At 39.3% G+C, this 72089-nt stretch overlaps 3 protein-coding genes across 4 annotated transcripts in view; 2 read left to right on the top strand and 1 right to left on the bottom strand.

The window, feature by feature from the left end:
* LOC107731772 (striated muscle preferentially expressed protein kinase-like) overlaps window positions 1–13597 on the top strand; it is a 27548-nt gene extending 13951 nt beyond the window's left edge. Inside the window, exons 9-34 of the mRNA XM_016542945.1 lie at window positions 1877–2083; window positions 2402–2525; window positions 2601–2773; window positions 3748–3860; window positions 3961–4129; window positions 4296–4401; window positions 4507–4704; window positions 4782–4839; window positions 4963–5040; window positions 5148–5320; window positions 5407–5433; window positions 5802–5954; window positions 6058–6100; window positions 6301–6369; window positions 6794–9113; window positions 9322–9426; window positions 9542–9658; window positions 9744–9911; window positions 10060–10182; window positions 10317–10481; window positions 10647–11178; window positions 11318–11557; window positions 11663–11886; window positions 11995–12070; window positions 12298–12447; window positions 12973–13597. Coding sequence (XP_016398431.1) covers window positions 1877–2083; window positions 2402–2525; window positions 2601–2773; window positions 3748–3860; window positions 3961–4129; window positions 4296–4401; window positions 4507–4704; window positions 4782–4839; window positions 4963–5040; window positions 5148–5320; window positions 5407–5433; window positions 5802–5954; window positions 6058–6100; window positions 6301–6369; window positions 6794–9113; window positions 9322–9426; window positions 9542–9658; window positions 9744–9911; window positions 10060–10182; window positions 10317–10481; window positions 10647–11178; window positions 11318–11557; window positions 11663–11886; window positions 11995–12070; window positions 12298–12447; window positions 12973–13219 — 6158 coding nt within the window. The 3' untranslated portion in view covers window positions 13220–13597. The remainder of the gene's footprint in view (window positions 1–1876; window positions 2084–2401; window positions 2526–2600; window positions 2774–3747; window positions 3861–3960; window positions 4130–4295; window positions 4402–4506; window positions 4705–4781; window positions 4840–4962; window positions 5041–5147; window positions 5321–5406; window positions 5434–5801; window positions 5955–6057; window positions 6101–6300; window positions 6370–6793; window positions 9114–9321; window positions 9427–9541; window positions 9659–9743; window positions 9912–10059; window positions 10183–10316; window positions 10482–10646; window positions 11179–11317; window positions 11558–11662; window positions 11887–11994; window positions 12071–12297; window positions 12448–12972) is intronic.
* Window positions 13598–15134: 1537 nt separating this feature from the next.
* Window positions 15135–30734, bottom strand: obsl1a (obscurin like cytoskeletal adaptor 1a). The gene is made up of 25 exons (XM_016542943.1): window positions 30605–30734; window positions 30395–30514; window positions 26227–27402; window positions 25066–25335; window positions 24628–24888; window positions 24171–24476; window positions 23483–23749; window positions 22794–23069; window positions 22181–22456; window positions 21790–22062; window positions 21343–21618; window positions 20851–21126; window positions 20478–20753; window positions 20110–20385; window positions 19130–19399; window positions 18758–19024; window positions 18407–18676; window positions 17641–17907; window positions 17127–17393; window positions 16894–17006; window positions 16642–16795; window positions 16090–16251; window positions 15859–15963; window positions 15471–15737; window positions 15135–15325 (listed from the first exon to the last, which is right to left on the bottom strand). The coding sequence occupies exons 3-25, from the start codon at window positions 27317–27319 to the stop codon at window positions 15135–15137; spliced, it is 6459 nt and encodes a 2152-aa protein (XP_016398429.1). The 5' UTR covers window positions 27320–27402; window positions 30395–30514; window positions 30605–30734.
* A 1100-nt stretch (window positions 30735–31834) lies between these two features.
* cidec (cell death inducing DFFA like effector c) lies at window positions 31835–37814 on the top strand. 2 transcript variants are annotated; one of them, XM_016542954.1, is made up of 7 exons: window positions 31835–31968; window positions 32452–32528; window positions 32716–32857; window positions 33270–33419; window positions 35498–35530; window positions 36520–36710; window positions 37170–37814. In XM_016542954.1, exons 2-7 carry the CDS (start codon window positions 32479–32481, stop codon window positions 37321–37323), a joined length of 720 nt encoding a protein of 239 aa, XP_016398440.1. In that variant the 5' UTR covers window positions 31835–31968; window positions 32452–32478; the 3' UTR covers window positions 37324–37814. The 2 variants fall into 2 exon arrangements, with proteins under 2 accessions (XP_016398440.1, XP_016398439.1); XM_016542953.1 differs by having other exon boundaries at window positions 31836–31961; window positions 37170–37813.
* The last annotated feature ends 34275 nt before the right edge of the window (window positions 37815–72089 follow it).

Genomic DNA, 72089 nt, shown 5'->3' with positions numbered 1-72089 from the left:
TCATTTATCTGAAAACAGCTGCTTTAGATTTTGCGTAAAGTTAGTTTATCATGTTCTATGATCGGTGATATTTAATTGACAACTAGGAAGAATGTGATAAGTTTGATTACGTACGTATTGATTAAGGTACGTCACTTGATTTTGTCCATCTGGAATTGAGTGTATCATTGTGGTTTGCTAATGCAGTGCTGCAGTGATGACACATTTTTGTAGGCCAACTCAGAAGTTAGCATCACCCTTTTCCTTAAAGTCTGAGTGAGAATAGTTTAGTTTGAAAGAGAATGATTATAAACAGTGAGGCTGTAAAAGTGAGTGAAAAGCTGTATAGTGGATGAGTTTTCTTGTTTGGTCTGATGACATTTAATGTCCCTGACAACCTCTGTAGTCCAATTTAGCCACTTGTTAGCAATCACTTTTTTAAAGAGAAGTAATTTTTTTTTAAATCATGTATTACTGATGTATTTTGTCATAGAATAAAATGGGAAAAGTTTGAGTTTGTCTTAACCATAGACATTATTTTAGGCATTTAACCAAAAACCCATTCATATAGGACAATTGAAATGGAGGTGCTAAAATTCTAGCTCGTTTCCAGGTTTACAAAAGTAAGTTGTCCCTGCAATACTCTATCGCTGAGATCTCATGTTAGTGACAGGCTGCTGGGTAGGAGAGATTATTGTCTAGCCCTCGCACTGGTGGACACGTCAAGTCAAGTCAAGTCACCTTTATTTATATAGCGCTTTTAACAATACAGATTGTCAAAGCAACTTTACAGTATTAAATAGTGTGTCAATAATGCAAAATGACACTCAATTTTCAGTTAAAGGCAGTTCATCATTGAATTCAGTGATGTCATTCAGTGATGTCATCATCCAGCTCAGTTCAGTTTAGCACGTCATTAGAGAAGAGATGTTGTTGTAAGGGGAGGAGAAGTTAATGTTCTTGATTAAAGATTATTAGGGCACATGAATAATAATAATTAAAAGTTTTACATGGATACTCCATTTATAATAAACACTGCAGTGTTCCTTAAGAAATAAGAACTGTCAATTTTAATTTCATGGTGTCTTTAAACCTGTTTTTGTCAAATTAAATTTTCTACATGACAGGTGAAATGAATTGTATATCAAAGAAAACCTGTCAAGGTCTATAAATATGTATGCTATGTATGTTTGTGAATCCAATGTTTAAAACCATGTACACCAATGTAGCTATGGGATACAGTGTGCCAGATGGTTCAGGCTCAATGGCTCAGCTACAGTAATAGTTGTAGTACTGTAGGTTTTCCATCCAAATGTAGGATATATTTTGTAAGTATTATAATTATTAGAGATATTATTACAAAATGGTAAAAAATGTAAAACAGAACTTTCCTTTGTTATTTACATATTGTTTACATATTCCTGATGATTAAAATGACTCCTTAATACCACGCAGCTTATCCCTAAAATGGAATGGAAGTTCCAAAGTCACATTTCTATCACTTTTGAAATAGAAGCTTTATAACAAATTAAATTTATAGCATAAATGCTGAAATATAATTATATTTTTAGTATTAGTTTTAGTTTATGTTTTACCTCTGTCTCATTCATCTTTCCCTGCTCTTCCCTCTAGCAATTGTGGCCAGTGAAAATGCTGAGTGGCTAGTAATTTTGGAAAACCACTAGCCACAGTGGCTGGTGAGCAAAAGAGTTAATGTCAAGCCCTGTATACAGTGAATACTTGTAATTATACTTGTATTGCAGTAAAAAATGTGGTGTTTAACCGGAGAACGGTGGTGGGGGTGCTTGACATGTGTCAAACACTAGAAAGGGGTGCACGCTGCAAAAAGTTTGGGAACCACTGCTCTAGCATTTTCCATGTCTTTTGTTCATTTCAGATCCTGCTTCACTTATGTACATTGTTCAACAACAAGCTCTAGGCTCCACCCAGTGGACAACCATTGCATCCAGCCTCAAAGACACCTCTTATACAGTCACCTCTCTTTCTAAAGGAGTGTGTTATTCCTTCAGAGTCCTTAATACTACTGGAAAAGCATCCAGCAAACCCTCACAGCCCACTGACCTGGTCCAGCTCTATGACAGAGGTATTGAGAAGATTTGTGCTTGAATTCTGTCTGTACTCACAGCAGATAAATGTGGTGATATTTGTTACTTTCTGATGGCATATATATATTCTCATTATATCCTTGATGACACATGTATCTTCTGCTGTTTTGCACTTTTAATGAATGCAGCTGTCATAGCTATTGCCTCACTTCACTGTGAATCATCTCAGCAGGCCAAAGCAAACCCACATAAACCTTTTTGCTTTTGAAATACTGGCTGTGTCATTGCCTGATGTATGCACATTGCATGTAGACTTGTTGAAATCATTTATTAAATTATTTTTTTTCATATCACAGGACAGTATTTACACAAAGCCCCAGTCATTCTGGACAAGCCTGATATTGTGTATGTGGTTGAGAACCAGCCTGTCACCATCACAATAACCCTTAATCATGTCCAAGCAACAGGCACGTGGAAAAGGTTTGTGTGAAATGTAAACCAAACATTCCAACTGCAATATAAATTGTGGATGTTAAGTAAGCCATTGTTTACCAGAAGGGGAGTGATGCTTCTCAACAAACCTGGTGCATTAGAGATGACCATGCCTGATGATGACCAGCATGCCCTACACATTGTCAAAGTGAAAGGCACGGATGTAGGTCAGCTGATCTTCATGGCAAACAACCAGTATGGCAGTGACCTCTGCACTCTGCAGCTGGCAATGGCAGGTGAATGCCCTTTTTCTGGCCACTCATTTCTTTTAAACTCATAAATATTCGGTGCACATCAGTGACATTGCTTAGAAGAGCAGTAAAAGTAAGGTAAGTGGGGGAGAGGGATAAGGTCCATGGTTTACCCCACTCCGGTCTCCCAAAGTGCAACCACACTATCCACAATGTTATTAGCTCTGACAAACTTACAATGTTTATGTAATATATGAAAATATGCTCCTTTTGAGATGTTATTCTGATGTCTGCAGACAATAATTAGAATGCAGTACTTTCCAGATAATGCACATACATCTTAGTATGTGTGATTATTGGGTAGTACTGTAGTTGCAAAAACCTTCCAGCACGTTCAACCAGGTGTCTTATTAAAGGAATAGTCAACATACAGTTATGTTGACAATATGTATGACTAAGAATATATATATTATCATTTACTCATCAAACTCCAAATTGTTATGATTTTCTTTCTTCTTTGGAACACAAAAGATATTTACAGTAAAGAATCTGTTCTTGTCCATACAATTAAAATACAAGATCCAAAAAGGACATAAAAGTAGCATAAAAGTAATCCAAACAACCCCAGTAGTTTAATCTGAAGAGATTTAACCACTTAGTATACCAAGCAATAATCAAAACATTGATCAACAATATTGATGTATAATCCAGTATCACAGTTCCAATAATATAACCTTTTGTGTGATGCCATTAGATTGTGGGATATAAAGGTAGGGTTAAAGTAATATAATAAACTCATTGGAGTAATGAAACATCAAAAACATCAGTAACATCAAAACTCATATGTTCTTGTGTGTCATGTGACTTAAAACTCATGACATGACACAATAACCAATTAAATAAAATCAAAGACAGAGTTTATTTTTTTCTTTATACTTGAGTATTAATTGTCTGCATTGATCCTGCTTCAAGTTTTCCATTTTAAAATGTTCTGTTGGGTTTTTTCCTGTACATTTCAGTGCCCCCTTCATTTGAGACCATCATGGAGGACTTGGATGTGTGTGTGGGGGAAACATCTCGTTTTGCTGTGGTTGTAGATGGGAAACCTGACCCTGATATCCTTTGGTACAAGGTCAGTTTGCACTTTTGATTGTCATGCCAACTGAAATTTCACTGAACAGTTTTTATTCTGTCCTTAGTGATTCCACTCATTTGTGCAATTTGACTTGCAGGATAATGTCCTTCTGGAAGAGAGCAGTCATTTTACCTTTGTGTATGATGACAGAGAGTGCTCGCTTGTGGTTCTCAATGCTCAGCCAGAGGATGAAGGGGTCTACACTTGCACTGCAAAGAACCAGGCTGGGTCAGTGTCCTGTAAAGCTGAGCTTACTGTTCATACTGGTGAGTAATACAGATTAGTTTGAATATGGCTTAGCCGGAAGCAGATGTAGAGAATAATTCACCCAGAAGAATCTAGTTATGTATATTTAAAGTTAATAGGGTAATGTTATTTACATGTCTATGGATAGCAAAGTAAATGTGTGTGGGTGTACTTACAATTTCACAGCCAAAAATGTGGAGGAGGAGGAAGAGCAAATGGAAGATGAAGGCACAATTCTACGGAGGATGCGTAGACTGACTGATTACTACGACATACACAAAGAAATTGGCAGGTCAGACACACTTCCACAAGGATAGTCCTGTTAATACTTTCATTATTATTAAGAGTATGCTGTGTATATTTGGATCTGACAAGTCTGTAATATCCCTGCTCACAGAGGGGCTTTTTCATACATCAAGCAAGTGACACAGACAAATGGGCAAATATTTGCAGCAAAATTCATTTCGTTATGGGCAAAGAGAAAAGCTTGTGCTCTGAGAGAGATGACCCTCCTGTCAGAGTTAGACCATGAGAAGATCATCCACTTCTATGATGCATTTGAAAAGAGAAGTGTAGTGGTCATTATTACTGAACTGTATCCTTTCCCTCTGATTAATTATCTCTGTTAAAAAAGATGTTTGCTTGCGTTATTATCTTTAAATGATTATAAAGGTGCCACGAAGAACTTTTGGAAAGAATAACAAAAAGAACAACCATCTTAGAATCTGAGGTTGGTGTTTTAACTGTGTATTCTGTAACTATTATTTGCTGCTGCGTGATGTTAAAACAAAACCAGTGAATTACTGACAGATTAATATAATCCACAGAATTAATGTTCATGTTCTGTTTGCAGGTTCGGTCTATCATACGGCAGCTACTTGAGGGTATCGACTATCTTCACCAGAATGACATAATTCACCTTGATATAAAGGTCAACAGATAAGATTGTACCATTTACTAAATGCTTTGCTAATCATTGCAAATTACTGTTTTTAACATGTCAGGGTCGAGTAACTATACAGTATGTGTGTCTTTCAGCCTGAAAACATCCTCATGGCAGACCAAAAAAGTGATCACATTCGTATTTGTGATTTTGGCAATGCTTTGAAAGTCAAACCAAATGAAGAATTGTACTGCAAATACGGCACACCAGAATTTATTGCTCCTGAGATTATAAACCAGTCACCCATCTCTAAATCTACAGATATTTGGTAAAAGACCATCGCTATACCTACCTTTTTGACAGATGGTTAAATTTAATTCTCTATATTTTCTAAAGCTATCTTTCTCTCCACAGGCCAGTGGGTGTCATCACTTACTTATGGTATGTATATTTGTAGGTTACACTTTATTTTGATAGTCAAATTTATACATTCTACCAACTATATGTTTTCAACTACATGTCCATTAACTCTCATTAAAGTATTAGACTGTTTGGTTAGGGTTAGTAGACCTGCAAAGTTAGAAGACTTAATCACTTAATGTCAGTATAGGAGACAGTCTACAATTACCCTAATGACTGGTAGTTGACAAAGTAACTGTAATTGCAAAGTTACTTATAGTTAGTAGAATGTCTAAAGTGGACTATCAAAATAAAGTGTTACCAATTTGTACTCACCACTGTTGGAGTTTTGCATTTAGTGCTAGGTGTGAAATTATGTACCATGTCTTTTTCATTCATATAATTTACAGCCTAACAGGAGTTTCTCCATTTGCTGGGGAAAATGATCGTGACACGTTGCTGAACATCAGGAACTATAATGTTGCCTTTGAGGAGAGCATGTTCAAAGACCTTTGCAGAGAAGCAAAAGGATTCATCATAAAGCTCCTTGTAGCAAGCAAACTGTAAGTGTTTATTGCACCACAATCTCTGAGGTAAATATGTCAGACTGTTGTAATTGTCATGGAGTTATGCAGTCTTAAATTTGTTCAAACATTCCTACTTCAGGAGACCTGATGCCACAGAATGTCTTCTTCATCCTTGGTTCAAGGTAAGATGGAATATCAAACAGGCTGCAGTACTAATTAATGCAATTTAAAAGAAATCTTCAGGCACCCTTTAATTAATCACTTTAACATCTGGTAACTTTAACACCTACCTTCTAAAGAGGTTCTGGTCATGTGTACAGAGATGTTGTTGGCTTGAAATGTATTTTTAGAACACAATAATCTAATTGACATTTCTCCTTAGTCTCTGGTAAAGGGAAAGAGTATCAACACAACATTACATAAGCAAGTGTTAGCCCGACGGAAATGGCAGGTAAGCGATTAAAAACCTATATATTTTAAAAAAAAATGCATTAATTATAAATTAATTATAAAAGAAATGACAATGTTAATTTCTTAACTGTTTTTTTATGTCTGTTTCAGTGTTCACTCATTAGATACAAATCTAAAATGGTGATGAGATCCATATCAGAGTTGCTGACTCTTCAAGACAGAGATGTTGTTGGCTTGAAATGTATTTTTAGAACACAATAATCTAATTGACATTTCTCCTTAGTCTCTGGTAAAGGGAAAGAGTATCAACACAACATTACATAAGCAAGTGTTAGCCCGACGGAAATGGCAGGTAAGCGATTAAAAACCTATATATTTAAAAAAAAAAATGCATTAATTATAAATTAATTATAAAAGAAATGACAATGTTAATTTCTTAACTGTTTTTTTTATGTCTGTTTCAGTGTTCACTCATTAGATACAAATCTAAAATGGTGATGAGATCCATATCAGAGTTGCTGGATGACTCTTCAAGCCATGTGTCCCTTGCTGTACCCAGAAACCTTAAAGATGGTTCACCACCTCCATCGTCGTCCTCCGATTCAGATGAGGACATCGATGAACTTCCTTTCATCCCTATGCCTCACACAATGATGTTCTCTGGATCAAGGATGTCACTGACTGAGATCCATGAGGATGATGTTGATGTCATTAGAGGATCCAATGAGTCCTACCAAAAAAACATTAATTGGCTGGAGGACATCACAAAATGTCAGACAACTGATGGACAGAGGGATGTAGACCACCTGGAGATTGCAGAAAGGACTGTGAACTTGAAAGAATCCTTCCAAAGGGGTTCCAGTGTAGAAGCTGAACAGGTAGCAGGCAAATCCAGAAGAGCACTAATGCGAAGAGGGAGTTCTGCTGATAGTGCGCTTCTTCTACAGATCACACCTGAAGATGGTAATATGAACGATACTACAGAGGAAGGCCAAAAGCACATGAAAAAGGCGGTTTCCATGGAGCTGCCACACAGGAGCAATAGCCCAAAGACAGGGAGGCTGAGCAAGGAAGATTATGCTCTAAAACTGGATCTTATGCGGCAGAGGTTGCTAAGAGGAGGCACTGTTGACAAGAACATGAGTGGTCTTCGTGGCCCCCTGCTTGAGACACTGGGTGTTGATAATGAGAGGCGAACTGCTTCTTTGGATCGTAACTTTAGACGTGCCAAGTTGAGTGATTCAGAAGTTCCTCGGGCATTCTCCTCTGACTGCCCTGAGGATACTTGTCCAAATACTGCATTAAGGAAGAGGTCTTCTTTAAGGGACGGAAACTCTGAGTCAATTTCACTACATAGAAGATCTGGAGCCCCACTAGAGATTCCCTCCATTTTTTCTGGGGACCATAACTTGTTGGAAGCCACATCTCCTCTCTCAGAACAAACAAAGGATGGTACAAAGCTTGTGTTTCCAAGAGAAATTTCTTCCAAACCACCAACTCCAGACATAGAAAATAAACAGGAATCTAAGGAAGAGGCTATTGGTGCCATCCAAATTATGAATACATCTCAGCCTGCATCTATATTAGATGACAGTGATAAGAAGGTAGAGAAGATGGAAGAGCACATGTTCTCTGAAGACTGTGTGCCAGGAAAGATAAATAAAAGTACTGAATCTTCTCTTGATATACTTCCACATGACATATCCTCAAATTATTCCAGTAAATTGCAGGTAAATGGCAAAAAGGCATCATCTGTCGCAGTGTTACCCACCCCTATCTTGAAAATCTCAGAGCCGGATATTCAACCTACCACTGGACATCCAGTTGTTTATGCTTCTGCTTCCTCTGCATATCACCCAACTCTTAGAACTGATATTAAAGATATTGATTCAGAGGAAATGTTTGAGGCAAGGTTTAAGAAGAGGGAATCATCTTTGACACATGGCCTAAAACGATTGACAAGGACCAAGTCTGAAGAAAACTCACCTGTTCTCCCACGGAAATCAAATGAAGAGGTTTATCGACCTCGCCCTGTAGGTGCCCCATTGGAATTTGGACCTAGAGGATTAAAGGAAAAATCCAAGTCTGTCCAAGACCTCAGGGAGGTGGAGAAAGAACCCGGCCTAGGACTTATTGGAAGATTCTCTATGCGTGCAAAGAAACTGCAATCAAAAAAAGGGAAAGAGGAGACCTCAGATTCTGTAGCTAACAGACGGCGTGTTACCTGGGCAATGGGATGTAGCAAGTCTCTAGACAAAAAAGAAGTTGAGATGGGAAGCTCTGATAACACTATGGATACAGAGAAAGAAAATATTGAAAAAAATAGTAAGAAGGTTGCTGAATCACCTGTCCTTGCAGTGCGACGTAAATTTGAATCTAATGTTTCAGGAATATTTGATAGAGTGCATAGTAAGTCAAAAGACATTAAGCATAGGGAAACTAAACCCCACAGTGATAAAGAAACTCTAAAAGAAGAGAAGCAAGACATAAAGAAAATCAGTGATTCGCCAGTTCTGGCACTGAGAAAAAAGTTTGAGTCAAAAGTATCTGGATTTTCATTTAGAAAACAAAGTCAGTCTGACAAGGGCGAGGGAGAGGAGGAGGTTAAAAATGAAGAACAGAAAACACCTTTGTTCTCTCATCATCGCCGCTCTCAATCTGATGGGCTCATTCACAAGAGTGTGAATAATCCTGAGAACCAAGTTCCCTCACAAACTGCTTCTACATCATCCAAAGAGACACTGATCTCCTCATCTAGTTCACACTCTATACAATCCTCTCAGAGTATGTATTATTGAGTTTTTTTGCAATACATTTTTTTTTCAGTGATAGAAAACTATTCCAACACTTATTGCCAAGCATGTAAGTTGTTGCTAAGTATACTGTACTATACTGTAACTAGTGTACTGCAAGTTAAACCTTGGAACCTAATGTATGCAAATGATGAAGACATTCATCACAAAACTACATTAAAGTGATTCATTGTTGACAGCTCCTGAAACTGACATCAGGTCTAGGTGGGACAGATGGGGTTTGTCCAGAGGCAAGAGAGACAGGACACCATCAAAATCAAATGCACCTGAAATTCCGAAGGAAGGTAAAACAAAAATTTCATTAAAATAATTCTACTTCTGATATGTCAAGTGTCATTTTGAACAACTGCCACAGTTTTGATCAGCAACTCCAATTAACACTTTATCCTTTTATTTCAGATTTTCCTCCAGTTTTCCATATTACACTAAAGGACCATGTTCTTCTTGAAGGAAATCCAGTGACTCTTAGTTGTCTTCCAGCTGGCAGTCCTGAGCCAAAAATATTATGGATAAAAGGTATTTTTTCATTTATTTATTTTCTTTTCTTTTAATTATGAAAACAGTAGTGTTCCAACAATGAACCTTTCTCCTGTGCTCATAGATAAGAAAACTTTGGAGATTAATGACAGAATGAGCTTAGTGGCCTACCCAGATGGAAGGCAAATTTTGATGATCATGAAGACCTCTAAGAAGGATGCAGGAATATATGAATGTGTCGCCTCTAATAACCTGGCCTCTGCTACTACTTCCTGTATACTGTCCATAGCCTGTAAGCATTAGAAGGTTGCTTATTATTCAGTATAGCATTAATGCCAAGCAGATGTTTGGGTGTTCTTACATTTTGTTCATTACTGTATATGCTAAACTTGCAAAAGTTATTTTCTAATCCATATTTTGTGTTTATATCGCATTTTAAGGTGTTCCAAAACGACCAGGAAGCCCAGAGATTCCACAGATATATAATAACACTGCTCTGGTGCGATGGAAACCATCAGACTCCAAAGTTCCTTGCACGTACACACTTGAGAGAAAATGTGATGGTAGGGCATACTGTACATCTGGCATATACTTATTTATCATGTACTTCTGTGTTAAATATTGTTATCTTTTTAAAAGTGTTCTCCTTGCCATTCATTGTGTGCAGTGATTTAAAATTTCACATTTTGATCTGTAGGTGATGATAAGTGGGTGACTGAAGCTACAGGCGTGACTGATTGTTTCTACAATTCCTCTGTACTTACGACTGGTTCCACCATCCAATTCCGTGTGGCATGTGTAAATAAAGCTGGCCAAGGGCCGTACAGTAATGTATCAAAGGGAGTGAGAATTAACGCTGAAGGTACTATGCATGCAGTTCAGTTGTACAGCATTAAAACTGATCATTGTTCATTGTTCTGGTAATATTAGCTTTTGTTACAAGATTTAATTAACTGGATATGTGAATTCATAATTCTTTTCTGGATTAAGGAAATACATTTCTGTGTACATAACTTCTGTTCTGCAGTGCCACCGCTCTATAAGCCTGCTGAAATGAACACACACCCCTTGTCTCCTTTTTCTGTTGCTGCTGTGACTACATCTGCTTCTACATTAGCAGAACCAAGTGTTAGTCAGTCCATTAGTCATATTCCTGCACAGTCTGGTGATGTCACAAATACTTCCTCTGAGGTGCCCGTTTCTCACTCAAAGACGTCAGTCCCTCCTCTTGTTCACCCCAAGCCAACAAGCACTATCAACATGGTTCTCCCTGTTACCCAAACCCAGACTGTATCTGCAAGGTCATACACAGCTCCACCCTCAATAGGCAGATCAATTTCCCCTGTCCCTTCGTATGTTCCAGCCACTTGTTCAGTTGCTCCCACCCCTATCTCTCCTCCTGTGATCTTGGTCAGCAGTATCAGTCCAATAGGAGAAGGAGCAAGCTCACCCACACCAGAGACACCTATGGAAAGAGTGGTATCCTCCACCAAAACTGAGACCACTTTGAGGCAAGGAGTTCCTCAGAAACCATACAGCTTTTTAGACGAGAAAGCCAGGTGAGAAAATAAAATGAATTCCTATATTTGTTATTCCTTTATTTTTTTATTAATTTTATTTAATAATTCTCCATCTAATTATACAGTTCACAAATCAATTATGCAAGCATTTTTACACAACTCATCCGTTTTTTGACAGGGGACGTTTTGGAGTGATAAGGGATTGCCAAGAAAACTCAACAAGCAAGATGTTTATAGCAAAGATTATTCCCTATGATCAGCAGGCCAAGCAAGCGGTCATAAAGGAGTATGAGATCCTCAAGTCCCTCCGTTGTGAAAGAATCATGGCCCTACATGAAGCCTATATTACACCTCTCTACCTTGTACTCATAACAGAGTACTGCACAGGCAAAGAGATCCTGTATAGTCTCATTGACAGGTGTGTATTGGTCCAGTATGGTCAAGATTTGATAGATTATCTATTTTAACTGGGTTGTGAAAATGAAGTTCAGTGTTCTCAGATGACTCTTGTTTTCTCTTCCAGATTTTGTTACTCTGAAGATGATGTAGTGGGTTTCATTGTCCAGATCCTTCAAGGTTTAGAATATCTCCACAACTGCCGAATTCTTCATCTGGACATTAAGCCAGACAACATCATGGTCACCAACCTCAATGTGATTAAGATCATAGATTTCGGCAGTGCTCAAAGGTTTAACCCCCTATCCCTCAAACAGTATAGCAGAGAACTTGGGACTCTGGAGTACATGGGTATGCACAACATAGAATTCTTAACCTGTAACATTTCTCTGTATATTGATTTAAAATATCTATTCCTGTCTTGTTGACATAAATGACCTGTTTCTTGCCTTCTTCAAGCTCCAGAATTGCTGAAAGGGGATCTAGTAGGACCCCCAGCTGACATCTGGAGTTTGGGAGTTCTTTCCTATATTATGTAAGTCCAGTCTATAAAGGAATTAAAGTTGGCATCAAACAGAAGTTGCAACCAACTTTACTATTGTATTGTGGTATATTTTTAAGAGAAGCAGTAACATGCAATAGAAAAATAAACATTCCCGTTTAGAACATATTTAAGCTTCTTTTACTTAATACTATTTTTCTTTAAAACAACATTATTCATTAATTGGAATCTAATTTTAAGTCACTTCGTTTATACTGTAGGCTCAGCGGTAGACTTCCTTTCCAAGACAAAGACCCAAAACTGACAGAGACCAAAATCCATGCCGCAAAGTTTGACTCAACTAAGCTCTACACTAAGGTTTCCCAAAGTGCCTCCAGTTTTTTAAAGAAGACATTAAATGGCTATCCATGGTGAGTATCAGTTAAACAACCCTTTAGTACAAGGGTTTTCCTGGAGCCTCCACCCCATTGCACATTTTAGATTAGGGGTAGCTCTTGGAGGATTAACTTTGTGCAGAATTTAATTCTAACCCTATTCAAACACAGTAGTCAGTGTCTTCAGGATTACTCAAAACTTCCATTCTTCCTGAAGTAGGGATGGAACTGTACTCTGCACTCCAGGAGCAGGGTTGGCTACCCCTATTTTGAATGTTTTACTTATTGGACACACCCAGGCCAAATGATAGAATACTCCACTAACCAGCTGATGAGTTAATTCGACTGGTTTCCAAAAAAGGGATATGTCCAAAATGTGAAGTCCTGGGGAGGCTCCAGGAACAATTTGAAAAGTTTAAAATGTTTAAATCAGCACTGCCTTTTTAAAATTCAACATTTATATAGTAGATATTATGTTTGTTTTGTTATGTCCTTAGTTATGAAGAATAAATATAGTAGATATCATAATAACTTGACTGATTTTATGGACTTTTTCCTCAGGTGTCGACCCACCATTAAGGACTGCCTCAGTCATTCATGGCTTCATGACTCATATCTAAAGAAGCTGCGTCGACAGACCTTGACTTTCACTACCACACGGCTCAAAGAATTCCTGGAGGAGCATCAGCGCAGATGTGCAGAGTCAGCTACTAAACACAAGGTCCTCCTGAGAGTCTACCAGAGTGGGTTTTCATCCCCAGCCTCACCAGCCAAGCCTAGTTCACCAAGCACACCTATCAGTGAATAAAAACATTGACTTTGAACAGGATAAGGTAATGAATTCCTTGAGAGCTGGAAAATGTCTGCTGGATATTATACCAAGGGGTTTCCTTGAAGACACCAGTAATATGAGTAATATGAGAGCAAAATAGACTCTATCTCACAAATAATAATAAAAACTTATTATTTTTAAAAACTTATTACTACTTGTCAATAGTGTTGATAATAGGAAAGTTGGTTGATAGCTGTAGAAAAGTAACAGTTGTTTCAAGGGGATGGACATTACATTAGGAGCAATACTGGATTCACTTTGGATCAGTGATTGTACCAGGATGAATGTTTTTATAAAGCATTGTCATTAAGTTTTTTTTTTTAAGATTTCTTTATGGCATTTTTGGCAAATTTTTTTTTGATACAGCACTGTCAGTTTGGCACTAGTCTTGGCTTTCCCTGTGGTAAACCTGACTGTCCCACTCATGTCAGAGCTGGTTTTTTTGAATGTCAGTTTTTGGACAGTCCCTTGGTTCTCTATTCGGACATTGGGCCCTGACGGCAAGGTCTCTCCATTCAAAGTCCAGATGGGAGGCTTGATGAGGGTCACGGACACTTCACACTGGAAGCAAGCCATTAGCAATACTGGATTCACTTTGGATCAGTGATTGTACCAGGATGAATGTTTTTATAAAGCATTGTCATTAAGTTTTTTTTTTTAAGATTTCTTTATGGCATTTTTGGCAAATTTTTTTTTGATAGGACAGTGTAGATTTTGACAGGAAGCAAGTGGGAGAGAGAGAGGGGGACAGGATTGGGAAAAGTCTGTGAGCCAGGACTCGAACTCGGGACACCATGTCGGCATGCTGCCCACGAGGCTATCAGTGCTGACATAATTTAGTTTTTTAGTTTTAGTTTGCTACATGTGATGCATCCATTTGGACTTAAATTAAATCTGAATTGAGAATTATTTTAAGAATAGCAGAAGCAGGTACAGTAATAGGGCCTGCTCATGAAGAAGAATACAATAATACTGTTACATTTCATGGAAACCGATTGTTTTCTTTTGAGAATTCTTAAAATACATAAACTTGTCTGCAGTGTAAAATGCTGATTTGTCAGTGTTTTAAATATATAGAGTGTAAGTGACATACTGTTAAGCTTCATTAAAGTTTAGAAACATATTATGCTCTGATGTTCCAACTTGTTTCCAATTTTATTTATAAAAACTTGTCAAACTAAGAATGAAAATGTTCTCCTTTGTCTTCTCATTATGTCACTACTACTATGTAAATCTGTTTGATGTACTTTTACATTTGATTTTATATTTCAAACTGTATATTGCACTGTGTTTGGCATGCCTTTCAATACAATGTTTCATGATTTTTTGCTGTTGTTTTTGTAAAAAAAAAAGGAAAAAAAGCCAACAACAACAATGGGTAAGGGTACTGTGATATCGTACCTATATTTACGTGTTTTTGATTCTTGTGAGAGACTTTCTCCTTTCTAATGAATTATTCTTTAAGCAGAATTCAAAATAAAATTGAAAATTAAAGACACAAAATGGACACCATTTTTTGACAGATGGGCATCTTATGACTTTATTTATTTATTTATTTTTTACTTTTTCTTGTTTACAGCTACTATATCATCATTACCCTGAAAATGGTTTTATATTACACATTAGCTTTGATATTATTGCTGACTTTCATTTAACAAAATTCAGAAAATTCTAAACAACACTTTTGCATCTATAAAATAGAATGTTCTGTCATTCTATTCTGTAAAATATTAAAGATTATAAATACTATAAAAAGTGTCCCATCCACATAACACAACATACTTTATCAACATTCATGAGCGAGTTGTATTACATTCATTTAATGGTAGTACTGGAAAATAAAAAATAAAAACACTGCATCTTTATAACACTTCCAATGTCCATCTTGAGTTTACAATGACACTTGCTTGCTACTGCATTCTGTTCCAACTGGATATTCCGGCCCTGACGGCAAGGTCTCTCCGTTCAAAGTCCAGATGGGAGGCTTGATGAGGGTCACGGACACTTCACACTGGAAGCAAGCCATTTCAGGAGCTCTCACTTCCACATCCTCTATATCCTTCACCACTAGGATAGACTGGGCTGTGAAGTAAAAAAAAAAAAAGCTTGAACTATGAATATTAATGCTGTGTGTTTCATAATATTGACTTAATCATTTGTCCTATTCTATTAGCATACTAAAGTCATTTATATATATAGTCAGCAGTTGAATTCACACCATACACACCTTCCACCATCAGCTTGGCTGTGGATGTGTGCTCCCCAACCTCAATACTGAAGGTTCCCTCATCCTCCAGCGCCACCTGGTGGATGACAAGTTTATGATAACAGCCTTCTTGTATTATTTCCATGTGTTCTGTGGATTCCAACTCTTGATCCCCTTTGTACCAAGTGACATCACAATTTGTGGAGGATACAGTGCATTCTAGAATGACTCGATGTTTTTCCAGTGCCGTACGATCCCTGAGGGGACGGACAATGCTTACAGGAAGCTCTGTAAAAATAAATATGGACAAAAGATTTTTGGTTGAATTAAATGTCATTTATTTATTTCACTTTTTATTTACTATGAAGGCAGAATCCTATTTAGTTAAAGTACACCTTTTGTACAATACCTTCAACCTCAAGATAAGCAATTGACTCCACTTGTTTGGAAACAAACTTGATTTCTCCAGAATCTTCTGGCTTGACGTTGCATATAAGCAGGAAGTGCTTTGTGCCTGTTTAAAAGGTAAAAGAAAAATAATTCATTTCTTTTTCAAGTATAATTTAAAAGTGTGATATTGTACACAGAAGCACTTCAAAACGAGATTAGTTGTAGTTTATCCACATAAGTTTATCCTCACCCTCTGTACGAGTCTTGATGGTGCTAGTGGGGCGTATCCTGCTGCCATCTTTGTACCATTCCCCAGGCATATCTTCCAAAGACAGCTCACACATAAAGACAGCATTCTGGTCCTCCTTAATCCAAAGATCCTCCAAACTAGTTTTGATCTCTAATTCATGTTCTGAGCGCAATGTGGAGAAAATGTTATAAACTTTTAGCAAATATCTAAGGAATTTATTTGGTACAGAAATGTGTATTGCTTTGTGAATTTTCACAAAAAACATAACAATAAGAAAATACATATAGCCAGTTTTGGTTTTATGCCAAGTTTAAAGTCTAGATAACCTTCATAAATTTGTGGTAAGTAAACAGGGTGCAGTGAGCCTCTACTTTATTGTCTGTCTTGAATTTTGAGTAGAAACTTAACTGAGCAAAAAAAATGTCTAGTCTCAAATAAAATCCTCTCTAAAACAACAGGGGAATTATACTGCTAGTGTGCATTTTCTCAATGTTTCCAATAAGCAACAAGCTGGGAAAGAAAGGGAAGAAAGAATAAAGTGAAAAAGCTTACCATAGACCTCAAGTTTACAGGAACTGCTGAGGTCACCTCTTTCACAAGTATAAAGGCCTGAGTCACTGATGTTGCATTCCAAGATCTGTAGACAGCGTTTACGTCCCATGGAATAAATCCTCAAAGTCTTACTGGATTTCAGCTCCAACCCATTCTGCCAATTGATCCATAGAGAGAATACAGCTCAGTGAGAAAGAATGAAAACCTATTTAGACAGGTACTGTGCCTTTTTTATTTTAAATTCAGGAGTACCTTTAGCCATCTGACGTCCACATTTGGCCTAGACAACTCACACTCCAAAATGACTGCAGATTCCTCCTCAAATCTGACATCAGACAGCTTCTTAATGATCGTCACTGGTGTTTCTAAAATGTAATGCAAAATGCTTGTTATTTTTGCCAGTTCTGTAAAAAAATATTAAGATCCCCTAAACTTGGAAATATACTATTAGTTTTAGTTTTTTAGTATTACTTTTTTATACCCACCTTTGACTACCAGTCTGGCAGTAGTTCTCAGACCTTCAGCAGAGAAGACAATGCTACCAGTATCCTCTAATGTCAGGTTGGAGAGGGTGAGACCATGTACTCGTCCATTGCAACTAACACGCCAGTTGTTATTGGGTTTGACACGCAGACCATCTTTTTGCCATACACCCTCCACATCAGCATGAGAAACTTCCACCTCGAAGGATGCAGTCTCTCTCTCAAATGTCTCAATGTCCATCAGCCCCTTGCGTATGACAATCTTCCTCGCTTTAAATTGTAACAGAGCTTATTTAGTCAATCTTAAACTAAATTAAAAATTATCTTCGTGTATAGACAATTTCAGAACTGTTAGGCCAAAGATCAGAAATAGCTGATGTTCCTATTGAAATGACTGCCAAGTTCTTAGGTGCATTATTTTATTTAATATCACCAACAGATTGTATATTGTTTCAGCAGAATTATAAATAGTTAAGGCTAAAGTACCAAATATTTGAAAATGCTCTTGGCCACTTACGCTCCACATTGAGTTTGACCTGTGTACGGTCATGCAGAGTCTCACAGCGGTAAGTGCCTCGATCAGATAGGCTGAGGTTAGTGATGGCCAAGATGCGTTTGCAGGCATTCTGGGTGAGTTTATGTCTGGGTCCTGGCTGGATCACCACCCCCTGTCTCATCCACTGCACCTCTCCAGACTCCAGACTCACTTCTGTCTCTAATACAGCCTCTCCAAACTCTTCAGCCATCACTGCCTCCATTCTCTTTGTGAACAACACCTGTGCCTCTGTATGTAAATGTAAAAGTTTAGTGTTACAAAGCCATGAATTTACAAAACAAGTTCTTTAACATTTGTGTAAAAAAAAAACTGAAATCGGTATTTGCTGAAAAATTCTCCTCTAATTTTTGTGTCAAATCTTGATCCATACACATATTAATGTTTTATTTTAGAAATAATGCCTGTCTCGGTCATTGTGTGTGTGTGTGTGTGTGTGTGTGTGTGTTTCCTGTATAATGAACAGAAAATAAAAAATGAATACAGTGTAAAAATCATACTGCTATAGTTACTGCTATAGTTTTATTATGTTTTGTTTTTAATTGGAGCATAGCAGTGTGAATCACTGTTCATTTTTTTTTTTATCTCAAAAAGGACAGCTTGGACATTCTGCAAAATATCTAATTTTGTGTTCCATGACTTCTTTTGAAACATATTAGGGTGAGTAGATGATAACAGATCCTTTTCTTTGGGTGAACTAATCATTAAAATAAATCATTTATTTACTTACCCTGGACTTTGAGGCTGGCTTTAGAAATGATACCCTCAGCCTCTGCAGTGATCCAAGAGGAATCCAAAAGCTGGACCTTCCGGATTATTAGAGTATGGCAGAGGCTGTTCTGTTCAATATGGAAGCGATCACTGGGTTTGATGGGTTCTCCATCCATGAGCCAGACCAACTGAACATCATCAGGGGAGACCACACACTTAAAGGTAGCATCCTCACCCTCCATGACTGTGGTATTGTGAAGCTCTGTGAGGAATTCCACCACACGGGGCACTGAAAATGCAAAGCAAGTGGATAGTATTGACTAAGTGTGTGTGTGTTTTATCTTCAAAACTTCACATTTTTCACACTTACATTCTACCCTTAATCTGGCACTGGTGCAGTCATCTTTGGACTCACAAGCATACTCTCCAGCATCTTCTTTGGTGAGACGATGGATTGTGAGACTCCTCTCTGTCCCGTTGGCACGGATAGAGAAGCGACGGCTGGGAATGATCTCCACTCCATCCTTCTTCCACTGGACATCTGCTTTGGCCTTGCATAGCTCACAGCAAAGTGTTACCATACCATCTTTATGGGCCACTGTGTCAATCAGTGACTTCACAAATTTAATACGCATGTCTGTAACACACACAGGCTACATGGTTATTATTTTATGTTGAATGAGTTCCAATGCTAATGTTACTTTGCTCTGTCACAAGCAAACGTTTGATTCCAGTTACCAACCTTTGACCAGGAGACTGAAGTGAATCTCATCTGTGTTTGCATCACATGTATACTCTCCACTATCAAGTTTCTTTAATGGGTTGATGGTGAAAGTACGGGTCAGGCCCAGGCTGGCTATGTGGAAACGTTCATCACTGACTGGAGTCCAGTCTTTAAGCCATCGCACTATAGCATTGGGTCTGGAAACCATGGCAGTAAGAGTGACAGCCTCTGCTTCATAACCAGTGACCAAGTTCGCCTCTTCTTTGTTGAGAAACTCAACAGGAGGCTCTGGAGATTAATACAACATATGAGGCATATAAGGTTTCATTATGTTTTTCAGGTAAATGGGCCATTGACATGAAGAGTGTCCACAATTAATAAAAAAAAAAGTCCAGTTTAAAACAAATGCTAAGAAATGTAAGCCATTTTCTAGAAATGATTTATTTTAATAATTAAAATGTCATGTGGTGTAACCATCAAGCAAGTAATAGCATCTCTTAGTCATAATTTTCAAAAACTTTTTTAAATATGTTTTTCAAGGTAGAAAGTAATTTTTATAAATATTATGAATTATGAATTCATAATTATTATTAGGTTTTTATGGAGTCAGACCACATGACAATTTACATTCTGAATTAACATTGCCTTGAAAATTAAGGTACCATTTTCTCAATTTTCTTTTATTTTTCTCCTCAATGTTTCTGCAAGGCAGTTAGACCACATGACTGCATTGGTCACACCACATTATTTTAATTAGGTGGACAAACTTATCATTAGTTAATGTAATTTAAAAACATGCAGAAGAGGTGTATTTAAGTTATTGTGTATCGAATGTATTTTTAAATAAAGTAATAGAAGAAGAATAGAAGAAATAATGAGTGTAAAGTCACTGACTGAAACAGAAATGTATTCTTCATAAATCAGATAAAATATATTTCATAAGCCCCTTGTTCTTAAACACAATTATTATATTAAGGAAAGGAAAATAAATACAGTACCTTGAACTTTAACAATGGTTATCATTTGGTCATCAACAGCATCACACATATATTTCCCAGAGTCAGAAAGGAGGATGTTGGATAAAGTCAGTTTCCGGAGTGTTCCACTGCTTTCAATATGTGTGCGCTCATCAGGGACCAATGGCTTATCATTAAATAGCCACGTAACTGGTGCATTGGCTCGAGAAACCTCGCAAGCTAAGATGAGATCATCTCCTGTCACCATTTCCTGATAATCGGGATCACCAGAGTTGCCAATGATCTTCACTGATGGCTCTGAGTTAATCAAAAGTATGTTATTTTGACTTTTGTTTGCTTTTGGGATCATGCACAGGTTCACATCAACACAACTGAAAGACACGTTTTACCTTGTACTGTGACATGAAATGAAATCGAATCATCTTTAGCATCAAGAATATATTCTCCAGAGTCCTGCAGCTCTGCACAGAGAATGACCAGCGTTCTGAAGGCACCTTCCTCCTCAAAACAGAAGCGTTCATTCTCCTTAATGGGGCTTCCATTTTTATACCAATTGACTACACCATTGGCTGTGGACAGCTCACACTCCAATACAACGTCATCATATAATGCAACCTTGTGCTCACTCTTGATCTGATCTTTATTCAGGATTTTTACTGGTGCCTCTGGAAGGGATACAGATTTTTTTTTTAAACTAACCATCAGAAAAAAGGACTAATAACTTTAAAAAACTATGATAGAAATAATGGTTTACCATCATACCAGTAATTTTGACTTTAAAATCCATTGTGTCATCTATGGCATTGCAGGTATATATCCCAGAATCCTTCAAAGTTGGAAAATGGATAGTAAGCTTGCGTACGAGGCCATTCTCCGTAATTGTGATGTTGCTGCTCTCTTCTACCTTCACTCCATCTTTCATCCAGCACACCTCTGCATTATCACGGGAAACTTCAAGCTCTAGGACAACAGGTTCACCAGCAAAACTCTCTGTAATGCTGCCTGTCTCCTTGGAACAAGAAAGTTTAACAGGGGGCTCTGTGGAAAAAGTATCATCAGCAGAATAAAAAAAAAAAAAACAATACTTATAAAGAAAATTAACCCCCTAAATCAGTAAACCCCAATATTAAACCTCTATAAGCCTAGAATAGAATATTATGAAATACATCAAATGTTAGATAAGGGGAAAAAATATTTCTACCCAGAGTCCTGGCTAATTTCGGACCCTGGTACATACAAACTACACAACATTACCTTCTACTTTCACCCAAAATGTGACAGAGTCATCTGCAGTCTCGCATACATATTCTGCAGAATCATCAATGGTAGCACAGAGAATCACCAGCCTGCGGTAAATCCCCTCATCCTCCAATTTCAAGATATCATTCTCTTCTATCTCCATGCCATCACAAAACCAGCAGACTTCTGCATCTGCTTTGGAGATCTCACAGCTCAGGACCAGCTTCTCAGAGCTCAGTATACGCACATCGACCTCTGACTCTCTGGGGGACACAATGCGGACTGGGGCCTCTGGGTTTAGAAGAGGTGCATAATGGTTGACAAAACATGAAAAAATACATGCTGCTGGTTTTAAATTCTATAATGAGAAAAAGGTTGTTCCAGCTGTATATGAAATGAATATAACAAACATTTGGTTTTAATAACAATAAAGAATTGAGAAACATATCCTTTGATACTTACCCATAATAATGAGCTGAAAAAATATCGAGTCACCGACTGTGTCGCATACATACTCTCCAGAATCCAGTTTGGAAGCGCAGAAAATGGTTACTCTCCTATATGGGCCTTCAGCACTGAGTCTGACATTCTCACTTTCCTGGAGCTTTAGGCCATCTTTAAACCAGTGAGCCTCTCCATTTGATCGAGAGAGCTCACAGTTCAGGACAACCTCCTCAGAGACATAACGCTCCATGTGGATGTCATCTTTGGGGTCCACAATTGTAACCGGAGGTTCTAGATGTAAGTCAGTCAACATTGTCAGTTGGCGATGGAATAAAAACATATTAAAAACATTCTTCATATGCAATATGATTCTAATAGTTAAAGAGAACCAGTATTTCGAACCAGTTACCTTTAATGTTGACAGAAAACGACATGGTTTGGTCGCCTGCTTGGCAAGTATACATCCCAGCGTCTGGCAGTGCCGCTGAACGGATTATAAGTCTTTTCATGGTGCCTTCAGACTGAATGGTGATGTTGTCTGACTGAAGAACCGCAACTCCATCTTTAAACCAGTAGGCAGGTTCATCTGGTCGGGAGAGTTCACACGTCAGGACCACAGGGTCCAGTTCCATAGCACTTTTCTGCCTCTCCTCCTGCATAATCTCTTTAAATGACACAGGTGGGGCTGATGGAAAAAGAGCATTTTAATCATTTAAATTAACCATAAAATATAATACACACAATATCTGGCACAGAATATTCAGGATTGTCAAATTCACATCACACATGCATGCATGCCTATTAATAATGACCCATTAATAATAATGACTTACATAATTCCTTCAATGAATCTAGCACTAAACCATGCACACAGCATGTGGAAATAAACAGTAAAATTATAATAAACAGGGCACAACTATGTCTTGATTAATTATTTTGTTATATTTAATGTTAAAATGGTCAGGTTTACCATTTACGATTGTAATGTTGTACTAGGAATAAATATTGCATATAGTTTTTACCTTCAACAATTACATTAAATGAGAGAATGTCATTGTTTGATTGGCAGGTGTAGACTCCAGAATGAAAGTACTCTGCTGACTGAATGACGATCCTCCTCATGCTGCCATCTGATTGGATATTCAGACCTTCCTCTACATGTAGCTCCTGCCCATCTTTGAACCATTGAACGTTGGCTGTGGGATGGGACACCTCACAGTACAGCACAATGGGATTTCCCACCTCAGTGGTCTTCTTGGTGTCCATCTCTGACATTGGTAAGAACTTCTCCTCAGGTGCTGCAAAACAGGACATAGAGAATTCTCTGTGAGACTGTCAATGTCATAAATTTTGAAAGTAATGCAATTAAGCATTGGTTAGAAATATGAGTGCATCAATGCGAGCATTATACAGATTTCAAATTAGCTTGAAATGAAAATTCACCCTATCCATTTTCTAAATGCATATTGATCTTATTGTAAAGAATTTGTCAATGCATATGTGTCAGTTTTTTTTTCCCCCCATATAAAGTTTAATCAAAACACCAAAACTTGAACTTTCTGTTAAATTACAACATCTGATGACATTACAACATCTGATGACATATGCAGGTCAGCTCCAATCATTTCATCATTTAATTTCATATTTAGTCAGACATGACTGAAATCTAAAAAAATAAATAAAAATCTGAATCACCCATGTAAATACTGACCTTTAATCTGTAGGGTCGCTGAATCTCGTACGCCAGTGGCAATGAAGGTGATTTCAGCTCCATCGTACACATTAGGAACTTGATGTATCCTTAGAGTGTGTTGGTTTTTAGACTGAGTGATGGAGAAGCGTCCACTATCCTGCAGCTGCTGGCTGTTCAGGAACCATGTGCCAATCAAGTTAGCAGAGAGCTCAATGGAGAACACAGCATCCTCCCCCTCAGTCACCACAGCATTCTTCAGAGGGGTTTTGATCTTTGGACCTGGGGCTGCAGATAATAAAATAGAAGACATTATCTCATGTTATCGTAACAGTTTAATGTACATGTACAAAAAAAAAACTATACTATGAATATTGTAGGATCTTAAGACAAACTGTTTGTGATTTTCCTCACTTGTACAGTAAGTCTCTTGTAAGTAAATTTGGATAAAAGTGAGTGCTAAATGAATACATGCAAATGAAAAGTTTAAAATTACATCCTGTACATTTAAAGTGCCAAGCCTAATATCACTGGAGACATTCATGTTCTATACAAACCTGAAGGGTTTTTTTGGTAAGTAGTACCTGACACACTTATATCTCTACCTTCTTTTTATAGGTTTCTTATGAGTGATGTGTTTATAATGCAAATACTTTTTGACAGAAAGTAAAAATTTAAAAAAATTTAAATATAACATTTTTATTCTTACCCAAATGTACTACTTTGGGAAACTCCACATGTCCACTTCTGCCATATTTATTAACACAGCAGATACGGAAACGGTAATCACCCTCGCATGGCACGCTGTCACCCAGGACCTCAGCAGAAGTGGCTGTCTCTGTTGTCAGGCATCGCTGCCACTCCTGAGAGCCCACTTCCTGACGTTCTAGCACATACACTGACTTAGTAGAGTTTTGCAAGTTAGGTGATGCTGACCAGGAAAGGATGGCACCATTTAAACAGTCAGTGTTCATTTGGACACTCACAGGACAAATGGGTGGGCAGTGTCGAGCAGCTAAATGAAAACAAATTAAATTAGACACTAAATATTCAATTCCACACATTAAATGTGTTATTTTCAAAAAGATTTAGTAGAAATAAATCTCTCTTTTTTTTTAAATAAAATAACTTGTGTGCATCACAAAGCCATGTGTGTATTCTCTCACTTTTGACTCTGAGTTTGGAGCTTGTTGTCGATCTGCCTGCCATAAAGGTGATCGTGCCTGAGTCTTGATATGATGTATTGACAAAAACCAGGATGTGGGTTTTGCCAAAAGACTTGATAATGGTTTGATGTGTTTCTTGCAACTGCAGTCCATCTTTAAACCAGCAGATATCCATATCATCTTGTTCTACCTCCACAAAGAACGCTGCATTCTCTCCTTCCATCACCTCCAACCTCCGTGGAAGTTTCTTCACAATTGTACCTACCAGAAAAATGTGTAAAATAAATTAACCAGATCTTTGTATATCAAACTGCAACGCAAACTCTTTAGTGCTTCTCACACTTATCTTGAAGCAAAATCAAGAGTGTTGAACTTACTTAGCTGAAAGCGTTAACATGTGAACTTCGATAACCTAATAAGATTCTCTCTGTACTGTACCTTTAACTGCCAATTCTGCAATAGTCTTTCCACCATCAGGCATCTCACACAGGTAAACTCCATCATCATCTGCCCCAATATTTTGTATGGTTAGTCTTCTCCGTGTTCCCTTCTGTTCCATGTTATACTTATGTCCTGGCTGAAGCCTCTGATCCTCCAGGTACCATGCCGTGGAAATGGACTCTTCCGGAACCTCACATTCCAGAACAGCAACATCCCTCTCCCTGACCTCCGCATCTAGAAGAGCTCGCTTAAATCGGACCGGAGGCCCTATAAACGGAAGAAGTTTATCATAAGAAATGCTTTAATTTTTATAATAATTGCAGTTTGCTAAGTGATTAAAACAAGTCACACTGCAGATGCACTGTGAAACAACAACGCGTTAATTATCTAAACACACTATGCATATATCTATGCACTAAACAATTTAAAATATATAAAATATATATATAGGCTATACCTCAACTGGGATGTGGCAGGCCAAGGACAGTGGTTAAAAAAAAAGGTTGTGCTCATGCAGTTACTAGGAAAGAACATAATCCTACAGGCTTAATTGCACACTACAAAGCGTAAACTATGCCCCATTGCATTGTTGATAAGATTGCAGTGATGCTGTCACTCAGGAATGCACTGAGCTCTGTGGCTTTTCTCACCTTTCATCACGCATTGACCATTGGTCAGTGTTCATCGAATACATTGCTCAGTGCATGACTTTACAACTAAATATATACCCACAAAGTCAGACAGTCACTGTTATACTATGGTCATAAAGAGTAAGGAATTCATTACAGTAACACTACAACCAATGTTTTATTAACATATTTGGGAATATAAACACACAAAAACACATAATTAGTTAGAACTTGGTATATCAGTGTTATTAACATGCCATAGTCACATATTATATGCTAACCTTAAGTCTTAAGCACACAGCAACATATATTAACTCATAATGGGAGATAATGGTGATATGACAACTCACAAAACAACCAAGACAATCATTTTAGCCATATTTTAGTTTTAAGATTCTTAGTGAAGAAGTAAGAATGTTTTGATTAGGGGCTGAACTGTCAGAGAACCCAGAGATATGTTAGTTGTTTGGTACAGATATGTTAGTAATTAAAAAAACAAAATATATTTGACAATTAAAAATGGAGTTACCTTTAACTGACAGTTGCACAGCACTCAGAGTGTTTCCCAGTGCGTTTGAGGCAGCACATATGTAGAGTCCTGTATCCTGTTGCTTACAGTACAGTACTTTCAAGGTGTAATACCCCTCTCTATCTTCAAAAATTAGAAATCGTCGACCCGGCACAATATTCTCTCCATCTTTCTTCCATACAATCTCTGGTTTAGGCTTTCCTGTGACATAGCAACGGAATTTGGCATGCTTGCCTTCTGTGACTGTGAACTTCTTAGCTTTCGACACATTTAACTGAGGGTCTTTTGAGTGTTTGGCTCTCGATTGGTGTGGTGAGTAATGGCCATTGGTGTAGCCATTTGTCTTGCTTCCCTCTCTTTGTTCTGGAATGGGCTCTACTAGGAGCACAGCTCCAGTCATCGCTTCTCCATACTTGTTGATTGCTTTGCACATGTAAACGCCTCCATCTGGGGCTCTTGTTCTGAAAATTTTCAACTGGAACCAGCCACCATCTTGCTGGCCCACATGGTAGTGGGAACTTTCATAGATCTCATTCAACTGTTTACCATCTTTCTCCCAAACCACTTGCGGTAAAGGCTCACCTGACAGCTTGCAGGAAAATGCAGCATCTTCTCCACGGTCAACTCTTAGAGAAAGAGGTTTGATCAGAAAATGAGGCTTGTTGTCTTGGAATGGGTCTGCTTTCTGTTCCACCCCATCCTGTTGTTGATTCATAATCTTGATTTCTTGCTCTGGTGGAATCACTTTTACTTCATTTTGTTGTGGTGGTGGGGCTGGCTGTGTTTGTTGGAGCTCTTCTTCCACTTTAAGGGTAGCAGCTGCATATGTTTCCCCAATGTTGTTTTTAGCTCGGCAAATATACTGACCAGCATCTTCCATTGTCACCCCAGAGATGTAAAGGCTGTATACCTTGCCATCTTGAGTAATATGGTAACGACCCTCAGGAAGAATAGACTCGTTTTTCCGCTCCCAGATCACATCTAGTTGGGGATCTCCACCAATCTGACATTTAAGAACAGCATCTGTTCCACATTTCACCAGAACTGGACGTGGGTAACCAAGCACACGTGGAGCACCTCCAAATACATCCATATTTTTTACTGTCTTGTAATCACTTATTCTGTGTTATTATTGGAATTAGGAATGGCACAAATATTTGTGGCACATACCAAGCTCTGGAAAAACAAAAACAGTTTTACACTTTACACATCATTTTTCAATCTGACATTAGCATTCCTGTTATTATAACTCATTGTGAGTTATAAATTCAACCAATGTGTTTTTCTCTCTCTATCTCTCTAATTTGGAAACTTGCAGCTCAATTAATCACTAAAGACATTTTATAGATAGTTATGATGAGATGTAAAGTATGAAAAGTTAATAAACAAATACATAAAACTTTGGCTAATAAAAAAAATAAAAACACAGTGCAAGAAATTTCACAACTGTAACAAATGTCAAACACTCCATTTTGTACATTCTTTCTGAATCCAGTCCAAAAAAAATATTACAACCTTCCCTTAGGGATGGGTAGATCGACACCTAGTGTCGACACACGTTTCGAGTTTTTGACACACTGGTGCTTCGAAACTATGTTTCGGAGCATTGCTTGAAATTAGGCTGTCACGCGACCTGTTGAAAACGTAGCTTCGTTACCTCACGTCATGCTTGGCTCAAATACAAAGCGCATCGATTGCGCTGTCCCATACCCGCGATCCATTTAGTGCAATGCTATAGTTATATCAGTCAGCATGCCTATGTAGTGTTTTTACGTGGTGTATCGTTGTTAATTATTACTACTATTAAAAACAATGACATGTGAATGTCTGTTGACTGAATGAAAATTAAAACACCTTGCGGGCTCAACCACTGTTCCCAAAAAGGACAAAAGTCCTTCCTTAACCACAAACATGTTTGCTGCTTGTAAACGCCTTCCTCAGTTGTCAACAGCTCACATTGGCGAGAAAAATATATTATTGCAAAATATATTAAATGCAATAATTGCAACTGTATTTGTGCATTTGTGTTTTTTAACCATGGGAATGTTGTCCTCCATTTACAAATTTACTAAAGAATATACAATTTACACTCAATGCGCAAGGCATTCATATGGATACGACTGACAACAGGGCTTGATTCCAGTGTTATCCCATCAGTTGCTGTCAACGGTCTGCTATCAGTGTTAATGATAATATAAGACCTGGTGAATTATGTTTTTGAGTTGAGTAATAATGTTTGTTCTGCTGTTTTTTTAACTGTTCAAGTACAGTGATATAGATGCAGTAGTACATATTTTAATAACTGTAGTAGCCTACAAGCATGGCGTTTTTTCACTATTGCAGTGCCACGTGATCATTTCAATGTTGTGTAAGTAAATTTTTTAATACTGCAGTTATTGTCAAAATGACCACACCTGTACTACATTTAAACTACTGCAGTTACTTTTTTGTAACGGTACAATACAATGTATATTGTAAACTTTATGTGGAATAGTGAAACATTCCTTGCATAAAGGAAGTCCCCTTACAGCAGTCAAGATAACTCCAGTCCCCATTCCCTACTTGAGCCCAGACAGCTGGTGCTGTTTATCAGGAGGAAGCATTTAAAATAGTCTGTCCAAATAAAGACGCGGGAGAGTTGGCCATGTGCAGCACAAGACAAAGCATGTTCAGATGAACTACTCTGACAAACACTCATAGCATCGGGATTCATCACTTTTCTATATCAGGGACTATACTTCAACATGCCATCACTGTTAGTATGATTTTTATGAGAGCAGTATGTGAACATAACAGTATGTTAACATACCCCTAACTAAGCATGAATTTCTGTATAATAAAATATTATACGAATACAAATCCATATAAACTTATATGCAAATTACAATTCATACTATGGCTTCTTTTCTATCCAAGTCTGTAGAGAATACGTTTACTGTTTAAAGGACATTCATACATTAAATGTTTTTAATTGTTGGTCAGTTTACACATGTTTTGTTTGTTCTATCACATCTCACTGTTTTTAGTGTCTTGCACCAAAATATGTTATGTCAACATAAATGTAGTTTAATTTTTAGAACAAATCTTGTGGTCTGTGTTCTGTTCAATACTTTTCTAAATGCGTGTTTGAATGCAAATAACACAATCTCTGTCAGTGAATGAACAGGGAAGCTATATAAAAATTCTCAGTTGAATTGGAGAGTGGGGGTAAACGAACTGAAAGAATTTGTGAGTGATCTCCCTTGGATCAAATTGCACTCCTGGGCCTGTTGGGCTTTGAGAATTTGGCAGTTTACGTTCAAGATGACTGCCATATCAGTCAGCGCAACATAAAAGATTACTGAGTGCATGTTAAAAACATAATGCATAAATAGTAATTGGGTCATGCAAATATTAATCGGGTCATGCGTGGTAAATTTTCCGGAAGTGTCCGGTCAAGTAATATGAACCATGCCCTAATAATAGTCAGATGAATAGTGCACACTTGTGTCAATATAATGTTAATATAACTAATATCCATGACCAAAGAATCACAGTAAGATGTGTAAATATCAGCATACTGGCTGTAAATAAAAATATAAAGAACTTTATATGTGCTTATAAAAGATACCTTAACTTATAATAATTGCAATTAACTGAACATTAATAAATGATATAGGTGTATGTTTATTAATTAATTATTAACATTCAGATGGTTATGAATATCATGAAAGTTTAATAAATATTCTTATCTGAATGTGGAACTACTGATCTGTTAAGCATTATATGATGTTTGTTCATGATCACTATTCAAAAGTATTATAAATTGTTACCACACATATATACAGTATGTTATTTGTTATTATATGTTCATAGTCAGGGCCATAGTCAATTATTGCTTCCTGTCAAGACTATCCAAAAGATATTAACTAGAAAACATGTTTATCTGTGAATATGTCTTTCAGTCATATATTAAGTAGTCTATATCTTATACTTCTGAATTCTCTGTTTGTTCTCTGTTTCCAGTGCCTACTTTTGTATGTTGTTCTATGATAACACTTGTGATTGAGCACCTGATGTTTTTGAAACAGAAATGTGATCACATTTACCTAGCCATTATTTTTTTATGACATTTACATTGCAAAAGAAGACTCCATCATAAAAATAAGCATCTCAAACGTAAACTCACGTGTCAACAGCAGTATCAGATCAGCATTTAGGACCAGCCAAAACACTAAATCTTCAGGCCCTCTTCTAAGAGGATATTGACCCTGATGTCAGCTTTTCTTCTTTAAGAAATGACCTTTGACTTTGAAAAAATCATATCATTAGCGCTGAATAATTGCAGGTGATTGAAAATATTCCACACGACAGGAGTTTTGGTCTTCTAAATACTAACGTTAATCCACCCAGGTTGATCTCCAATTCTTTCTACTGGTGTGGTTTGTTGCTTGTTGCTTCTTGATGTGTCTCTGTATACATGTGCTTCTCATATGTGCCTTTCAGTGTGACTAAGCTCTCTTCTTTTTCACCACCACCAAACAATGAATGTGCCATACGGTACCGGGGCCTGTGTCGTCAGCTCAGAGCCAATAAATGCTTTCACAGCTGCTACCCATCCTACTAAACATAGCACAGCTATCATCATTGGGGGAGTGGTGGGCTGCAAAGGTTAAATTTAGACCACCTAATCACTTGACCTCTTCCACTTGGTCTTACGGGTTTGGAACGACATGAGGTTGAGTAATTATTGACAGAATTTACATTTTTTGGGTGAACTATCCCTTTAAGCAAAAATGAAAATTCTGAACATAAAAAAAAAAAAAAAGATAAAGCTAAATGTTTCTCTTAATTTTCCCCATAATGAATGGGTCATCTACTGCCATCCACGCTAAACCATGTCCACAACATATAAACAGAGGCAAAAAAACTACAACAAAAACACGTTACATTAAATTATTAGAAGTGATGGATCGAGCGGACTGATCTGTGTTTTTGTGAATGTCATGTGCAGTCTGGGAGAGTATAATATCTCTTCAACTTAATATGTGTCTCATCAACTTTAAACACAAACTCTTCAGCTATAGCCAACACATCTCTGTCAAACAGTATTTACATTAAAACCCAAGACCCTTTTACATAGTTACAAACAGCTTTATCCATGTCCAAGTTATTGTTATCAGATACAATCAGTTCCCCCTTTAAAATACACTCTAGGGACTATAATTATGATATTCTGACCTTTTGTACAACACTTACTTCATGGTTTTCGAAAACAACAATAAAAACTTATTTACTTTATTTATATATTTGTATTTACTAACAGGTCAAAGAAAATAGATACTAAAAGTATTACTTTATTTTCCCTCCTTTTTTTTACATCTTGTTGTTTCCCCTCTGGCAATCAAATGATTGGCCTTACAGCTCTACAAGCTAGTTGATATAAAGTGTCTTATCTTTTAACATAGTAGTATGTGCTTCATGTGTTTCCATATATCTTTTATTTATTCATGCACCCGTGATAAACCTCAGAAAATGGTCACGAGTGGTGTGACTGAGCTGGGACCGAGAGACTCTTATACATTATTGCTCAACATAGCATGACCAAATACTCATGCTGTCAGAGTGGAACAAAGGTGAAAAAATTAGTTTTGCAATGATACTCCGAAGCAACGAACAGACCAGACACACAGATTTTCTGTAAATACGGAACAATACCAGAGCAAAAGTTGGATCCAAAGAGCTTTCTTTTTAAGGTATTGTGTAAGTACTATTACTATAATTAATCTTATTATGATTTCTTGTGAATAATTATGTACACAAGTAATCCTTTTTTACAAAATTCAAGAAGTCTTGAGGTCTAGCCTTTGATATGTTCAACTTTACAAAAGATTTGAGCTTTACAAGATTTTAAAGATTTGTGTTGTCTTAATAGACAAAGACTAGATATAAGATATTCTTTTCACAGTATCAGTTTCCTGTTCTGTGTGCATTTAGATAAGTATGTATTTGACAGTGCTACATGTGTCCCTGTTAAGCAATCCCTATTGCTTGCCACTAGTATATACAGTATTTTAGCTGTTATTGTTCATGCTATTTATTTACTTATGTTATTTACATTTACATTACATTTACATTTAGTCATTTAGCAGACACTTTTATCCAAAGCGATTTAAAAATGAGGACAATAGAAGCAATCAAAAAATTTATTTATTTTTAAATGCATTATTTACTGTATTCTTGAAGGTTACTGGAGCTATACCGTTGATTCCAATGGAAAATGCCAAGAAATCCCTTGATGTGTTCTCAACCTCCCTTTCAAAGTAACTGTGTTTGTATTATGATTGTCTGTTTATATGCCAATTGTATATATGCCAATAGATTAAGCTTCATTCCTTATATTTGTGTAAAACTGGGGACTGGGATTTCAAGCAAACCATTTTGTACCTCTGTCTGTGTGTGTGTGTGTGTGTGTGTGTGTGTGTGTGTGTGTGTGTGTCACGTCCACAGATGCATATCAGCCTGCGGTTCTATGACACAGCAGCTCTTACCACGTTGGCCTCAGCACTCCAGACCCTTCCGGGTCATCAACTCTGACCGCTCCATTAAGAAAGGCATCATGGCAAATGACCTGAGAGATCTACGGAACAAGGTGAGGACAGGAATTAAATCAAAGAAACAATAAGAAACATACTCAGGAAGTCCTTGTTTCTGCAAGCTACCAATTATTAAGTACATTGGAACATTTGACACACTTGAAAATAATTGATCAATGGTATCAATGCTTGAAATATGAAAGTCAAATAAGACACATTTTTATTTAACACTATTACGGTGGAGTAAAATGTCTAATTATGTTGAATTAAACTACACTGGATCACATAATGTTTCCATTACAACTGTTACTCACTTTGGTTCTTAGTAGTGGTTAAAATAAATGATTATATGTGATAACTCAAAAGTTGGAGGGTTAGTGCCATGTAGAGCCAGCCTAAGAACAGGAGCACTTCTTGAAATTCCATCACAGTTGCTCTAAAGATCTTTGAATGTTTTTTCCCTTCTAGGTGATGGATATATTCCACATGCACTGCATCCGGGCTTTAGTGTTGGATGAGGATGGAACTGGAGTGGATACAGAGGACTTTTTTCAAACATTAAAAGATAACACTGTCCTAATGGTCTTAGGGGAAGGACAGAAGTGGGCTCCACAGCAGGTCAGTGTTTTCATCTAAGGCAGTGGTTCCCAAACTTTTTGCAGCGTGCACCCCTTTCTACTGTTTGACACATGTCAAGCACCCCCACCACCGTTCTCCGGTTAAACACCACATTTTTTACTGCAATACAAGTATAATTACAAGTATTCACTGTATACAGGGCTTGACATTAACTCTTTTGCTCACCAGCCACTGTGGCTAGTGGTTTTCCAAAATTACTAGCCACTCAGCATTTTCACTGGCCACAATTTTGTTGCTGGAAAATTAAATTTTATATGACTAAAGTTACTGCATATTAAAATGTATTTGAATTGATTTCCAGGTCTTTTTTTTTGCCTATAAAAAGGACATTTCCCCCTAACCTTATTAAATGCATGTGTCATCTTTCATATCAAATTCTTACATTTTATTAATAACTTCACTTAATATAGTAAGATTCTATAGGGCTGTTACCAATCAAATGAAATCAGTATTAACAAAACGTCCCAGGTTACGTATGTAACCATGGTTCCGTTGTGTTCGTTTGTTTCGATTTCTCCATGACATTGTCTCACGTGAGTCTCAACTGCCTTGTTACTATTGATTATCTATTATGAATTGCCGTTTACACCCAGTGTAATAAAATCAGAATCATTCTCGCCGAAATTTTGGTGCTTCCCTAATTCGATGTTTTAATTAGATTAGATTAGTTGTCCGGTCGGCCAAGTAAAATTCTCTTTCACTTGCCCCTTCAAAAAATGCACACAGATCATCAAAAGCATTCTCTCGCGCGCCCCTGCTGGTCGGTCTGTGCACCCCTAGGGGTGCGCGCACCCCAGTTTGGGAACCGCTGATCTAAGGTAAGATCAACAGCACAGAGACATGTTTGTTGAAATTGACTGTAATATAATGCATTTTCATGATGTTCTTGGACTGTGTTCATTTTATCCGCATTCTTGTGCTCACACGATTGCTTTCAAATTATATGCTCTGTTGTATAGATCCCACTTAGTGCAATTCTATATTTAGTGGTTTATAGTAACATAATTAATTAGACATTAACCGTTTTCACAATTCCATAATCATTTTGGTCTACTGACACACACAACATCATGTCTAGTATTAAGCATAATTAGGGACACAAATTTATGTTCCACTGTGATTAACATGCACTTTGATAGCACCTCCTGGTGGAACCATTGAACTGCACAGACTTAGTTTAGATCTTGTGCAATAGACATCTGAGAGTCATGTCTATTCTCAGCTTATTGACCTATTTCTTATGAAAATAGCAATGTGTCAGCCAGTGAGTTGAAGGAGACGAAGGTGAAGGAGGTTTGAAATGTTCATGCAAGCATGTGATAAGTCTAGTCTAAGTCGGTTGGCCAGAGTTAAAAGACTTAAAGGATACATATTATGCCCCTTTTTACAATATGTAATATAAGTCTCTGGTGTCCCCAGAATGTGTCTGTGAAGTTTCAGCTCAAAATACTCCACAGATCATTTATTATATCATTTTGAAAATGCCTATTTTGAGTGGAAGCAGAAACACGCTGTTTTTCGGGCCTGTCTCTTTAAATGCAAATGAGCTGCTGCTCCTCGCCCCCTTTAAATCCACTGCTCTCTTGTCTCCTCTGAGGCTGGGACTGTAAATAGTGTTCTGTGCTCGTCTGTGCAGCCAAAGGCAGAACAGTTAGCATGTTTTGCTCAAACTTTCGCCATGGAATTACACTGTTGTCTCTTGCGAAATCAAAATAACGGTGCCATGGGTGGAAACGTGCAGATTAAGGGGCGGTAATATAATAATGAGATCCCTTTGCCACGTCACCAAGGGAGAAAAATCAGATGCGCTCGTTTTTTCAGACTCTTGCAGAAAAAGGTTTACCAAAACAAAGTTACTGGGTTAATCTTTTTCACATTTCCTTGGTTGGTAGATGCACCGGGGACCTGATTATAGCACTTAAAACTGGGCAAAGTCAGATTCTCATGATATGTCACCTTTAATTACTCAAACTATGTTATATGATCTTAAACACATTGTCGATCGAAATGAATTTAGATGTCAACACACGCATAAAGGACACTTTTTTTTTTTTCAGAAACACTTTCCGGGTCAGAAGAAAGTAGAAAGGGTAAGTGTGAAGAATGAAATGGACCTCCTTAAAGCATATCTGATCAAGAGTCAAGTGTTTTTTATTGTCATTTCTTTACTGCATTGCCAGGAAGAAAAAAAAAACAGTGTCTCTGGGAGTACAGAACATACAGAGTACAAGTCTCATACAGAGCCTATAGTTAGATTCCTTGCTCTCTCCTGTCTTCTAAGAAACCTTTTTAAAGGTCACGGTACCTTATAAGCGATCAATCTGGAATGCTCTACATAGGCAGCATCAGTCATGTGACCTTTGCATGTTCCTAGGCAACCAGCCTATGCTCTTCAGGATTAGACTAAGGCTTTCACATCAAGTTTCAGGCAAGACATTGATAAAACTGTATATGATTTTGTGAAACATCTTTGTGATTCTACACCAGCTCAAAAATGAAAATCAATACATAGATACAGAGTTTACACCTGAGGTTAATCACTGCCTTTAAACAGCGCCATTTTAACGAACCAAAAATAAAAAATAAATAATAATAGTACAGTATAGATATATTGGTGCAGAATGTTGTTCTTGTTTGTATATATTGTTTATATTTATAAACAAAGCCCATCTTGACACCATCCCAGCAAAGGATACAATCGATGTTTCATTAGAATTTGACGTAAAATAAAGGCATTCTAAGGAGACAGAATATTTAAGAGACCTACATTTTGGAACAACCTTCACATAGTGCATACAATGCCTCTGAAGGCAGCTCACTAGGTTTTGAAACAGATCGATATTATGTACTTACAATACCAAAAATTATTTCTAATAATTATACTGGACCAACTTCCTTTACAATAATGGTTGCTCTTTTTAAGGCACTTTCATGCTAAATGCAAAAAAGTGAACACCTCTCTACCTCCCCCTCCCCCCATATGTCCTTCTTCCATAATTTTGAGATTTTGACTGAAATGCCAAATACCACATCTTTTTTTCCCTCTCTCTCTCTCTCTTTCCATGTCATTACTACACAGAAACATACAACTAAGAGTGATCCTGGATGTGGCTGGAAAAAAACAAGGAAAGACGTTGCCAAACTGACTTTTGATCTTTACAAAAATCACCCACAGGATTTTATTGGCTGCCTAAATGTGCAGGCAACATTGTATGGAATGTACTCTGTGTCATATGATTTGCAGTGCTATAAGGCAAAAAGAATGCTAAGGTAAGTGTATTTGTCCATGTGTGTCATTAGAAGCTCTGTAGTTTGAGATAGGGAGAGAAAGAAATAATATAATGTAACAATTAAAGTATGTAAGCCAACACAGGCCATTAGATGATGGTATCTTATCAAGGATTCATGAATCCCAGGTGCTTAGCAATGCTTTCGTGCTTACCCTGCTTTAGGGATTACTTTTAAGATTGAGACATGGTTCACACTAACCACTCTTTCTTGAGAAAAACAGATTTGGTAAAGACCAGGCTTTGCGTGCCACTATAAAGACTTATACCTATTCACTCAGCTGATATACAAATAGTCTTGTGTGAAGTGCATGTATAAATAGTCAATAATAAATTATACAAAACAATAGATCATAAATTATCTTTATTTAACTTACTATATTATAGAAAGTAAACACAAAAGGCTTATGTCTCACTGATCTTCTTTTCTCTCTGCTAAAAGGGAAGCCCTAAGATGGACTCTCTTCACTATGCAGACTACTGGCCATGTTTTAGTAGGAACTTCGTGTTATATGCAGCATCTTATTGATGAGGACGAGAAAACGGAGGCACAACTGATATCGCCTGCATGCATCATCAAGCAGTTACAACATTAAACGATGGTGTTTCACGGCTAGGGCAAACTAACCAGAGTGCACTGCTTGTTGATTTAATGCTTCATAAAATGCATATTTGTGAGTTATTAACTTCTATGTAAACAGCAAAATGTACAGTTAAAGTTAACAGTTTACACATAAAAAATATATAAGAAATTAAACGTTAATGTTATTTCATTTAATTTGGCTTTAAATTTTAATTCCCATCCTCACAAAATTGTAAACCCAACTCTTACATGTGAGAGGTTACACCACTCTTGAATTTTCAATTTCATGAACATGTCTGGGGGGACACAAGGTTACATGTGGTTTGCCATTGCAAGGACGATCAGCTGTCCTTCCTATCTCCCTTAGGCATCTTACATTACGGATATTGAAGTTTATATCTGCAGTCCTCATGCAGTCAGAGTCCCGTATAGGTCTCTTTAATATCTATGGTTTAAGGTTTGTTTTTATGTATTAAAAAAAGTATGAAAAATATTGTTTAAACCCTTTCCAATAAAGATCTGTAAAGCTTATTTTGATTTTACTAAATTATCTGTAAAATACCTTATCCTGAAAAAGGAACCATTCTTTCTTTCCTTTTGATTACATATGGGACCCTGGACCACAAAACCAGTCATAAGGGTCAATTTTATGAAATTGAGATTTATAAATCATCTGAAAGCTGAATAGATAAGCTTTCCATCGATGTATGGTTTGTTGGGATAGGACAATATTTGGCTGAGATACAACTATTTGAAAATCTGGAATCTGAGGGTGCAAAAAAAATCAAAATATTGAGAAAATCGCCTTTAAAATTGTCCAAATGAAGTCCTTAGCAATGCATATTACTAAGCAAAAATTAAGTTTTTATATATTTACAGTAGGAAATTTACAAAATATCTTCATGGAACATGATCTTTACTTAATATCCTAATGATTTTTGGCATAAAAGAAAAATTGATAATTTTGGCCCATACGATGTATTGTTGGCTATTGCTACAAATGCTACTTATGACTGGTTTTGTGCTCCAGTGTCACATATAGATACATATTACATATAGATAGTTCTTTATTACAGCCTAAGAACATAGAAGACCATTCAATTGATATTCTTTACCAATGTCAACAGAATAAAAGCACTTGTACGCTGTGAGGATTGTATTACCACATATTTCCACAAGAGGACAAACAGGGATAACAGAGAGGAAGGTGCTTGTACCATGGCACACAGATCTATCGATCTATCCATGTTCTATGGTTGTGGATAGAAGGGGTACAGCAACGGCCGGAAGTGAAGCAAAATCTTGCCGGAAGGACAGGAAGAAAGTGAAAAAAAAAATGAATAAAATAAAAATAAATTAAATGGACAGTAAAGAAGACAATTGCGAACTAATCAGCCTACATTGTGGCAAAGTCCTTTGAACTAAAATCTCTTTAAATCACGCCGAATGGACAGGAAAAATGAGACAGTGATTTTGGTTTTGCAAGACATGCATCATTTCTAGCCGTAGATGTATCCCTGCTAGCCACAACCATGTTTTGTTAGTATAGTTCCCTATCTGTCGGTCACTACGAGTTATGTCGTAACGACATAGGGGGTTTACTTGAGAGCCCCAATCCGCTCCGAATTTCAGAGAAAACGTCAATGAATTTTGACTAGTGGATTTTGCATACCTGAGCCACTCCCTGTGCATACGGGTATAAATAGGCGACAGGTGCATCCACTCATTCAGATTTTTGCTTCGGAGCCGAGTGGGTGAATGATTTCTTCTCCACAAAGCCTTTCTGATCTGACTGGAAGAAAGAAGCTGTTCCTGGTTGGCGTGACGGCACAAAGAGTGGTGTCCTTGTTGAGTCAGCAATTTCCCTGGGTGCTTCAACTAAAAGAGCAGTTTCTCATCACGGACGGCTCGCGTCTTTTTAAAGATGCCGTTCCGTCCGTGTTCTGCTGCTTGCGGTCGTTACCTGTCCTCTGTCGACGGCCACGAGCGTTGCCTTCAGTGTCTGGGCATCCAACACGCTGAAGCTGTGTTCGTGGATGACTCATGCGTTTATTGCGAGTGCATGAGCATGGCTTCGCTGCGATCTCTCTCTCCTCACAGGGAATGGAGCTGCACCCTCTGTCTCTACCCGTCCCGGTTTCCCTGTCATGACAGTCTCGTGACAGTCCCAGCATTTCATTTGGTGCGCCGCTGGAGGATCGAATGTCGATCGCAGCATCGTGGGATGGGCTGTTGTCCTCCGAGGATGAAGATTCGGCAGGGCTGCCCCCCTCGGGTGCCCAGCAGTTCTCAGCAGTGCAGAGACAGACTGAGGCCATCCAGCACATCTTGCCCCAGTGTGATCCTCCAGCAGCCACCGCTCCACCACGGGCCGCGCCTCAGCCTGCTCGTTGCCGAGGGCACCCCCCTGCGTCCTCGAGAGCGCCTCCACCCCATGCTGAGACACCGTCGAGGCCGGTGCATCGAGCCTCTCAAAGGACTGCTACATGCAATGCTACATGCAACAGGCAGGCAGCCTCGGGGCTCTGGACAGGGCCTCGACTGCTTTAGCACATCAACTGCCTAGAGCTGTTGGCAGTGCATCTGGCTTTGCAGCAGTTCCGGCCATTGCTGCAAGACAAGCATGTGTTGGTCCGCACTGTCTCGTACATCAACCGGTAGGGTGGTCTACGGTCACCTCGCATGTCACAGCTCGCCCGTCATTTCGGAACTCATGGTCCTCGCGACAGCCCCTCCCTGGCGCAGCCCTCTGAGGAAGGACCTCCTTTCTCGTGGCTCGGCAACATATGGCACCCGTGTCCAGATCTCTGGGACAGCCATGTGTGGCTCCTGGACGGGACGTGGCAGACTTAAGTTATCTGCCACCGGCGGTGGTAAACATGATCACTCAGGCTAGAGCTCCCTCGATGAGGCAAGCCTATGCTCTGAAGTGGAGTCTGTTCGTGAACTGGTGTTCTTCACACATTTTAGAGATAAATTTCACTAAATAAATCAAGTTACATATAAATCTCAGATACTACAAACTTTGAGTATTTCTTACTTAATCTCAGCCACAAGTATGCTAATAAATTATGCAGTTGCTTTGTTTTACTATTTTCTGACTTTTTTGTCATTTTATTTGCTGTCCCTGTTGTACGTATTTCTGTTTTGTGACGGGGTTCAGGTTGTGGCACTTTCCATGGACCCCCTATGTCGTCACAACATAACTCATAGTGACTGACAGATGGCGAACATCTCGGTTTCGTACGTAACCCTCGTTCCCTGATGTAGGGAATGGAGACGTTATGTCCCCATGCCACAACCTCAAACCATCGCTGGTTGCCAGGGACACATTCTCGGCTCCTCAGCGTAAAACCTGGATGAGTGGATGCACCTGTCGCCTATTTATACCCGTATGCACGGGGAGTGGCTCAGGTATGCAAAATCCACTAGCCAAAATTCAGACAAATTCAGAGTGGATTGGGGCTCTCAAGTAAACCCCCTATGTCGTCACGACATAACGTCTCTGTTCCCTCCACCAGGGAACGAGGGTTACGTATGTAACCGAGACGTTTTCATTACCAGACAGAACCAGTGATGGCAAACACAGTATGCAACCCCAACCTAACTCTGTGATATTACAGGTAAAGACTTTAACATAAATACATTTTGCTGGGAGCCACAGCCATTCAGCTGAAACATTTAAAATTTAAAGATAAGCAATATCAATAAAATTCTGTCTGAAGAACAGTATTTTCCCCTTTCGTCTATATTTATATTTGAGGCACAAGTCAAGGCAAAGTCCTGTTTAATATGCTCATGACAATCAAATGTTCCTTGATCTTTCAACATATAGTTCATTGTAGTTTAAGAACAAACTAACTTTCAGAACTCAAAACTGCTCCCTCAGTGCAAATCGGACAGCATATTTCCACAGCAACACATTAAATGGCTACTTCCTTCCTGCCATACCTATTAGAGCCCATTAGATGAAATAAGAAACATTAGGGGTACCCTTAAGGGTTGTTCCCACTGGACATGCTCTACTATTGTTTTTAATTGTAAACACTATATTGATGTCTTTGACCATTGGGATACACCTTTTGCATTTTTAAGACACTGTTTTAAGTTAAAAGGTGAGTAGTAGGAGTTCAGCAATCATTCTACTGGCCCAGCTCCAGTCCACACAACCAGTTTTCCCTCAACACACAAAGAATGACAGCCCTGTATTGACCAGATCTGGATTAAAGAGCAAAAATCAAAGCTGGCCCAAGTCTCAGCCAAGTCTCAATTTTCTTTATGTGTATTTCTTTTACTTAATTATTTTTTTGTAATAATGTTTTGGCAGTATTGTATGAAGACACAATCATGCCAATAAAGTACATTAAATTTAATTGCAACTCAATTCACAATTCACAAATCATCCACCTGAAGAAAAAAGCTAAACAGCCTGGTCTCATTGTACGTAGGAGGTGGAAGCGAGGCACAATCTAATGCAGGGCTAGTTGTAACATACATGGGCTGTGTCCAAAATCGCCCCCTTACCTTTAAATATGGCACTATTTGAGGGATCAACCCATTTGCAGTGATGTGCCCGAAACCATAGTTCAATCCCATAATGCACCACAATAATGAGCGTACAACCAATTTATGCTCAATGACAGAGAATAACCATAATGTACCCATAATCCAAGTGAGGGTCATGCTAAATGAATCACCCATCCATCCATTTTCCAAACCGCTTTTCCAATGTGGATACAAAACAATATCATACAGGTATAAATTGTGTTTTAACGGATTATTAAATAGCTTAATTAAGGTTAGGTTCCATGACAGAAGATGCATCCTAAATCACTTAGGCCTACTTATTCACTATTCTATGACGTTTTGTAGTATAAATAGTGAGCAGTGTGTTCACATAAAAATACCAAAAAGAAAACTTTAAATATCTGGATGATGCACTTAAACAACCAAGAAAAAAAAAAAAAAAGTGGAATGTTGGACACTTCATGCACTCAACTGTCGCAGCTTTAATTACATAGCAAAGTGGGAGGGGCTATCAGACTCTGATTATGAATGACAAAATAACCTTATACAATTAATATACTACATGGTTGAGTACATAGTCTATAGTGCATTATTTGGGACGCAGCTAGAGTTCTAGATACATCTTTTTTGTCACTACTCGAGATTCTCAGTTTCAAATGATTATGAAACAGCAAGCACAAACTGTGCAAAAGCGGCAGTGCTTCTGGCGCACTCAGTGTCCGAATTCACTCTCTCATTTTAAATCACTCCTTCAACTGGACTATATTAGTGGAATAGTGATGAGAGCATAGGCGGGTGATTTCGAACATTTAGTTCACACATTTTAGAGATAAATTTCACTAAATAAATCAAGTTACATATAAATCTCAGATACTACAAACTTTGAGTATTTCTTACTTAATCTCAGCCACAAGTATGCTAATAAATTATGCAGTTGCTTTGTTTTACTATTTTCTGACTTTTTTTGTCATTTTATTTGCTGTCCCTGTTGTACGTATTTAAAGTCTTAAAATTCAATTTGATTGATACCATTGTTGTGTTCTGCATGCTGAATGTTGAGGTCTGTGTGAGAAACAATTAAAGTAATTTGCAAGATATTGTCTCACTTTAAGAGGGATAATATCAATAGTGTGATGTATGTACAATTGCAACAATAGTATGGTTTTTATGTCAAAAACTACAACGAACGACTCGTTTGGACTATAACAAATATTTTTCGGGATTTGTGATATCACAAATATCGACGAATGGGATGAGACCTAGTTGAGCTGCACTAGAGAAGGCAACGAGTGTTATCACTATGTCGGAGACAAGCTTTCCCAAGGCAGATGAACTTAGAGTGATTACAATCATCCGGGTATAAATCGCGCTCAAAATGATTTGATTTTGACGCAATATTTACACTGAAGCTCGCAGGCGTCTATGGTAAGGGGCATGACATTTAACCAGATTTTAAAAAAAAAATACTGGGTGGATTTTTATCATTATAGGGTGGTTGTGTACATACACTGCCAACACACATTTCAGTTCAAACAACTTGTAAAAGTGCATGTAGCATCCTATGACCCCTTTAAAAGGCACTATCACATTACATTAAGAGCAGTTTTATTTTATTTGTCTTATTCACATATGAACATTGATCAGCGAACATAAACAGAAGCTCAACAATATTTTCTTGATGCGCGAGAACAAACCTCATTTGTTTTTGTAGAAGCTCAAACTTGCTGCTGTCAACCAAGCATGCTTGAGCTTTTGTGACCGAATTTGTATGCTATAAACATTGTTCGCTGATCAATGTTTATATGCGAATAAAACAGAAATCAAATCTGTTAATTTTGACATTTTTATGATTTCATTAGCTTTTCATCATGAGCTTTGCATTTGTATCAAAAACCCCAGTCGGTGAAACCTTGGTGTAATCTAATGTTTAATGCACTTCATGATGTTGATAAGAATGACCTAAATACATTTTCTTTCTCTTTTTTTTCTTCTTGTTTTTTTGTTTTATACAGTGCTGTTTGAAAGTTTGTTAACCCTTTAAAAATTTTCTATATTTCTGCATTAATATGACCCAAAACATCATCAGCTTTTCACACCCTAAAAGTCCTAAAAGTAGACAAAGAGAACCCAATCAAACAAATGAGACAAAAATATTTCTCATTTATTTATTGATAAAATTGATCCAGTGTATCTTTTTGTGGAAAGTGTAAAATCTTTTTTGTTTGAGGAAGTGTATTATGGCATAAACAAAGGAGATCTCTGAGGACCTCAGAAAAAGAGTTGTAGTTGCTAATCAGGCTGGAAATGGTTACAAAACTATCTCTAAAGAGATTGGACTCCACAAATCCACAGTCAGACAGACTGTATACAGACGGAGGAAATTCAAGACCACTTTTACCCTCCCCATGAGCGGTCGACCAATAAATATCACTCCAAAAGCAACCACGAGGTTGTAAAGGACGCCACACTCTTAAAATTAAATTTAGATTTTTAAAATGGTCTTCAAAATGGTTTTTTTAGGAACTGTTCACTGAAAGGTTCTTTTGGGAACCAAAAATGGTTCTTCTATGGCATCACTGCAAAAACACCCTTTTGGAACCTTTATTTTTAAGAGTGCAGGATAACTTATAAGCAACTAAAGGCTTTTCTCACATTGGCTAATGTTAATGTTCATGAGTCCACTATCAGGAGAACACTGAACAACTATGTTGCGCATGGTAGAGCTGTAAGGAGAAAGCCACTGCTCTCCAAAAAGAAAATTGTTGCCTGTCTGCAGATTGCCAAAGATCATGTGGACAAGCCAGAGGACTATTCGAGAAATGTTTTGTGGACAGATGAGACCAAAATAGAACTTTTTGTTTTAAATGAGAAGAGTTATGTTTGGAGAAACACACTGCATTCCAGCATAAGAACTTTATCCCATCTATGAAACATGGTGGTGGGCCTGTTTTGCTGCACCTGGGCCAGGACGACTTGCCATCATTGATGGAACAATAAATTCTGAATTATACCAGCAAATTCTAAAGGAAAATATCAGGACATCTGTCCGAGAATTGGGTCTCAAGAGAAAGTGGGCCATGCTATAAGACAATGACTCCAGGCATACAAGACGTTTTACCAAAAAATGGTTAAAGAAAAACAAAGTTAATGGGTAACACTTTATTTTAATGTGTCCTTGTTACACATTACATGTACTTACTATTATGACAACAATAAATTATGCATAATTATATCACCCTAATCTTAACCAGACCCATATAGTAATTATGGACCCACTTTATATTAAGTGGCCTTAACCACTATGTACTTACATTTAAATTAATCATTTGGTACAATGCACTTATTGTGTACATACATGTTTTTACATTGTACTTATATTTTAAAAATACCTGCATGTAATTACATCTGTAATTAATTTCTGTAATTATGTTTATAATTACACTGTTGACCCATCCCTTATGTTTTTATTGTAATATTTGTTGACTAAGTTTGGTTGAGTGGTCAGTTGTGCCCCCTACAATCCGCCACATGTTCTGCACTGCTAAACACTTTATTTTCAATTCAATTCAATTCAAGTTTATTTGTATAGCGCTTTTCACGATACAAATCGTTGCAAAGCAACTTTACAGCAAATTAAGTTTCTACAATATTTAGTGGTAGCTTATTAGTGGTGACTGTCAGTTAATGTACATATGGCAGAAATGTACGGAAAAATAAATTAAAGACGTAATCAAACAGACGATGAACACTATTAACAGCAATTATTAAATGATGCAATCAAACTTATAGCAAAATCAATCAATGTCAATCCTGTGGCAAAAACAGAGAAACAAATAGAGACATGAGATTTGACTTACTAGTCATATGGTGCGTAGCGTCCTGGAGATGTTGTCCGACATGAGTTCCGCTCCGACTCTGCTGGGGTGCAGGCCATCAGCGCGAAAAAGCCTAGGACTCTCCCAGAAAAGATTCCAATTATTAACAAAGAGCAGTTTCTGTTCTTTACACCATGACAATAACCATTCATTTAAAGCAAAAAGTCTACTGAACCTTTCGTGTCCTCGTCGATACGTGGGAAGCGGTCCTGACACGATGATCATCGTCGCAGGCGATGTGCTGCGCACCGTCTCGATCAGGATCCTGAAGTCCCTCTTCAGTGTTTCCGTCTGCCGCAGCTTGGTGTCGTTAAGCCCCACGTGAAGCACGACCGCTGCGGGGCTCTCGTCGCCCTTCAGGATCGCGGGTATCTGCGCAGAAACATCGAGAACATGAGCACCAGGGAAACAGTGAGTGTGCACTTTACCTTCAGCTAACGTAGCACGGACGTGCCGGACGATGGAGTCTCCGACGATCACAGCGTCGCGTTCCGTCTCGCGGAGGGGAGCAAAGCGGTTCCGGGTGGAGATCTCGAAGACCGGAGGCGGCGGAGGGGGAGAGGTCGTCGCCCGGGGCCTGGCTCGCATCTTTTGCTGCGGGTGCACCCAGGGTCCGTGGTGTCCCAGCGCTGGAGTGAAGGACATCTGGGAAGATCGCGTCCTGGGTGCACCAGGCCTGTGCAGAGAAACACACGGAGTAGAGGTGGTGGGAGAATTAGCAGCGCGCTGTATACTTACCTCGGACTTGTGAGCGTCAGCCTGGGATGATTCCAGCGCGGCTCTCCACTCTCTCAGCTGGGTCTGCCTCTCCACCAGGTCGCGGATCTGCTTCTCCACGGCCTCCAGCTCGAGCTGCACCGAATGCAGCTTGAACGTGTCCTCACCTGCACTCAAAGGTAGACACACATCCGCCATTAAGGGTGCACCCAGGGTCCGTGCAGAGAAACACACGGAGTAGAGGTGGTGGGAGAATTAGCAGCGCGCTGTATACTTACCTCGGACTTGTGAGCGTCAGCCTGGGATGATTCCAGCGCGGCTCTCTGCTCTCTCAGCTGGGTCTGCCTCTCCACCAGGTCGCGGATCTGCTTCTCCACGGCCTCCAGCTCGAGCTGCACCGAATGTAGCTCAAACGTGTCCTCACCTGCACTCAAAGGTAGACACACATTCGCCATTAAAGCAAGTAACAGTGAGTAAAACAATGGTAATGTGTGTGAATAGAGTATTAGCAATGTAAGCGAGATTAGCGGCAATCACGCTGGTGATGCTAACAGGCTATATGCTAATAGAGGACTCGGGAAATCAAAATAGAACTAGTGATAACAAGGCGCTCTGATTGTTTTTGTTGTAGAATACGATAGGGGATATATTCACACGTTATAGAAACGAAAATGATGGTGTATAAAATTTATTTTAAGATAAAAAACAGACGATAAAAAATTAACTTGACGGAGCTCAAACTCAAAACACATGGCAGCAACAGGTTAACAGGCCGCCACTGTAATACTTGCTTTGTCAAATATTTGTATTGCATGTTCAGTTTTAATCAAACAAAACATTATAGGTCTCCATCACACACAGTCATTGTGCTTTTATTGAGCACCATGTGGTCTTGTGTTACTTCAGCGGCAGTTATGATCGCCACATTCATTAGAATGCTTGGCGAGTATAAATTTGAGTTGGCAAGTGATTGTATGGCAACTATGCTCACACAGTATTAAACACATTTACAATGCAGGCAAAACACTACTGCTGCCACCAAAGTTTGATAAGGCTCAATATCTGACTATAAACTGCTTTAATCTGCAAGACATACAGAGCAATGACAGGTTAGCAGGTTAGTTGTGTAGAGTAAGTTACAACGGCAATGAACACAGCTAAAAACCAATCCATCTGCTTGAACCCGAAAAACCGGAGTTTGCTCAAACTAACCTGGGCAGCCACTGAAACTATAGCTTAATGAAATAGGCCAAGGGTGTACAATGAGATAAACTAGATAGTAAACATTAGAAGTTAAATTCATGCTCTTGATTGTTTTAAACAGATCTAAAAATGGATGATATCAGACAAAAGATCAAAATGGGGGTTGAAAATGATTATAAACCATGTTTTAGCATGTTGCTAGCATGTTTGTAGCATGTTTTAACACTTTTGATAACAAAGAAGCTAGGAGGCTGGGCAGGGCCAGCAGAGACGAAAGAGCTTAACTGCTGGGTGGAACCAGAGGAGATGACAGAGTTTGACATCTGGGCAGGACCAACAGAGGAAGGGCCAGAGTTGGGACCAGAGAGTCCATCCAGCCTGACGGGCTGTGGCGGGCACTGGCTCAAGATGAACCCTAACAGAAAATTGGCTATCCTCACCCTAATGCTTAAGGGTAGGTTTACATGACAATAATGTACTAAAAACTTAAATGTTTTTCCTTTACGTTTTTGAAAATTTTTGCATACAGACAACAATGTTGTATCATTTACAAAAACTTGCACTTTTTGCTTTTTCAGTCCCTCAAATCACCGTTGTCGTGCGTCACGGTGTCTACTGTGTAGGAGGCGAGGAACACGGAGACGTAGGAGTCACAGGAATAATAATCTTTAATAGACAAACCAAGGGTTACACAGGGTAGGCAGGAGACACACGTAGCACCATCAGGAGAAGAACAATACCGGACAGGGAACACGGGACAGACACTATAAATACAGGGCTAAACGAGGGGAATAGACAAGACACACCTAAACCAAATGAATGTAATCAAACGAGGGAGAAACTGGGTCACGGGGAGCACATGGGAGAAAACACAACAAAACCGGTCCATATTCCTGACATATCGCCCCCCTCCAGGAAGGCGCGTTCTTGCGCCGTAGAAACAACAGAGAGTCCAGGGTGGAGATGATGGAGGGAGGAGCCAGGGAGGAGACAGGAGGGACTTAAGGCAGGTGGAGACCAGCGGGACCCAGGCCACAGCCATGAAGGCGACCCACGGAGGAGCCGACGGAGGGAGGAGCCATGGTGGAAGAAGGGCTGACGACTCCAGGGGGCTGACTGATGGCGGCGGAGCAGATGGGGGAGCCCGAGGCAGAGGCGGAGAGGAACGCAGAGGAGTAGAAGTTACAGGAATAACAGTCTTTAATAGACAAACCAAGGGTTACACAGGGTAGGCAGGAGACACACGTAGCACCATCAGGAGAAGAACAATACCGGACAGGGAACACGGGACAGACACTATAAATACAGGGCTAAACGAGGGGAATAGACAAGACACACCTAAACCAAATGAATGTAATCAAACGAGGGAGAAACTGGGTCACGGGGAGCACATGGGAGAAAACACAACAAAACCGGTCCATATTCCTGACATATCGCCCCCCTCCAGGAAGGCGCGTTCTTGCGCCGTAGAAACAACAGAGAGTCCAGGGTGGAGATGATGGAGGGAGGAGCCAGGGAGGAGACAGGAGGGACTTAAGGCAGGTGGAGACCAGCGGGACCCAGGCCACAGCCATGAAGGCGACCCACGGAGGAGCCGACGGAGGGAGGAGCCATGGTGGAAGAAGGGCTGACGACTCCAGGGGGCTGACTGATGGCGGCGGAGCAGATGGGGGAGCCCGAGGCAGAGGCGGAGAGCTGATGAGCCAGGGCGACGGGGAGGATCCGGAGGGCCAAGACGGAGCAGATGGCTCAGCCGACCGAGGCGGAGGAGGGGATTCGGAAGGCCGCAGTGGAGCCGGAGCGACAGAGGACCGAGGAGGAGCCGAAGGGAAGGAGGAGCCTGACAGAGCCAGAAGGATGGAGAGACGAGGTGCAGCCGGAGGAGTGGAGTCCCGAGGCGACGGATGGTCGACGACAGACCAAGGTAGAGCTGGAGGGAAGAGGGAGCACAGCAAAGCCAGTGGACTGCCAGACCACGGCGGAGAGGAGGGAGCTAGGAGCCATGGTGGAGCCACTGGGTCGACGGGCTGAGGCGGAGTCTGGGACTCAGAGGCTGGAGGTGGAGGCAAGGGATTCTCTAGCCACGCCGACGGTGGGCTGAGGGTGAGCAGAGGGGCTGCCAGAAGACAGCAGTGGAGGAGGCAGAAGCGGGAGCGTGGGTGGGCATTTGTGAGCCTCCGGGCTCTCAGGGCTGGTTGTGCGCTGCCCACACACACCAAATCGCAACTCCCAGCACCGGGAGCGCATCAGACAGGGGAACGACAGGGCTGGCAGACAGTTCAGGGCAGACTGATAAGTCCAAGGAAGGTGGGAGGAGAATGGGCATGTCCGCATATATATCTGCCTCCCAGTCTATTAGGTCCCTTTCAAAGTCCAGCAGTCCCAGATACACAATAAGCTCACCCTCAGCCATGGTGCAGTGGGTGGAGCTCCTCTCCGTGTTCTCACTGTCCACGGCTTTTTCCCTCGTGGCGGGCGTTGTAGCCGGCTCTCGTACCTGGTCTGACGCCACTAGCAGCTCTGGCTCCGCGGCGATCCTCAGCTCTGTCACTCCGTTCGGTGATGGCTCGTCGGTTGCGGCGGGCTTGGGCTCTCCGTAATTGGTGGGCTTGGGCTTGAGCACCACACAGCGGGGTGATGGTGGGCTGGGCTCTGAGGCGGCAGATGGTCGACGACAGACCAAGGTGGAGCCGGAGGGATGAGGGAGCCCAGCGAAGCCAGTGGACTGCCAGGCCACAGTGGAGAGGAGGGAGCTAGGAGCCATGGTGGAGCCACTGGGTCGACGGGCTGAGGCGGAGTCTGGGACTCAGAGGCTGGAGGTGGAGGCAAGGCATTCTCTAGCCACGCCGACAATGGAGACAGGCAGACCTGCGGTGCTCGCACCGAACAGATGGTGGGTTAAACCGCTAATTTCAAACTATTATGCTAATACAGCTAACTAAACATTGGATGACAGGGGTGGGGTAAGTTGTAACACATTTTAGCATTCCCGTACATAGAACTGAGAACTTTCATGTTGTATATATGTAGCTTTTTTGGCAGCTCAAAGCCAAAGGAAGTGTGGGTAAAATGTACCCTATGCAGTTTCTGTATCCACCAAGCCTGCACTCTAGGGTTAAAAACGTACTCGGTTACTAACATAACCTCGGTTTCCCTGAGATACGGGAACGAGTACTGCGTCACTAGACGCTACGGGAAACTCCTTTTCTCCGATTTACTGAAGTCTTTTTTTCAATCACAGCAGTGCATCTGCAGCCTATGGCGAAGCAGCGCGCCAGAGCCCGCCAAAATGGGCGGGGCATCTGGCTATATAAGCAGGTGCTCGGCATAGGATCACTGATTCATATCGACTGAAGCGATGACAGAGTCGTGCAGCATCATAGCACGGCTAGCTACGCAGTACTCGTTCCCGTATCTCAGGGAACCGAGGTTACGTTAGTAACCGAGTACGTTCCCTTTCGATACTTCACTTCATACTGCGTCGCTAGACGCTACGGGAACCTATTCAATCACACCGTGCTATGGTAGATGAACGACTTATAAGTAATTGTCCAGGGCGTCCAGAAGGGGGCCCTGTAGATCAACTACAATGAAGCAGGCCATAGCCAGACACCCGGATTCTTTTCGAGGTCAAGAGGAGGCAAAGAAATGGGCTAACTCATAGAGGTCGAGCCCCGCCTTACATAATCGTTCTTAGAGCTTCGCACAGCCTCGGAACTAGATAGGGCCGAGAGCGTGCCGGAAGCTAAGCCCAGACGTGGGAACTTCAGTGGGTTTGAGACATAGACAAACCCAGCAAGGATTAAATCCAGCCTTAGGGCGGGATATGGTTCCTGGAGCGTTTTGAGCTCAGAGAGACAGTTCAGCAAAAAGGACCTGAACCTGCAAAGCAGGGTCGTCTAGGTTGTAGAACCTGACAAAGGTGGACGGCGAGGACGAGCCGGTCGCCGCACAAATTTCAGCAATGGACACACAACTGGACCATGCCCAGGATGAGACCATGCTTCTTGTGCAATGTGCTCTGACCCCGATGGGGCATTGAAGGCCCAAGGAGGAGTATGCAAGAGCTATTGCGTCAACTATCCAACGGGATAGTCTTTGCTTTGTGACCGGAAGCCCCTTGGTGGGGGCCTTTGAGCGCCCTCAGAGCCCTAGACAGATCCCATGTAGGGACCGTAGAAGGGCGAGGGGGGTTCAACCTCCTAGACCCTTTCAAAAATCGAACAACGAGGTTGTTCCTGCCGACCGATATCCCGTCTATAGGAGCATGAAAAGCTGCTATAGCCGCCACATAGACCTTAAGATTGGAGGGGGTGCAACCCTTATCCAACAGCTCTTGAAGGAAGGACAATATCGAAGATATGTCACATGTGGATGGGTCTTCACCGCGGTTTGTACACCAAGCGGTGAAGGCCGACCATTTGAGGGCATAGAGGCGCCTAGTAGACGGGGCTCTAGCCTGAGAAATGGTATGTAAGACACCCTCTGGGAGGTTCATAGGCTCCCATCGAGAGGCCATAAGTGTAGGGCCCACAACTTGGGTTGGGGGTGCCATATCGTCATGTTCACCTGAGAGAGGAGGTCCCGTTAGTTGGTTTCTCCAGAGCGGGGCCACTAGAAGAACCTTGTGCCTTTGTTCCCTGATTCGCCTGATGACCTGAGGGATCAGGGCGATCGGGGGAAAAGCGTAAAGGAGAAGGCTGGGCCAATCGTGGGCCAGCGCATCCCTTTCCTTCGAAAAATAGATTGGGCAGTGAGAGTTGTCTTCTGAGGCGAAGAGGTCGACCTCTGCCTTCCCGAAGATCTCCCATATTCTCCGAACCATCTGGGGGTGAAGCATCCACTTGCCAGAGGGGACGTTGCTCTGAGACAGCATGTCTGCTCCCTGGTTCAGTTTGCCCGGTATATGCGCTGCTTTTAGGGCGCGCAAGTAGAAATGTGCCCATTCCAGTAGGCTCTTTGCCATTCGGAAGAGGCGTGGGGAGGAAAGGCCGCCCTGGCGATTTATGTAGGATACTACCGTCATGTTGTCCGATCGGACTAAGACATGGCATCCTTCTAGATGTGGTAGGAAGGACTGTAAGGCCTGCCATACTGCCAGCATTTCCAGGCTGTTGATGTGCAGCTTTGTCTCTTCGCTCGACCACGTGCCAAAAGCTGGTCTGCCGTCGCACAGGGCTCCCAGCCCGTGCTTGACGCATCTGTGAAGATGACCTTCCTTTTGTGCATCATCCCCAGGCTTGATCCACCTTGATACGAAGGCGTTCGTGACGCCAAGCTCGGGATGGAACCAGGGGTTTCAGCCAGTGTTGAAGAGGCCGCATGTGAAGGAGGCCTAACTGCAGTACTGGCGATGCAGAGGCCATAAGGCCCAGCATCCTTTGAAACACTCTGAGAGGAAGGGACGCGCCTGTCGTGAAGGCTGTTGTCAGCCGCTGTATAGCCAGGACACTTTGACACGTTGGGGATGGCCTGCCAGGCCTTGGCCCTCGTGGCAAGGGGTTGAATTGGTTCGGGCGGCGGGTCGCTGTGAAGGGACCCGAGGCTCGCCGTGTTTGGAAGAGGAAATTTGCTCTCTTTTTGAGTATGTTTGTGTTTTATTTTGTCCGTTATCACAACGGTTGTGCATTTTGGTGCTGGAACGGGCCCTTTGCATGCAATAAACACATTTTTTTCAGCACCTGGAACTGGACGGGGCGACTGGGAACACATACGAGGCAGTTTGGGGGGGTGGTCCGGCCACAGCGAGACTTTGCCCCCTCCTCTTCCTTCCTGAGGGATCAGGATGGCTTCTGAGGCGCAGGATCCAGCACAACCTTTGGCCGGGGTCCCTGGCACTTCAGAAAAGGGTAGCGCTTTGTAGAGCGTGAGCGCTGCCTGGGCTCAGGCCGTGCAGAGGGCCGAGTCACAGGAGGCGTAGTCTTAACTGGCTGTTGAGTCGGCGCCGGCTTGGGGCGACTGGCAGCAGCTGCAGAACTGGAACGCTTCGGCAGGAAGTGTCGCATGGTTTGGGACGACTCGAGGGCTGAAGTCGTTCGGCAGGGCTTCGAGGGATGAGCGGCCTTTGCCTTCCATCCGATGGCAGCGGGGGGGCAGAGGTGTGCAGCCACCGCTTCGTCCAGAGGAGGCAGCTTATCGTAGCCCTTCTGTGCAGCGCCGTCGACCGTAGTGAGGGCGGGAGAGATAGAGGAGCGTAAACGAGCTGAGTAGGGGGCGCACCACTACTTCGTCAGCTCGTCGTGAACCTCTGGGAAGAAGGGTGCAGCTCGCTGAGGAGGGCACCGGGGCTGCCTTTGAGAGCAACGCGGGAACAGAGCTGCTTGAAGCGGCGATCTGATCCGGTGCTGCAAGGCGGCGCGCTGATCAGTGCTGCTTGAGAGCGGCGAGCGGCGAGCTGTGGGTGGCAAGCTGCGAGCGGCGAGCTGTGGGCGGCGAGCTGCAAGCAGTGAGCAGAGAGCAGAGGTGGTGAGCTGATCTTGCTGCTGCAGAACGGTGGCTGGATCAGCTTGCCGGCGAAGGCTTCAAATCTCATAGACTCAGCGAAGAGCAGTAGATGTCGTCGCTGAAGGAGAAAGAATCAGTAACATTGGTTTGTCACCATTGTGACTCTGATTGAGAAAATTCATACATAGACACAATCTCACACACACATTTACACAGTTTTGTGTTAGATCTACACATTCTTTACCTCAGTACACTGGAGTGTTCAGTAAGCATAAATACCGTTACGGAAGTTTGTTCTAGTAGTCCAATTTACACACACGCACACACTCCTGTATCAAACAGAAAGTGGATTTTACATTGTGAACATACAGAGCTGTATGAACCACTGCAAGCTGTAAAGTAAACAGGAAGCATTTGTCCGAACTCAACTGGTTTTGCAAGAGAACACAAATATCTTTGAGGGGGACTCAAATATCTTTGCGAAAGAATGCAAAGTTTTGTGAGGGAACGCAAATTTTTTCATTACACCCCAAATTTTTTCCACCACCATGTCCCTTTAGGGCTCCGTAGACTTTAAACAAACACCCCCAAGAACACCTCAATGCCCCCCTTTTAAAAAAATTGCTTCCATTGGTCCCTGATGTTCTCTGAATGCCCAGTGGGGGGAGGGGGGTGGTATCAGATTTTTCCCAGTTACACTAGTTAATCCTCAAACATGCCATAAAATGTGCTAATTGCCTTCTCCATGTGTGTGTGAGTTGTGTTCACTACTCACTGCTGTATGTATACACTTGGATGGGTTTAAATGCAGTGCACAAATTCTGAATATGGGTTACCATACTTGGCAACATGTTACGACAATGGACTACATTTAGGGTGATTGTGCAAGTGTTTGTTCCTAGGTCCGCGAGCTGGGACTTGAACTCGGGACACCTGAAGCACAAAGGTGCTACATGTCAGCGCTCTCCCCACAAAGCTGTCGGCGCCAATGTAATTTAATATTTTAAAGGGGTCATATGATGCTGCTAAAAAGAACATTATTTTGTGTATTTGGTGTAATGAAATGTGTTCGGGCTGGACTTCGCTTCGTCCACGGTGAAAGCCGATCCGGCGATCCACGGGTCAAAGTTGTAGTATTTCCTCAGCAACCAGCACGGATCAGCTCCAGGCATGACGAAGCAGATATCGTCCTCTTTTGGAAGACCAAACAAAGTAGTGTCGCTTTCACAACGAAGCACACAGCGTCTTTACGACATGGCGGCGGCAACAACAAAACTACAGCGAGAATAAAAGTTACGCCTTCTTTCTTTGCGTGAACATTTGGGCGGCGTTATGCAAATCTTCCCACATAGCGACGTAGATATGTGGGGGCGTGTTAGAACGAGCCGTTTTAGGTAGGCGTGGCTGACTCTTAACTTTTATAAAGAATATTTCTTTGGATTTGAGACTTTAGTCTTTGCAACTTTACAGATCTTCTTTATGCACCAAGAGCTTGTAACACTCCAAAGAGAAAGGAAAAATTGAAATCGCATCATATGACCCCTTTAAGACTAACAACACTGTTCTGTGTTCTCATTTTTAACATAATCCACAGTTTACTAATAGTTTTGTATAATTATTAATTACGGTCTGTTATTGTCATTAAGACTATATTAAGAATTTCAATTTTGTTGAACGTAGTCCAGTCTAAGCTAAATTTGGTTTGTTTCCATTTCTCATTAAAGAGAGTTGACTGGGAGGGTGAGAGCTGAAGATTTCAAAAGTCCAAAAATAAGGGCCACCCTACTGTCTGTTTATCTTCTTTTTCTTTTTTTAGCTCATTTTTGAAATAAGCTTTGCCCTGATGAAACTGTTTAACACGTTCTGTGTGTCTGAAGTGCTGGGTTATTTTCGAACTACAGTTATTCACGAGTTCACACTAACATATAATGTGATTAAGCAATTAGTAGCATATTTGGCGTGCTGTCCAGAGGGAGGGCTCCGAGCTCGGGTTAAAGCCCGAAACCCAGAGAACTCCCCCCCCATCCCAAGACTGGGAGGAAATTAGAATAGTAGTGAGGTGTTGGGGTGGAGGCGGGATGCTGGAAAACTTTCGTGAAACTGAGGTAAGTTGGCTGTATATATACGTATGTGCTAGTTAAGGTGATTAGCTGACGAGCTCCACCTGGGCCAGACTGATTATCTGATCGTGCTCCTCCCGAACCTTGTTAATAAAACATCATATAAAGTTTAAGCATTTCTAATTATGGCCCATGACCTGCATGTCTTCTCATAAATAATTGTTTGGCCCATGCAAGTGCAGACGTTCAAACATAAAAAACACAGCTCTTACAGGTTTATAAAAGTGAAAAGTGAAAGTGAAGCATGTTTCAACAGGTAAAAGTATAGGCTACTTTCAACAAAAGGGCCAACACATTAGTAGGCCTTATACTTTTTAACTTCAACTTTAGCTTACCTGTCGGGAAGAATCGCATGTTCACTGTATCGATTGAAACCCAAACATTGCATACAATTCCTCTATCTTCTAAAAAGCACCGCCAATGTTTACTCTACAATTCCTCCTTCTTGTAAAAACACTGCCAATGTTTACCCTAAAATTCTTCCATCTTGAAAAAAAAAAAAATTCTGGCAAATCTTTGAATTTTGGCTTGCATTTCTGTAGGCACAATCTGAATTTATTTTTCTTTGCTAAACAAACACCCTCTGGCTCAGCCTGCTACAGTAGCCACACCCCAAACTCTAGATTGCAGTGTTGCCAATTTGGGGATTTTGTAGCTTAATTTAACGATTTTCTCATTTGATTTTGCTCATGTTGTTGCTACTTTTATTTATTTTTTTTGCGTCAAAGAGCTATTTGGAGATTTTTTTGTTGTTGTTGTTAATATTTATTATTATTGATTAACAAACAAACAAAACAAAACAAATGTTTGTAACGACTTTCAACCAGTAGGCTATAACAAAAATTTTGAAAAACATTGCCCCCGTCCCTCTCAGCGATTATCGACTATTGCGGTTAATAAAACAAACTGAATTTGAATCATAACATTTGAATTTGAATTACTTTTCAATTATAATTATAGGAAAACATTTACAACAACCGAGAAAGCAACATTTTTTACTTTATATTATTTATCTCCATATTGCACAGTCATTCATGTTTTCATGTTTATTCTCAACTTTTACCATAATCCTTATGGCAATGCAATGAAATTAAGTAGTCATACCCAATACAAAAATACAGAAAAAAAGTGTTTCCCCCTATTTCACAACAGCCCAACCTCTGTCAAATGCTCTGTCATGTAAAATTGTGTTGTACCCTTTAGCTATAGCTTTGCTTTTCACTAAGCCTTTTACTTGTGGTGGTCTATCAGCATAGTCTTTCTGCATGAGGAAAGGATGTTTTGCTTAGGCAAATTGAGACTGGGGACATCATGGAGAAGACCATGCAGCCTCCACAGATTGAGCAGCGATATGGAATAGCTGATGATCTACAGGTATAAAAGAAAGTGAAGGTCCAAACAAAATTGACTTCGAAGATAATCTTGTGGATTTCTCACCGAAATTTGCAGACAGGTTTCTTGACCGCCGGATGACGCTCACTGCACGGGACTCATGATCCAGCGGCGCGCGCTATTATCCACTCCCAGCAGAAGAACACTTCAGTGACGTCACCTCGAGCGAGAAGGAAGCGGAGCGCTCGCTGGAAGCTGTCACACAGTAGTTGTGGCGAAAGCAAGAGAAACCCTTTCCGCACGCGCGCACCCAACTGTTGCGCTACACGGACAAACAGCAAGGCAGAAAAACAACGTTATACTTATCTGACAGCAACTTCCACATACTCTGCGGGGAATTATTCTCTCCTGTTTCTGCAATGGCTGATGTCATACAAAGCAACGAGCAATCCTCATCTGACGTTGCAAATCGATTCGCCCGTAAAGGTGCTTTGAGGCAGAAAAACGTCCATGAAGTGAAAAACCACAAATTTACTGCGAGGTTTTTCAAACAGCCGACTTTCTGCAGTCACTGCACTGACTTTATTTGGTGAGTAGATCATTTCACACACTAATTATTGCAATATCGGTATAAGTTTAAACATTATTACGGTGTTACTGTAGATCTGGCAGCTGGCCTGTTACCAGGGGTACACCTAGGAACAGACACTGGTTTAAGCGTTTAAGAAACTCACTGTTTCAACTTTAGCTGTGTTCAGAACGCACATGAATAAACACGTTTAAAGTTTACTGGACTGTCACACAGAACTGCTTCACACAGCTCATGCGCTTTAACTTGATCTCGTAATAGAAATGTCTTTTGTTTTTGGACAGAACTAAAGCTAAAGTTTGGACAGAACTAAGTTTCAGACTACTGCCGTACTCTGCATGCCTCACGTTTACTGGAGTTGCCATGATTTGGGCGTGATCAGTTTGTCCAGGCTTACAGTGTGGCATTCAGCTGCTCAGTCAAGTCATTGCTTCACACTTGTTGATAGTTTATTTAGTAACTTATAAAAGTTAAAATAGGAATTAGAGGCTCAGATGTGAAAAATACTGAACACAGCATTTTTGTATTTAATATTACAGTAAAAAAAAAAAAATGTTGAACATGCAGGTGTGGTCTGCTTTAATGATTACATTTATGGCTCCCTGTAAAGCACATGCCCTTTTATTGTTTTGCTATATGTGCATTGATACAAAACAAACATTAGATGCCATAGCTGTCCATGTACCTTTTAATTAAGGGATTGCTTATTGAGCTGATGCAAACATTAAAGAATTTAGAGAGGCAGATCTCTAATGCATTGTTTTTATCTCTCTCCTCTTCATCAGGGGGTTTGGAAAGCAAGGATTTCAGTGCCAAGGTAAGCAGTCATACAGTAGATGGATTTGCATGTTCTACTTATTCTCTGTCACTTGTATTGATCCTAACTTAAGGAGATGATGCCGTGGTCCTCAACACAAGACATCATCTTGAAACATTTCCTTTGAATGCCCCAGAACAAGCAAATGTTGAAGATTGTAGTAGTAGTCAGTAGTCACTCTTTTTGGTGATTGAGGCCTAAATTAGCAGGCAAAATGTGAGCAATAATGTCTGTCATAAGCATCCCTTAGCTGGCCTTGAGTTAAATTACTCTTGTCTTAAAGACAGAAACCCAATAGCTGTTTGGTACCTCAGTGAAAAGCCTCTCACACAGTTCATCTACAGAAGCTACTTATATGAACCACCCATTTGAGTAACATACTCTTTTAAATTGAATAGATTTTTTATTTTATTTAAAATTTGGAATTTTTTGCCCACATTTTACACTTGTGCGGCCACATTTGCTGTTGCTTTGCAGAATTTCCACAGTCAGTTTCCCGTGAGGGCAAGGAAGTTCACCATGCAGATTTTGCTCATGTTCAAAATGGTCACACAAATTTGCTACACTGACCAACAGAAAAGCTGCTTGGTTTGAAAGTGAATTCTGTGAGCTGTTCTTAAAGGGGTCATATGATGCGATTTCATTTTTTCCTTTCTCTTTAGAGTGTTACAAGCTCTTGGTGCATAAAGAAGATCTGTAAAGTTGCAAAGACTAAAGTCTTTTTCAGACCGATTTGTTTTGTAAAAATCGACGCGTTTCAAAAAGGCGGGGCATAGAGGAGAAACAATAATGTACAGTATGTGGAAAATAATGTGTTTTTTTAACTTTAAACCGCATAAACACATTTCATTACACCAAATACACAAAATAATGTTCTTTTTAGCAGCATCATATGACCGCTTTAATAGATCTCAACGCTGTTGACAATGAGTATTTTTGAATGCGAAATGTCGCTGAAATTTAAATCTGAAAACTGAATACTAATATATAGAAGGAGCTTGCAATACAGAAAAAATACAGTACAAAACACTAAAATAATGCAATAAGCATCCATTACAAGATAAGATGTAAAATAAAACCCTAATGTGCATAACCAATAAGAAAAATAAAATAAGAAGAAACAGTTTTTTACTGTTGAAATTTTTATTAGATTTTTTTATTTTCATTTTTCACAGTGCTACTGTACACATGCAGTGTGGTCACATACATTACGTTTCCATGTGTTTTTAGTGATTGAATCACAATACATTTACCCCATTTGTGAATAGACATGTTCACTGTATACTCACTACCTAGCCTTCTGTTTAAATCAATATTAAGGCCAAAACATGAGAAAAAATTTCTGAAAGTGTATTGATTTTCATTCTATATACTTGAGTCAGAGTTTTGCTCAGCTGATAATTACCCAGATAATTAAAATATTTGTCATGCAAATGATAAGGATACGAATGAGATTATCATGAGTGTATTACTCTTCTTTTGGGCCAGATGCTGTCAGCAACCTATGTTGCCAGTCCCTTGATACTTCTGGTGCTTTGGTTGTAGCTATCTCTAGATGTGTGGAGTATTATGCTCAGGAGTCTACATTTCACCTGAAAGCTGAGCTCTTGACATGAGATCATCAGCTGTGATTCAGCTGCCAATACTTGATTGGCAAAACTAATTTAGATTCCAGCACCCTGGCCCTGCAGGTCTCTTTTCACATTGTTTAAATTATCATTATATTACCCGACGTCCCGGGGCTATTGTGTTTTCGAGTCGGGCTACCAAAATGTATCACCGCCCTGCCCGACGGGCTATCTTGAACAGTGATATAAAATTCCTTCCTTGATTTGCGTTGTTCACTAGCTTGTAGGGTTAAAACGGATCGTAGTTGATCGTTTGCACGTGTTTCTAAGTCTTGCCGATTTAAACATTCAAGTGTTTTAAACCATTCACGCGCATTCGGAGCTGTGCGCACTCATTCATAGCGCGCACAGAGAGCCGCGTTTCAGACAATTCGCGTACACAGAATTGATTCATCTTTCACATATCCTTGCATCTGAATGAACACATACAAAATTATCTCAAAATAACTCTAGGCAAGTATTCTCGTAAACACAGTTGGTTATGTCTTAAGGGAACGTAAACAGTGGAAACAGAAATCTCAAGTGCATCATTATATTGGATCCGTGCATTCGGTCTTAAAGGGGCAGCAGCCTATAAATACCTGCTGTTCCATAAGCGCCACCTGCTGTCAGAGAGTGACATTTGCGTCTCATTCACAAAGCTAAAATCAGACCATTCTGTTTTTGCTTCAAATTTTTGAAATTATACAATCTAATTGCAATCTAAATAACATGTATTTAGCATCTTTGTTTGGATCGTGATTAAAATACAGTGGTTGCCTCTGATTTTAAATGGAAAAAGCACAGCCAAAGCATTAGTTTGTTTATATGAAGATATTTATTTTATTTGTATTATTTAATTATTTGATTTGGGATTTGTTTAAAAATTTCCAGTTAGTTTTATTATTTCGCATATTTCAATTTCACAAAGAAATATGTAGCATTTTGTTGGAGAAATAATAAAAGGACACCTTTTCATTTGTAATTTGTCTTAAATCTCATTTTGTTAAAAAGAAAAATTGTGAGAAAATTGTATTGTGAAATCAGTATCGTGAATCACATTGCATCGTGAGTTGAGTGAATCGTTACATCCCTATATGGAAGTTTTTAATCATGCTGATTTGTCCGCAGTGAATTTCAGCCGATGTCTTTTTTTTTTCTTTTTTTTTGTATTCGGGCTACTTAAATTCATTTTGGGCTACCAAAATATGAAGAATGTCTGCCCGAAGGGCTACCAGCGATTTTGAAATTTTGCGAGCCCTGCACTTTCAGTATTAGTGCCAAAAATTTAGCACCAGAACTGAAAATGCATAAAGTAACATGTGCATCATTCTGCTACGGATACATTGCAAGAGACAGAAGAACGTGGGCTGCTCATTTAAGGCATTTTTTTTTTCCTGAGACAATGACAAATGTGTTTTCCGTTCTTCTTGCAGGGCATCAGCCCCAGTTGTCCAGCATTAATAGTGATGTGCAAATTATGCAGATGGAGTATATATGAACTATATACCAGTCTTCATTTTTTAAGTAAACTTAAGAGCTATTCCTACACCCAGATGCAGAATAAAGCTTTCATACAAAAAAAAGAAAGAAAGAAATCTGGTGTCAAAAACACATTTGCAACTAATATCTTAGGTAAAAAGATAAACTGGACGTGGACCTCTGTGTTGCTTTGATGGTTTCTTCATATTGATTACAGCATTGCACTAAAGAAGCTTTCATTGAAAACCTGCTCTGCTTGTGGTGTTCTGCAGAGGTAAACTGAAAGCAAAGAAAGCTTCAGGTTCAAGGTGGAAAACCAATTTGTTCCAACTCTCCACTTACTAGTACTTGACATTGTTCGCAGACATCTTTTTTCAATCCCTCCACCTCTCTCTTTCTTTTTTTTTCACTCTCATTTAACGGAACTTCATTGAAGTGGTTTTAAATAATGAGTGTCAGGATTAACACACATACTGTAAATGTATGCAGTGTCAACGTTTTATGAATTCCATGAACAATGTAGATTGTGTTTTGTAGGTCTGGTTTGGGAATAGCTTTGATCTGGATCTTGGAGGGAGACCTTGTTTGCGCTCTCATTTTCTCACGTTCATGGCAGTTGCTGGTTAGGGTGAATTTCAAATAAGTGTCCAAGATAAAGAAAATAAAAATATAATTGTAAAAATTTAGTTTAAAATGCATGTGCTAAGTTCCTAATTTTTATATATATATATTTTTTGTATTCATGTTAGTTTTGGTTTTGAAAACTTGTACTATTTTCTCAAAAATGTGTTATAAACATCAATTAAAAAGTTATTTTCCACGCAACTGGATAACTTGTTTATTGAGTATACACCTCTCTTAAATATATATTTAAAAACTTTTTAAATATATTTTTGAGCATATGTACATTACACATGTCATGAATTATGTAAAGAATAATTGATGACGGGCAATTGAGTTATTAGAAAATAATGCACACCCAAGGTGGTGATGCCGTTACACCTCGGGTTTGCATTATTTTCTGGTCATGGTTTGTCATTTAAACACTCTTGTGGGTAGGATTAATTTAACTAACTAATTCCAACTACTAACTACTAACTTATTTCAACTACTTCCAAAACATAATTTTAGGCCTAGTAACGGAGGATTGAGCAGTTGATAGCAGACCTAATGCAGTTATTAATTCAAATTCAGTTATTAGAGACAGAGACAGAGAATCTCAAGTTATTGTTCATGTTTTCATGTAATAACTTGTGTAATTCATCTGACTCACTGTGATTTCAAATATTATTTTTAGTAGTCGCCTTCTTTTCAGATAGTTAGTCATTAAATCCCCGGCTCCATAAACACTGCAGGTTGTCACAATGATCACAGATATGGAGGTGTACCTTCACCAAGCTGAGTGTTCACCAAAAAAAAAAAAAACTTGCTCACAGATAACAGTTATTGTTCATGTTTTCATGTAATAACTTGTGTAATTCATCTGACTCACTGTGATTTCAAATATTATTTTTAGTAGTCGCCTTCTTTTCAGATAGTTAGTCATTAAATCCCCGGCTCCATAAACACTGCAGGTTGTCACAATGATCACAGATATGGAGGTGTACCTTCACCAAGCTGAGTGTTCACCAAAAAAAAAAAAACTTGCTCACAGATAACAGAATGTGTGAGTGGGTGAGTTGTATAGTTTGTAATTAGTCCATCTATTTCCCCCAACCTGACCCATTATAGGCCAATTTCCAGAATGTTCACAAAAATGGACAGCCAAATAAGATGGTCACAGGAAAGTAGAGTCATTGCTTCCTTTCATGTGACTTACAATTACCCCCATCAAACTCATGTCATGCCATTGGGGCACTTTTAGAACTTACAGAGTTGAAGGGAGATAAGAAAGATTCTTGCTTCCGTCTGAAACTTTACCTGCCTGTGTCACTGTTTGATTGAAAGTGTTACCTTAAAAAATGAGTGATTTATATACAGCTGATCTCATAATTTGAGCCAGCACTGGGACTGAGCCAGATCTACTCTGCATGACTGCTGCAGTAACTGATTTCCCATATCTATTTCATATCTGTTTTATGTTTTAAATATGCATTGCATTCAGCACAATACACTTGGATTTCTATTTTATAGTCATGCGTCCCTCCTATGTGCTCTTTAAAACTTTCATTTTGGGAGCAGTTATTTTTTTAATATAATAAAGATATTGCTTAAATTGTTGCCACTCTGGTGATCTTGCTCTCTGTAGCTGGGTTTCCATCTAAACATGAAACCAATCTTTTTCAAAGTTCGCAAAGGAAAAAAAACAAAAATGCGAATTAGGTGCGTTTCCATCAAGTTGTTTGAGTGGATGATGGTGGTATTGGTAACCTAATTAGTAGAAACAGCCAATTAGTCATGCAAGGTTTAATGTTCACTATGTAAGAGTTTATTCGTATTGTATTAACTCTTTTCCATGCAAGTCAAAAGCCACCTAAAGCAAGTGTAAAATCTTTTTTTTTTTTTCGGAATTTTGCCATTTCCATCACTCGTTTCCGATGTGATACTTCAAAATGTGCATAAAAACAGGGTGATAGTTACATTGAAAATAACGTTAGATTTGTTTGCCTCTTGAATCCATGTTTCCAAGAGGAAGGGAGTTGTCCTAATTTCCACACTCTATTAAAAAGATATAATAAAATATTCTTTGACTTATCTGATAGATACCTAATCATTTCATTACATATTTCGTCTTTACCAGGAGAAGTATTTCTAACTCCTACAAGTGCCTGATTTAATTCATACATGGTAAAAACTTCATCTACTGAGCTTTCATGCTCATCTCTTTGCTCTAAAATATTTGGATTTTCCTTCATTTTGTTTTCTCTATATAATCTCATTTCTTCTGATATATTTCTATTACTATGAACCTTAACAAAATTTTCAGCCAATACTTCTACTTTTCCAGAGTTAGATATGACTTGTTTTCCTTCACTAATTAAAACTGGAATTTCTCTGTTAGGTTGAATCCCTCCCATCTTTCTTATCATTCCCCACATTTCATTAATGTCTGTCTCTTTTCCAATTTCATCACAAAATTTCCTCCAATAATTCTTTTTTGCCATCCGAATTGTTTTCCTGACAATTGCTTGTGTTCTCTTATACTCAATAAAATCATTAAATGAATATGATTTTTTTACTTTCTTAAATACTCTGTTCCTTTTCTTTATAATTTCACTGCACTCTTCTGTCCACCATGGTACGACCTTCTTTCTCCTTTTCCCTGTGCTTTTCCCAATTACATCAGTTGCTGTTTTGTAAATAACATCACTTATATATTTATTTAATTCATCAACATCTTCTATCGATATATCTATTGTCAACATTCTAGTCTCACTTATTTCTTGGAATTTTTCCCAGTCAGCAGATTTAAGTTTCCATCTAGGATTTTCTTCCCTTTCAACTTGTTCCAAGTCTATTCCAATTTTACAGCTTATTGGGAAATGGTCACTACCTACTGTACTTTCTTCCATAACACTCCATACACACTTCCTTGCCAAACTTTGAGATGCTAGAGTCAAATCAATTGCTGAAATTCTTCCCTGTGCAACATCTACCCTTGTATTCCTACCATCATTTAAGCATATTAAATCTTTCCATTCCAACATCTCTTCTACTACATTTCCATTCTGATCATTATGTACACTTCCCCATAGCGTATTGTGAGCATTAAAATCCCCACACCATATCATTTTATGATTTCCTAATCCCCCAATACTCTCTAATGTTTCTCTACTTAACCTTTCACATGGGTTATAAAAATTTATCACCCATATACTTTGTGATTCGGCCCAAACTTCAACCACCAACGACTCATATTCCTTATTTACCTGCACTGTTCTAAATCCTATTCCTTCTTGTACAAAGGTAACAACTCCACCTCCATTTCCAACACCCCTATCTCTTCGTACTGCTACATATCCTTGTAAAACAAAGTTTAAATGCGTTTTCAGCCATGTTTCCTGTATACATATAATTTGCGGTCTGCTTTCTAAACTATCAACAAATTTTTTAAACTCCTGTCCATTAGCGATCAAACTTCTTGCATTCCACTGTAAAATTGTAAAAACCATTACAATCCACCACATGCTGCTTGAGAGTTTGTATTTTGCATCTTGATTCTCTCATTTATTTGCTCCACAGTTACTTCTTCTGTTTTCAGATGTTTTCCTGCTGCTCGGATTATAATTCTAATCTTTTCTGTTCTACTTTCTGTTTGTGCAGAGCAGTTTATTACTTCAGCCACAAAGGCAATGAATGATACTTTGTCTACTAGCATAGTATTCTCATTCACCTTGCTACAACTATGGCTTTCTTTTGTTCTAGTTGTAACCTTTTGAGTATTTTCTTTTGGTTCTACCACCTTAACCCTTTTTATTGCTTCAGCATATGTTAACCCTTCCGAAACCTTGACACTTTGAATTTTCATTGCTTCTTTTCTTACTTGACATCCACCATAGCCAGCACTGTGATCACCTCCACAATTGCAACATTTGGGTTTTACACCCTGTCCACATTTTCCATATTCATGTTCTCCACTACACCTCGCACAATGTTGTTTTCCCTTACAAACAGCTGCCACATGCCCGTACTTTTGACATTTATAGCATCTAAGCGGAGGAGGAACATACTGTCTAACAGCATAGCTTATAAACCCAAAGAATACTCTTTCTGGTAATCTTTCCTCATCAAACTGCACCATTACAGATAAGCTATCCAGCTTTTCTTTATCTCTAACATATTTCAGACGTTTGACCCCTACCACTTTTGCTCCTGATAAACTTCTCTTGATTGTGTCTTCTGATACATCTGTTGGGACCCCTGTTATTACTCCCTTCATCCATTTCTTCTCTTCCAACAGTGTACACGAAATTTTTTTCCCTGCTAATGTCTTTAAGCCTAGTACCTGTTTTTGTTGTCTGCTATCTTTACAAAAAAGTAGCAACTTTCCATTCCGTAACATTTTCGCATGTTCGATTTTCCCGATCTCTTCTTTGATCGCTTTAGTTATTTTCAGTGGGTTCAATGCATTCATATTATCGGACAAGAAATGTATCATTACCTTAAACTCTTCCTTTTTCCTTTTCTCCTGTTGTCTTTCCCTTTCACTTTCCGAACCAGAAAGTTGATTCCATTTTTTTTTCCTTTTCCGATTTTCTACTATGTTCCAATTTCCATTTTTACCTCCTTTCTCCCCGCCAATACATTCATCCTCTATGTCCAGCTCACTTCCTGATCCTACGTCACTTCCTTCCATCTCTGCTCCAGTCACACCCTAGTGTCACCAAGCGCCCTCGTCGTCTACTTCACTTTGTCAGGCAGTTCCTATTTAAGAGATTTCTTGATTGCGAACAGGTGTGGCAGTAATCAGGCCTGGGTGTGGCTAGAGAAATTGAACTCAGGTGTGATAAACCGCAGTTTTAAGAGGGGGGCAAACACTTCTTCACACAGGGTCATGTAGTTTTGGATTTTGTTTTCCCTTAATAATAAAAACCTTCATTTAAAAACTGCATGTTGTGTTCACTTGTGTTATCTTTTACTAATATTTAAATTTGTTTGATGATCTGAAACATTAAAGTGTGACAAACATGCAAAAAAATAAGAAATCAGGAAGGGGGCCAACACTTTTTCACACCACTGTAAACGATGGCCTTCAGAAGTGACTTGACTTCAGAAATGATTTTCCATGCAGTATGTCCAATCCCTGCAGTAAAATCGCTTACCACTTACCAAAGTAGTAGAATTGAGCAGGAATGTCATTACCAATTTTGGATTATATTTCCAAGACGTGCCACAAAGAAGGAAGGAATCAGCTGGAAAAATTTTATAAACAGGGGTGCACATAAGTTTTTCAGCCTGGTTCTCATATGAGAACCTGGAGATTTGGTTTGGTCCTCACACGGCACATGGTGTGACCCATCAAATATAACTATAAAAAATGAATTAATAATAGTGATAATATTATTGCACTTTATTTATTTTTTTTAAATAAAATAATAAACTAAATAATAAAGTGTGATAATACTATTTAATTTTAAAATAAAGAGTATTAAATACAAAAACAATAATTTTATAGTAAACTTCAAAAAGAATGTCTAATCTAATTAATTTTAGTTAAATGAACATATTTATTATATTTTCACTATTAGCAATTACCTATTTATTTTAAATGATAACTTTGTATTTAATTTAATTAAATTAATATATTAATTTACAACATATCATTGCATTATTTTAATTGAATAAAGTGCTTCTATACAGAGCTTGACAGATTTTTTTTTTTCGCGGCCAAAAATTTAATTTTGGTGCATGACTAGATTTTTTCATGTGCATTGACAGCTTTGTCATCTGTTCATGCCTAGTTCATATCTTTAACCCAATCCTCTCTGAGTGCTTGTGCTTTTTGTATGATGCATGTTTATGCGATCATCCAGTCATCTGTACCACTCCTACACCTTCTGAAAAGCAGATCACCAAATGAGAAATGACCAGGAGCGGCAGACTATCACATTTCAGACTCTGATATGGACATTTCACTCTAATGGATACTCTCTTTTGTAGGGGATAAAAGGTATAAACTGCGCTTAAAAGATCAGTGGATTATGTGATTATCCCAAAAAGAGCTTTTGTCATGTCCATAAGCTGTATGTTATTTTGAAAGACAGTCATAAAAAAGTCATTATCATTAAACTGCACTCAGCATTAGATGTAATTTGCAATATTGCATTTTTCATTTGTAGCTAGTCAGATAGTTTGAAAGAAACAGAAACATACTTGAAAGCATCCATGCATTTTTGTATCTGAGAGAAAATGTTAGTGCTAGTGTGTCAATTCGTTAAAAAAGTAAACTTTTTTTGAAAAAGTTTTATTCGAATTAATGATTTGGCTTGCCCAAAGCAGCAAATGTTTATCTTAAAGGTCAACATGCATTTGATAATTATTAGCCAAAGGACTCCAGAGGAACTTGAACTGAACTGAACTGAACTGGTCTTGTTGTGATGGAACAAAAATCCCAGGACTAGTTCATAGAAGCAGCACAAAATCCAGTATGACAATTGATTGGTTTAATTGACACATGGTTTATGAGGTGTTGTGTCGAGCCCTATATCAGGTGAAATGAATAACTTGTCTCTGAGTAAAATTAGAGATGTTCACAACAACTAAAGTCAGTACCACTTAAAATTAATCAACTCTCCAAATCTTATATCAAATTCTGCTGAAAATATAATTCAATTCAATTCAAGTTTATTTGTATAGCGCTTTTCACGATACAAATCGTTGCAAAGTAACTTTACAGCAAATTAAGTTTCTACAATATTTAGTGGTAGCTTATCAGTGGTGACTGTCAGTTAATGTACAGAAATGTACAGAAAAATCAATTAAAGACGTAATCAAACAGATGATGAATACTATTAACAGCAATTATTATATGATGCAATCAAACTTATAGCAAAATTTGGTAGTTCTGTATGTTGTTTCAGGGTTGCAAAATATACCAAAACTTAACGTAAATATGACTAAACAGGACACCAAGTAAAAGTCAGCTAACATATTATAACCAGGACATCAACCGTTGATTTCTGAATTTCAAAAACATGGATAATTCAAAATGTTTTTTTTGTCATTATAACAGGGAAAAAAACATATTACGAAATGAAAATAAGCAAGGTTTCAATTAGTTTCTTTAAGTGGCACATAGAGCCTTGGAGACTAATATCAGCATGGTACCAAATAGGCTTGCCGCGATAGACGGTCCTGACAGTGATACCGGTGTTAAGCCGCAACACTGGTTATGTCACTTGCCCACCACGGCACCGACCCCCACTGTCGTTTTGATTTTTTATAGTAATAAAAATAATTTAGTTAAGGAAAAGAACAGACACTACAATTAAAAACTGAACGTGGCTGCTCAATGCAGCGTGCCGAACGACAGTCGCATCACAGATCAGATTTCATTTATCCAGTGAGGAGAGTGAGTCGAGCTGACTGACAAGAAGAGTGAGGTGAGGTGAGACAGACAAGATGTTGGTGGATGATTTAGTTTCGAAACGAGATGCAAAAGCGCCAGTTTGGCAATATTTTGGATTTTGAAAAGCCTGTTGACTTTTGCCATTTATCTAAGGTGATTTTGTTTCTTATTTAATTGGTTCCACATTGTTTGCTGATTTAAACTTTGTGTCATTTTGTATACCTATTTAAACTTTATGTAAGTTATTTGTTATTTTATATTAGGCATAGCCTGCCCTATAGCATGGTGTATTTTTATTTGTTTTGTTAATAAAAGTTCTATGTTTTATATATAGGCTAAAGTGAGTTTGATGTTGTATTTTGTTGTTGCATTCAAGCAATTGACGCCGAACAGCCGCTATTTCAAAAGTGAAAGTAAAATGCGCACGGCGCTTTTAAGCTATTTAAAAGCGAAGGAAAGCGAGGAAAAGAGGGGAAATTCAAACGAACTAAAAACGAACAACGGCTTTACGCCGAATTGCCGCTATTTGAAAGTGAAAGTAAAATGCGCACACAGCTTATACAAGCTATTTAAAGTGAAGGAAAGCGAGGAAAAGAGGGAACGCCCCCGCCCCCACGGTGATACCGGTATTACCGGTGTTGTCACATGGCGATTAACCGGTGGGAAAATTTCCTCACCGTCACAACCCTTGTACCAAAGATTTTTAGTGTTGCTGCTTTTTTAAGACATTTTTTGTTAAACAATATCTGACCTTCATTCAGCTCTGTTAACGATTTTGGAGCACAATGCTAAATCATGCTCTGACCCAACCCCCAGTATCTGAAGCAGCTTGGTTGTGGCTGGTTGTGATTCTGTGTTGGGTCATTGGAGCTCTACAGCAACAGCCATTATAGTGCACAATCTGTAGAACAGTGTTGTAATATCCGCAGCGGCTGTACAGTCAGTCATTCTTCACTTCTGCAGTGGGAATATCATGAAGAGCTAAGGATTAGCATTCCAGATATTCACATTGGTGCTATTGAGTTATACAGTGAGGAAGTGATGTTTAGATGCGAGTGTGAAAGGGGGGGGTTGGGTGTTTCAGGGAAAGCCACATTATAAATGCACAGATCAAGCAAAGCTCTGCATTAGTGTATATTACTGGTGCGTGTGCCTGTCCAAACACATTAGCCGTGTAATGCATCCGTAATTGTGTGTGTGTGTGTGTGTGTGTGTGTGTGTGTGTGTATATGTATATATACAGTATGTAATTTTTTTTGGATAATATTATTTGATGGGTAAACATGGATTCTTGTCTTTTGAAGGGGAGAGAGAGGTGGTTGGTGGGTTTTTGATGGGAGATAGATAACAACATGATAGTAATTCAACAAATGGAGAGATGAAGGCTTTTGGATTCCTCTTAAAGCAGATCATCAAAGCAAATGTGCTCGTGGTCTTCTGCTGAACTGCAACATTATACTTCCACAGTTCATATTTCTTTGCACGATCATTTACAAAACAGGCATTCCTTTTTCTCTCTGGCCCCATGTACACCTGACATTAAGATGTGTTTGACTTGATCCAATCACAAGTGTTCAAGCAAAACACATTTCCACATTATTGACATTAATTATTACATCTGATTCAAGAAATAGAACCTGAGCATGGATGGTAATGCTTCTGGACAGAAATATATTTCGATCAATTCTGTAATTTTGTAGCTAAAAAGTTATGTTAAATTTGTTTATACACACACACGTTGTGTGGAAAAGTGCAATACAATAAAGAGACAGAAAAGGCAGGGGAGAGTACTAGGAAACAAACTATACATTTTCCCTTTATGTTGTGATAATTTATGAAAAAATAACATGAGTATTTAGATTTTAAAAAATTACTAGTCAATACTGGTGACATTAAAAGACAAAACAACTTAATCCTTAGCCTTGAACTATCCAGAGTTGTGTTTCCCATACAATGATGTAATTTGCAGCTTAATAGCACAATGCATTGTTGGAAAAATTTACTAGCTAGTCACAACTGTTTCCCGAAATAGAAGTATTTTTGTTGCACATTCGTTGT

This window comes from Sinocyclocheilus rhinocerous, unplaced genomic scaffold (assembly GCF_001515625.1).
Source record: "Sinocyclocheilus rhinocerous isolate Xijiao unplaced genomic scaffold, SAMN03320098_v1.1 scaffold459, whole genome shotgun sequence".
Taxonomy (NCBI): domain Eukaryota; kingdom Metazoa; phylum Chordata; class Actinopteri; order Cypriniformes; family Cyprinidae; genus Sinocyclocheilus; species Sinocyclocheilus rhinocerous.
This window is presented reverse-complemented; position numbering and strand designations above follow the sequence as displayed.

What these genes read in the sequence shown, in the direction of transcription:
- obsl1a (XM_016542943.1), bottom strand. Translation starts at nt 27,319, where the DNA reads ATGGATGTATTTGGAGGTGCTCCACGTGTGCTTGGTTACCCACGTCCA. An exon ending in TGCAGAATTGGCAGTTAAAG is followed by an intron (nt 24,889 to 25,065) that starts GTACAGTACAGA and finishes TTTTTCTGGTAG; the next exon opens with GTACAATTGTGAAGAAACTT. An exon ending in GGTCAAACTCAATGTGGAGC is followed by an intron (nt 17,394 to 17,640) that starts GTAAGTGGCCAA and finishes TACAATTTAAAG; the next exon opens with CGAGGAAGATTGTCATACGC.
- cidec (XM_016542954.1), top strand. Translation starts at nt 32,479, where the DNA reads ATGGAAAATGCCAAGAAATCCCTTGATGTGTTCTCAACCTCCCTTTCA. An exon ending in AGAAGTGGGCTCCACAGCAG is followed by an intron (nt 33,420 to 35,497) that starts GTCAGTGTTTTC and finishes TTTTTTTTTCAG; the next exon opens with AAACACTTTCCGGGTCAGAA. An exon ending in AAGGCAAAAAGAATGCTAAG is followed by an intron (nt 36,711 to 37,169) that starts GTAAGTGTATTT and finishes CTCTGCTAAAAG; the next exon opens with GGAAGCCCTAAGATGGACTC.